Source organism: Blennius ocellaris (assembly GCF_963422515.1).
Source record: "Blennius ocellaris genome assembly, chromosome: 16".
NCBI lineage: Eukaryota > Metazoa > Chordata > Actinopteri > Blenniiformes > Blenniidae > Blennius > Blennius ocellaris.
The window spans coordinates 10,382,255-10,454,343 of NC_137665.1; the positions used below are offsets into that span (position 1 = coordinate 10,382,255).

The 72,089-nt window shown below is 42.1% G+C and overlaps 3 protein-coding genes across 4 annotated transcripts in view; all 3 read left to right on the plus strand.

The window, feature by feature from the left end:
* The window catches only part of usp36 (ubiquitin specific peptidase 36), a 13,608-nt gene extending 11,025 nt beyond the window's left edge, over positions 1-2,583 (plus strand). The window contains exons 16-20 of the mRNA XM_080511018.1: positions 1-203; positions 969-1,147; positions 1,297-1,485; positions 1,569-1,684; positions 1,776-2,583. The exon at positions 1-203 is cut by the window's left edge and continues 451 nt beyond it. Of these exons, the coding sequence (XP_080367144.1) occupies positions 1-203; positions 969-1,147; positions 1,297-1,485; positions 1,569-1,684; positions 1,776-1,907 (819 nt within the window). The 3' untranslated portion in view covers positions 1,908-2,583. The remainder of the gene's footprint in view (positions 204-968; positions 1,148-1,296; positions 1,486-1,568; positions 1,685-1,775) is intronic.
* A 7,674-nt stretch (positions 2,584-10,257) lies between these two features.
* On the plus strand, positions 10,258-42,099 carry cyth1a (cytohesin 1a). Of its 2 annotated transcripts, none has more exons than XM_080511463.1 (13): positions 10,258-10,409; positions 29,271-29,353; positions 31,066-31,130; positions 32,352-32,418; positions 32,501-32,619; positions 33,809-33,889; positions 34,047-34,159; positions 34,871-35,019; positions 35,100-35,211; positions 38,539-38,615; positions 38,694-38,762; positions 38,892-39,046; positions 40,198-42,099. In XM_080511463.1, the coding sequence occupies exons 1-13, from the start codon at positions 10,328-10,330 to the stop codon at positions 40,274-40,276; spliced, it is 1,251 nt and encodes a 416-aa protein (XP_080367589.1). In that variant the 5' UTR covers positions 10,258-10,327; the 3' UTR covers positions 40,277-42,099. The 2 variants fall into 2 exon arrangements, with proteins under 2 accessions (XP_080367589.1, XP_080367590.1); XM_080511464.1 differs by lacking the exon at positions 10,258-10,409 and adding an exon at positions 18,151-18,356.
* Positions 42,100-55,343: 13,244 nt separating this feature from the next.
* LOC308140859 (suppressor of cytokine signaling 3-like) lies at positions 55,344-58,024 on the plus strand. The gene is made up of 2 exons (XM_080510810.1): positions 55,344-55,537; positions 56,050-58,024. The coding sequence occupies exon 2, from the start codon at positions 56,189-56,191 to the stop codon at positions 56,804-56,806; it is 618 nt and encodes a 205-aa protein (XP_080366936.1). The 5' UTR covers positions 55,344-55,537; positions 56,050-56,188; the 3' UTR covers positions 56,807-58,024.
* The last annotated feature ends 14,065 nt before the right edge of the window (positions 58,025-72,089 follow it).

Consider the following 72,089-nt stretch of genomic DNA (forward strand, 5'->3'; position numbering starts at 1 on the left):
TGTCAGGGCGGCGTGTGGAGTCTGACGTCTCATTCGGACGCAGGGCGGGCGTCTGCCTCGACTCCAACACGGCGTGAGGCACATGAGAAAGAACACGAAAGGGACTCTTTGTTGACGAAGAAGAAGAAGAAGAAAAAGAAGAAGGTGATTCATCTTAGTGAGGCTCTGCTTGACACGAGTTCTGCATGCTCTGCATCAGAAAGGTGGGCTGTAGTTCATCATTTACTTTTTGGCATGAATGTTTTTTTAATGATTCACCAAATTAAAAATTTTAAATTTTTGAACGATGGCTAAACTTTGTGTTTCAAACAGATCAAAGTTGACAAATAAGTGCCAACATGTGAAGACTGAATTAATCCGAACAATATATTGAAAATGTATAAAAGTTTCAAATATTTTTGACATGCTTGTTCAAGCAAGGTTTTCCATGTTTCCTTTTCATCTGGGGGGGAAAAAAAATCTATGACTTGTGATTTATCAGCTCCTAATGTGACTGAATGTCATCACTTCTGTAGTTGCTTCTCAAACGGCTGTTGTGCAAATGGCAAAATCTTCCTCTTGAAGTTTAAAAACTTCCCAAAAAAAAAAAGTTCTACAAGCTGAGTAATTGTGAAGCTCCTCTGGAATGAGAAGCTCCGTTGCAGATTCTAATAGTTTCATGGCAGCTCCATTAAGGCCAGAAGTGAATTGCGTCTTGCCTCTGTCATATTCTGCATCCTTTGCATTTCTTCTGATCTGTTCCTTTTCAGATCGTGCACTCGTCTTTGTTTTGTTCAACACCAGCTTATCTGAATCTGCACACAAACCAACTTTCAATAATAATTTTAAAAAAAACTGGACGTAGCCATCGTTCTGCAGACTGATAAGGCCTTTGTTTTTATTAGTCAGCGCTTCATAAATAATGTATTATCAGATGCTCGATCCATATTTACAATCTGAGGCCTCTGCTGTTTTCTCTCTACCGACAGCACTTCTACGGTGAAGGCCGCGGAGATTCAGAGTGATGCAGGAGATTTGACCGTGCTGAAAAAGAAGCTGAAGAAGAAGAGGCTAAAAGAGGAGCGCAAGCACTGTGTGGACTCTGAGCCTGAAGCAGCAGAGCCTCCTCCCGGAAAGATCCCAGCAGAGAGCCACAAACTGAGCACAGGTATGAGTGAGGGCTCGTTATCAAGCTTGTCCGGGAACGTTCAATGTTCAGTTTTCCATCTCGGTGTGTAGTTATGTGACCGTTTCACCAATTTGTGTTTGTTAGTGACTATTTCCGGGTTGTTTTTTTTTTTCGCCTCCCAACCTCAGCCCCAGTGGTCGTGTGGGACAGCCAAGTGAAGGACGGCTACAAGCGCAGCCAGGCGCCGGCGGCTGATGGAGGTGCGTCCGGAGACGCTCCGGCCCGCACTGCTCCCGCGTCGTGGGATGGTAAAAAGACGAGCAGTGTGGTGGAAGAGCTGCTCAAGAACTCCACTGATAAAGCTTATGGAGCCAAAGGTGAGTGTGCTGAGTGACGCTCCCCTCGCTGTGCTTTGATTCGAGAGCGCGGAACTTTAAATGTCTGTCGTTTCTCCACTCAGTCCTCAGTTGGGATGGTGAGATCTCTGCTATCAGCAAAGACGCCATCGAACACGTCCGCGTTGCCCAGAGAGACACTGTGATCGACGAGTGGGATGAAGAATTTGACATGGGAAAGGTGAGGGAAAAACTCGACGTGAATGCCGTAATACAGCAAGCACGTAATCCAAAGACCTAATTATAACGGGCCACATTTCGATACTGTCCAGGTGAAGAAAATAAAGAACTATAAGCGAGAGAAGTGGAGAAGTGGCAGCAGCATCTTCCAGAAGATCCAGGACAGGCGGAACAAGTGGTCTGTGACTCCCGGAGGCAAGAGAGTTTTTGGAGGCCGCCGCTGAAATGAGGACAACAATACTTGTATACCAAACTGCTCCATTTACCCCCACCCCCCACCCCCCACCCCCCTTTAGTATGTGCTTCAATTCAGGAAGAATATTAATGAGGAAAATCAGCACAGCAAAATGCACCTTTTAAATTTAATGTAATGGGTGTGAAATTTCTTACTAATTGGCCAACAGCATTCAACCTTTCAAAATAAACCTCATTTAACTCCAAATGCCATTTTAAGTGCATGAAATGTCTGGGCTTTTTTTTTTTTTTTTTTTTTTTTTAATGGAAGACCTTGAAATGCTCGCTTAGTAAAGTTGCTTAATGTGTTCACATCCTCTCCAAGCTTCTCTAATTGCCCTGACAATTTGCTACTCCGTGAAATGAATTATACCATATCTGTACGCTGCTCTCGCAGCCATAAGGGCTCTGTGTGTCAAGATATTTTAAAACAAATCGAACCTCTTTCTTTTAACCCTTATTTTTAAAAATATAAACTGATTCAATACCAAAATATAAAACTCCAAAACATATATTTTCCTTAAAGATTGTATTATTTTAGATTTCTTTTTTTAGCTTTTTTTTTTTTTTTTTTTTTTTGCTGTGCCACATGTTTGTAAGGACCAAATTTTACCTGCGTAACGTCGGTGAAATTGTGGTTTAATTTGCATGTTCCTATCGGCTCGAATAATCATCGCTTATCCTTTTTTTTTTTTTTTGTTATTTTGTGTTTGTTACTTAAAAGTTCAGTGATCGCAGATTCACTGTTTTTTACATGTGAGACCACGAAAGGCTTTAGTGTTCTGTAACAAAAACAACAGTTGTTAATGAAGATTACACCAGATGCTTTTTGGTTTCTTTGTGTTCCTGTGTTTACACTCTTATTGCTGTGTTTGCGGACTACATGGGGATTTCATTTCTTTTCTTTTTTTTTTTTTTTCCCCCCTTAAAGGGACTGGGGCGGGAACAGTTATTTTTCTACCGTGCAGCTCTTGGATGATGTAACTTATCTCGTTCTCATTGTTCAGTCAGAAATGCTCGTTCTGCAGCTCGGACCCACCGTAAACTGTTGTTTTGAACTAAGAGTTACATTCTCTACTTCAGGCAGTGTGTTAGAATGGGACTGCCACATGTTCGAGAACGCCCCCCCCCCCTGCATCTTATAACTCTATGCAATTATCTGACGCTCACTCTGGTCACCAAGAAACTGGGCTGAGACTCAGGAACCCAGACGTCCTGTATCCCATCTCCCATTTCTTCATCAAACCTCGTCTCATATCGGAGTGGTACCTCCCTCTGGACCACCATGTTGCATCGTGTACATCTTGTAGAAACTGTTTTATACAAAGTATTTCAGGTGTGGAAACTATGGGATCACCTTGCACCAACAGATGCGTAGAGCAACTTGACATTGTAACAAAACGCTTCGCCGGCGTAGAAGACTGTACAGTCCATCTTGTGCTACCCCGTGTTTCCCTCTTGACGCTGTAAAGATTTGCCCATGCATTTCTTTTCATTCTAGAGATGTTGCCTTGAATTGGCTATTTAAAAAAAAAAAAAAAAAAAAGTATAGGATTTAATGTTAAATATATAATTTAAAAGAAGAAAAGAGGTCTTTATTGTGCTACTAATACTCGGATTAGTCGGTGGCTGTTAACTTGAGAATTTATCTGCAAATGTGTGTGTTCATATGTGCATAAGAGAGTTGTCTGTTTCCCCGCGGGAACTTTCCTACGTCACTAGTGTGTACAGTGCAAGAGAGGCTTCGGCAGGCTAATTTCCATTAAGACACGTTCATCTGCTGTGAAATCGAGGTCGGGTGCGACTCTGACTGACACAAAGGAGCATTTTCCAGAGTGAATGGACTTTCCACATGTTTGCATTGATGGTTCTATATTTTGCACCACCTTTTCTGACCGGGCTGGAGTGCTTTCATAATGAAAGTAGCTCCTACCACATAATAGTTAACTGAAAAGGTGCAATAAAGTTGTGACTTTTGTGAACTGATTGTGTCGGTTGCGTTTTCTCCTGCTTCCTCGCCCTCCTGAGATACATTATGGTATACACTGCTTTATTTTTATTTATTTTTTTAACCACAATAGATTTTAAAAGTATTAGGTATTTATTGTTGGGAAGCTTGGATAAGAAGTCTTCAATGAGGCAATAGATAGGTGTTGAGTTAAAAACTAGAATGTCATGGATAAACTTAAGATTAAGGCCTTGTTTGACAAAATGTGAAACAAAGTAGAAAAGGAGGTTTGACATTCAGTCGATCTCCAGCTGGAACTAACAATGTTTTGATTTAATTCAATTACTTTAAAACTGAGGGATTTTTTTTTTCTCTCTTGCGGTTTCATGTCATTACCTGACTGGTGAAAAGCACTAAAATAGCTACAGCGCCAGCCTTTCATTACATGACAGGTAGACATGTCGCAAACATGGTGGGGTTCTTGCTTTTGCATTTACTGAATTTGCTCGCTTGATAAGTTTTTGTGTCGGTGATCCAAATCAGATCTATTTATTGTACTGACTGGGCACTGAATATATCTTCACAGTTTGAATCACATTTCACTGAGGAAACACACTGCAGAACGTAAGAACTTGACTGATGAACAGTAAAGCTTTCCTCACAAACAAATACATTTGTCATCACTTAAGCATCTTTGCACAGTAAATTACATATATTTGCATATATTTTTAAAGTAGGAGTATTGAGTCTCAGGTTGCACATCCAGTCTCACTCCAAGTTGTAGTTTCTGATTAAATATTGTATTTTCTGAAATTTTTACAATTAATATAACTTGTTGGGATGCATAAGCTATAAAAAGCAGAAAACGACTTTAAATTTGAAAACCTTGTCAGTCTTTACATATAGTCTTCACCTCATAGTTCTTCACCAAAGCTTTTTTTTTTTAATAATTCAAATTTATGTTGATTAACAAATTTGGTATTTGAGACCCCTTTTTTTTTTCTTTACAACTAATCATTTCAACTTAAAATGCAATGTTTTTGCGTTATTGGTTCAGAAAAGTTTCAACTTTACACAACAGGAACTGATGTAAGTTTCCTGTAGTTCCAGTAATAGGTGCTGTTGTTATGTAATAAAAACAATAACAAATACGGAGTACGCTATAAACTTTGAAGCTTTAAACTGCCTTTCTTTGTTGTTTTGGTCCACCAGTATCAGCCAGATACTTAGATCCAGACGACCATGTCGTAAAAGTTTAATTTATTGGACAAAGGCTGTCCAATTCAAGAGTGAACAGCACACCTCGCATTCACCATTGAGTAGCTCCTTCTCATGCCTGCGCAGAACTATTTACTATGATCGTAACATGCATGTGTGGTGTTTTTCTTAAAGTTGCGATTTCCTCTATTTATACAGAGCTGGGGTGATTTCAAAAAGTTGCATTCTCCCTTGTTTTGATGGAGACGGAGTGAGAGTGTTTTCAAAAAGTTGCATTTTGAGTGTGAATACACACCTAAAATGCAACGAAAGCTTTCCGATTTTACCCGAAAACGTTGTAATAACCTGGCACCTGTTTAATTTTTTTTTATCCTGATTAATACAAAATGAAAGAAGGGGAAAAAAACTCTGCTAAATAAAGAAACTGTCATCTGAAACTGTCTGGTGCCCTACTGGCCCCACACTTTGAGCGCCACTGAAGTATTATAAGTAGTATAAGTATTTATTTAAAGTTGCGTCGTGACGTCATCCGCACGGGTGGGCGGGGCCAGCATGTACACTTCACCGGATGCACAGCGGCGACCGGCCGACACCGACACCGACACCGACACCGACACCGACACACGCTCACACGCCGGGGACTGAAATCAAGACGGCAACAAGCGGAGGAGAAGCGCGTTTCGAGGAGAACCTTCGAGAGGCGTGAAGTGGCAAGTGGGAGGAGAACCGAGGAGAGCAGGAGAGGAGCGGACAGGCTATCCGGACCGCTGCGGGCGCTCGGTGAGAGACATCCCCCGGACGGTGACGCCTGCAGCAGCATCAGGACCGCCGGGATGGAAGGGGAGCATCATCACGGCTCGTCCCCAAAACACGGTTTGACTTTTTTTTTTTTAAGCTCCGCTGTGACCTGAGCACAAGCTGCTGCTGTTATTCTGTCACAATGACAGCACAACTTCACCAACTTCAGCATCATGAATTATTAAGCATCATCTGCAGCTGTGACAGTAATGTGGGAAAAGAAATCCAACCGGAAAAGACGTCCCCCCCCCAAAAAAAAAAGAAAAGAAAGAAAGTTCAATCTCTCAAGGGAATTCGCATAATGTGATTTATTTTGACATACATCGGCTGACTCACTTTTACTTCCTAATAAAACTGACCTCGTCTTATTCGGGAAACTCTTTGGTGACTTCATGTATAGGGTGAACTGATGATGTCAGGCCACAATGAGCAAGCCGATGGCTTAGCTCAGGCTATGATGGAGGCTTGATTTCAATTATTTAGCAGTTTAGATTTTTTTTTTTCTGGGAGCTTAATGCATCTCAAAATAGATCCTCCAGCAATGGCCTCATTGCCAGAAATCAAGTGATGCACTGTTGAGTAGAGGCAGGCGCGGTCCTCCACTTCTGTTTCCCACAATATTCTAAACAGTTTCATGTTTGAAAAGTGTTTGATTCATACTTCCGTACAATTGATTGAACTCCTGGCAAATAAGCATTCTGCACACGGTGGTGAATTGGAGCCATGCAGCCTGTTTTCCCTCAGTGCCAAAACAGGATAATCATATTTATCTGCGGGCGTCTCGCCCTGTCAATGCTTTCCTGTTTGCAGTGTGGCTGATAATTATGTAATTATCTGCTAATGTGTGAGGCACAGGAGAGGAGACATTCTCAAGCTTCCAGAGCATTCAGAGAGCGCTCTCCCTGTCCCTGACACCCCCTCAGTCAAACGTGGAGCTGAATGAGTAAGTGCAAGTCATATCATCTCTTCTCTGCCTGAGCAGAAGACTGTTGAGAATAATTGAAGTCTGAGGAGGAGAGAGGGATCGAGGTAATCCATCGGCTGTCAGGACTCTTTGCACTTTAGTTTATTATTAATGCAGACTTATGCAACCCAAGTGTTACATTTGAGTGGAGGGCTTGGAATTCCTCTGAGGATAATCTGTGAGTTTTATAACCTCGTAGCAATATAGATGGTTGCAGTCATTCTCCAAAATTTTTGACAGGATTATCACACTGTGCTTTTCGCTCTGTTTCAGTGATGCTGCTCTAACCTTTCTATCTCGGGATTTGACTGGGTGTGGTTCTGTTTCAAGACTCACTTCAAAGGCCTTCAGATGCAGGGTGTCAGGAAGGCTCTGTTTTATCTTTTTTTGCTTCATGTTTTTTTTTTTTTTTTTTTGGGAGGGGGGGACTTTGCCATCTCCCTGCACTTGTCAGTGCAGCTAAGTTTTGCTTTGCATGAAGACATGTGCACACACACACACACACAAAGGAAACAGAGCCAGTGTTCATAGGCGTGGTGCCATACAGTGACAGGTACGTGTGGTTGCTGTGGTTATATTTGCCGTCTCTTTCCCTCCACCTCTCGCTTTGAACCCTCCTCTTTGCATAACTGATCGACTTGCGAGAAATACGACACTTCTACTGGCCTTAATATGATGTTTTCCGGCTGTCACTCTCCATTCATGTGAGGATGACAGAAGGTTTACTCCAGCTCTGAGCTCCTCTCATGTTCAAAGCACACTCAGACTGTCACAGCAGCAGCAGCGACTAAATCTCAGCGGACCTATTCAACATATCACATTCCAAAGACAAAATAGTGACATGAAAATAGAAAAGAAATGCTGAGAAAATGTTAATTTTCTATTTTTGCTGCTGCTCTTCTTCATTACCTAAGCTCCCACTGCATGTGTAAACCTGATTATTTAGCTTCCATGTTTTAGACTAATTGATGATAAGCACCTTCTCATGTATCAGTCTGGGGTCACACAAAGCAGGCAAACGCAGGTCATTAATGGTTTGAGGCACTATGCAATTAGTGGCACAGTCTGAAAACAGTGCTGTCAACTGCATTCGGTCTATAGAAGTGGTTGGTGTTTTCAGGCGAGTTGCAGCGGCTGCCCCCACCCAACCAGTTGTTAGTCAGCAGGGGTGCTGCTAACATTAGTCTGCTATGTAGGAGTTCCACCAACACAGAGCCCTGACAAAGCTGTTGATTCATATCCAGTCTTGTTTCCTCTCAGCCAACAGACAACTCCTCAACTTGCCTGACTGGCCACATGATTATGATTGATCTACAGTCAGCAAATGCTCACTTTTATTTGAACTTTTTCTTTTTTTTTTGGACAATTCGTCTGTGAGCCCTCTTGTTGTTGTTGTTGTTGTTGCAAGCTTTGTCCACCTGGTGGCGTGTACTGCTCAAGGAAGAATGTGGACGCAGTCTCGTTCAAGGCCAGATCTTCTGCAGTATACATCAAACATCACTGCACATTATGCATCAGGAACCAGAACCAGAGCTCGGCCACTCGTCTTTGATAATATTTGACTTTTCATACTGATTGGGATGACTATTAATTACACAATTTTACCAGTTTATTATATACATTACAAATATATTAGCACCCAAAGCCCCAAACGTTGAACATCTGCACCCAATATTGCACCAGGGTCAGGGTTATCTCTATGAGCTGATTTACACGATGCGATCAAGTGAAATTAATAGGGAGCACTAGTTTCTTTAAAGTTTGGAAAATGTCTTGCACAAGAACTCTTGCAAAACACTGCAAAAAAATGTGAATGGAGAAACAAAAAGATGTTTGCAAGGCAATGGTGTTTAATTTATTCCAGATTTCAGTTCAGGGCCCAATTTGGATCTCAAAGGGTTCAGACAAACACAAACGTGACACAAAAGCCTTTGTTCAAATATCTTCAGAAATCATTTGCATATTGTCAAACATTTTCAAACAAACTATCTGTCTGTCTATCTTACCGATACTGCCCTACCTCTCGTTGCCCCTCCCTCCCTATGCTCCCTTATTGCTCAGTGGCTTGCTGATGTTGTCATTCACACAGGTAATGTGGAGTGAAGCAGAGTTGCAGGGAGAAACATTTTTGCTGACTTCACTGTGTGCTCTGCTGCTGTTCCTCTGGTGACAGGGTGGTTCCTCGGGGTGATGTGCAGTTGCAGCATTTAAAGAAGCCATGACTGACTTTGCAGTTCATGCAGGGGTCATCCTGAAGCAAACGGAGGGCTGGGTGGGCCTCTGGCAGTGTGCCGGCCAATGCTGCTTGCTCCAGAGTAATGTCATCGCCACTCGAACTCTGCAAATGCAGCAGTTTTGGGGATTCGGTGACTTACCATCCAGTCTGAGCTGCTGACGCGGAGGCCTGCGATGGCAACTTGTTTGACAGACCGGGCAGTTATGGAGAGTGAATTCATGACTGAGCTCATGATGAAGCTGCTGATAAACAGTAACAACGACTGTGTCACTGACATGCAACATAATTCAAATGGCCAGGTGGAGCTACACCAGTGTAAGATGAGGTGAAAATCCCAGATTGGAATCAACCATTTCTAAGTTTGTTCCTTGGCTTCAAGACCCCAAAAGTGGGCCTGTGTCATGGAGAACAACCCTGGGTAAGTGTGAAAATGATCTAATCAAAACAAATGGATCGCGGCATTTTTTGCCCAGGAGCAAATCATTTCTTCTACCCTGTTGCTAAGCAACAATGAAATCTTGATTTTTTTATGTACAAGGCTTTTGCGCCCCCCCAAAAAAAGATGAGTGGTTAAAAGCAACAGAGGATGGAGACGGGTTCGGCTCAACATCTGCACTCGACAAAACGAAAATGCAAAGCATGTCATCGTTTTCATTGACACTAATGGAATCCCTATTAATAAGGCCACGTAGTTGTGGTTTTCAGGACGCAGTTCTGCTTTCAAGTTTGACAAGGTCATCTGGCTGCAGAAAAAAGTTGTAAATGAATTTGTATCATTTACCCTGCTTTTCCACTAGTGTGTGCAATCTGCTAGGCCAAGTAACACCGGCTGGAATTAGCATGTAAAGCAGCAACAGAGTGCAAGTGAGAGAGCGAGAGAGAAGTGGAAATGGAAAGAGAGAGAGAGCAGAGGAGGATGGAGGGAGGTTGAGGCACCGGCACAAAAGGGGAAGAGAGAGAGAAAGCAGAAGTGATTTCATAGTCCGACCAAGTTGCACATTCACATTGAAAGGGAAGAGAAAGTGGGTGAGTGGGAGAGCGGAGCCGCCATTAGCCTGGTGGATTAGGTGGAGCGGCTGGAGTTTCTCTGTGGACCCGGAGCTCAGAGTGATTGTCAGCAGCAGCCGTGGGAAGCCCCGGGACTCACTCCACAACTTCCCTCTCCCTCCATCGGAATCGTGACGAGTTCGAGCAGTCGCACCGACGGACGCTTCCTACACCGATACACAAGATAGTCACTGGATCTATGGGGACAGTGAGTGAGCTATGCATGTCCAGCCTTCAGACGTTCCTGTCACCGGCTGTGAAGCCACATCCGGACGCTCCAGGTAAAGCAAAGGCAGATCTGTGCGAGACCTTCGATTGCATGCTGTTGACCAACAACATATTGTTTCTATTGGATGACGGTTGACATGTCTTTCTTCCTCTCATATTGGGACACATTGCTTTTAAAATAAAAAAACTGTCATCAGTGTCAGCTTGAAAGGACTTCACCAGCAGAACCTGTTGATTGACAGTGTGAGAGTGCTCCTCCGTGCTGGTGGGATCAGTGGGGTGAACACATGGCTCCACCACACATGAAAACAAACAGGTGGACGGGAATAGATGGAGCGGTTTGAAGAGGCACTTATTTGCCACTCTCTGAAACTCTGCCCCGTGGGTTCACACACCGGGAGTGTGTGAGCTAATGTTATTAGTTGCGGAGCAAATCTAATCTCCGGAAGCAGCTCTGACTCAGGGTTCACCATGACTTTGCATTGGTATTCACACACAGAGCCTCATCTCTCCTCGCCTCTTGTGTGACAACACCGCAGCCTCAGGTGAAAACACAGCTCGGCAGATTTACCACGGCTCAGTCAGAGGATCGTGCTTTCCTTCCCGAAAAAAGGGGGACGGCGGTGTTGCGTTCACTTGAAGTAACCTTCTAAACCTTGGATAAGCAACTCTTCTGCGCTTCCCAGTTTCACTACAGATGGAGGAGCAGGATGGACTGTGTTTATTCTCACCATCTGCACAAATATTTACAGATCTGCTCTGAATAATAACGGCTTTAACAAGGTTGTGTTGCTTGGGATTGGTTGTCAAGTGCTTTGCGTGCCACAGCAGGGTGGGGTGCAGGTTTCCATTGAGAGTGTGTTGATATGACTGGAGCAGCGTTGTCTTGGTGAATCAGCTGACCGCGGGCGCAGCAAAGGGGGAAGCAGTGCTGTCTCAGTTATTACAAAACACCCGCATCAGCACCAGCGTCACGCATTAGCAGAGGTGATTTGTTGTTGCTTTATTTTTTTTTTGGGGGGGGGGAGGTATTAAAAGAAGGAAGTAAGCTGGTTTGTTCGGGCGGTGAATGTGATGACTGTAAAGTTTCACCATTTGTTTCATTTCGTGTTTGTCCAGCCGACAAAACAGGATGGCACAGTCGCTTAGATACAACACCAGGTAGTTGATTTAGACATTTCACTCCAGTTTGTGAACTGAAAGCGCCTCTATGGCCAAACACTTCACCGTGTCAAGTTTAAGCTCAGACTGTAACAACAACTATGTGCATGTTTAGACAGCAGCCATTCAGGTTGGATACTTGTGGCATGATGAAAATGGATAATGAGATCTCTGTGTCTTTCTGGCTTTAATCATGAATCACACAAATGATTCATTTGTGATTCATCTGATGTTTGTCCAGCAAGTTCAAAATGTACTCGATCAACAACATTATCAGATAACCTCCTTAAATACATCAGATGATATTTGATATAAGACTAAAAAAGTTCTTTCAATCAATCAGTGACCAGAAATAACATAATAATTTCAATTCACATCCAGGTTTTAATTATCTGTTTTTACTTATAAAACATTGGCTCCCTCTACGCAATATTCCACATTTGAAATGTTTTTCTGCTGAAAACACAACGTTTTTTTTTTGTCATAATGAAAAATCTCTTAGGCAGTGCATGGTCGACCATGATTTGCCAAAGCAACATCAAACAGCAACATCAGACAGAAGCATCCAAATAAAACCAATGAGCAGATTCCTGCATCTCCATTTTTCGTGAACTTTCTCCATTACTTTCTTTCACATGTGAAAGTCGAGTTTTTTCAAACCTCAAAACCTTTGAGGAGGTTCAAGGAACTACGACTCTAATAAAGTATTTTTATTAGAACAAGCCCTTTAATTTACGCTATGTTCTGGCAGGTTGTTGTGGCTACTCGTCTCATCTGAAAAGCACTGTTAGTGTTTAACTAATATTCACAATTATCCTGAATGTTATTAAATATTCCCAGTTATTGGCATAGTGTTCAGGAAGAGACTGGTACTTGGTGCCGCGTTTTTGTTTATGCAGACATTATATAAATGAAGTTATTATCAGAAATGTATTATCATAGCAATTTATCTAAGTCACTCTCTGTGCTCTGGTACAAATGTCCCCATGATTGTTTTGGACTCAATGACACTGAAATGTTTGGCATGTATGAACAGGAACACAAACAAAGGCGGTGAGTTTAGAAACAGGCAAAGCAACTTGTTAGTAATAGTGACATTTTGTCTGTGATCGTTTTAAGATAATGTTCTTCATTATGTCCTGGAGTCCGTCAGCTATTTTAAAAGGAATACATTCCTAAATTAAAAAATAATATAATTAAAAAGTTACTTGTTTTGTCAGTTATTTTTACTGTTTTTTGCATGTAGCTCAAAAAGTTATTTTTCACTGTAGTTGTGGTTGAAAAAGGGGAACACTTTCTATATTTTTATATAGTCTGATATTATCAGATACTATATTTTTATTTCTCCTGATTCATGGAAAATGGAATAAATAGAAATGATTTCTGTTCTTAAAGAAAAACAGAAACAGAAAAAGGTTTGCAATAATTATAGTTATATGCAGTATTACAGTTTGGGTATCTGCACTTTGAAGTCACCGTTTGCTATGACGATAACACTAAAAACACTTTTTACAACTTATTTAGTGTGGTCTGGAAGATTGCAAATAAAACAAAATAAAGCAAACTTTATCATAAAACTGGGCAAAAATAAATCCCCAGATCCACATGATGGAATCAGAGAAGCATGAAAAAAGACAGGGAACATTTCGCACATTCTTAAATGTGGAAGAAAAATTGCTTTATGAGCAACATTTCTGACTTCTTGCTGTATGATGTCTTCTTTTCTCTGCTCCAAAACATCAAATCCTGTGATGCAAATGTCAAACCTCTTAATGCACAGCATCTTGCACACACTATTTGTCACGTCGAGTTTATCTCCAAACCTACATGACAACATTCCTCACAAGATGTAGGTGTGGCCGAGCTCCATTCCTCTGGAAAGACATAGTTTGATGTGATGCGGATTGATGAGAGTCTGCCAGTGAGCTCTGGAAATCAGGCACATGAAATTCACTCTGCTCCCTGAGATAGGTCAGCTTCTTCCTTCTAATCGGGGACAGCTCGAAAATACTGATTGAAACTGGTATGTTATTGTCTCATGTACATACTGATCCTGATTATGTCAAACTATTGTGAAAGCAAATATAATATATTGTATCTTGTGATTCCTTATTATTCTATCCCTGAATTTTTCCCTAAAGATGAGCAGTTGGACTCTCGCTCGTGCTTGTTGGGAGACCCATGTGACAGTGTGTCAGAACAGTATGCATTGAGGAAAGACTGCTCAACTAGCCTCAGGAAGTCGAACTCATATCCAGAACCGTCCCGCTTCATCAAGTGCTCTCTGTATTTCACATGCTCTTCCTAGAACTGACTCGCCCAGCTTTTGGCAGCAATATTTCCTGTATATTTGAGCAAGTGTCGGTGAGTCCGGCTGTAAGCCGTAGCGAGCTTCACGTTCGGGCGTGCGAAGTGGGAGGCCTCCCACAGATCACTTTCTCACTCGCGCCAACATCAGAGGGGCAACGTGATATTTTCTTTGATTTGACTCATGTCCGCAATTAATCACTCACATCCACACCCCCTCTCACCGAGAAAATTATAGGGTGCGATGATCCGAAGGTCCAATTACCTCTGAATTCACCTGTAGAAGAAATGTAGGAGTTTCGAGATCAGCTCATGCGGTGACTCATGATGCCTGTCGTGACTTCACCAACAGCTAATACCAGAGAATGTCAGCCATGCATCAATGTGGCAGACTGATGTTTATTTGTTTCAAGCGTTCATGCGCCACATATTTCCCAACATCATGTTGCACGTGAATCAATGCTGTTTGTAAGATTCCTCTTCTATCTGCAGGTCTGTTATAGTGTGAAGTGGTTCAACATATATGTATATTTATAAAATGTTCCATCAATCATAAATGTCTCAATAACATATTTATTTAGAGTACAAATTTCCTCACTTGCATTTTAGATTTTTGTGGGTAAAACTGTAATGAACACAAATGACCAGCAGGGGTCACTCATGGCATCTCCCCTCAATGGATAAGTTCTGTCCATTTAAACCAAACTGGAAACATAGATTAGACATTGTGACTTTGGAATCTGCAGCTCTGTTGTTTTGACAGTATCGAAAATACCTAGCTCCAGTGAATGCCTCATGGTGCTGTTGTGATTACAGTCATGATTGAAGGGTCATTACATTGATTTCACGCAACAGGCATGTGTTTACCTACCTCAAAAAAAAAAAAAAAACTTTCCTCTGGAAACTTTTGAAGAAGTTGAAGTAAACAAACCCCACGTGCTGCAGGCTTCAGTGAATATAACATTAGAAACTTTGACCGTGAAGACTGGAAGGTGTCAGAGGATGGAGCAGCAGCTGCTTGCATAACTTCTGGAAGACAAAATATTCCCGTCCGGAACTTTTTATTAAATCCACATGCCAAACTTAATAATGAGCACACATCAGCCATCTCACAGGAGTGGAGGACTGTTGCTCATGTGCAGCTCAATGCACCTTTACAGCCACGATCTCTTTGGAGGATTGGCTCTGGTGCTTGCAAACACAGTGTAATCCAAAGGCTTAAGATAGGACACTAAGACCAAACACCAGCCATTTCGTAATATGAGGCCGAGATCCGGCGTGCTCATGAGCTGCTTTGGGCTTATGCAGACTGAGCAGCTTAAGGAGGGTTCCCATGCAACCGTGGAGTCGTTAAAAGAAATTCTGTCGTGAGTTTCCAGCCATAGAGGCGAAATATTGGCGATACCTTGCCACACTGCGAAATACAGTTGATAATAAACCACGTCACATGAGAGGGAGTACTGTTGTACTGCAGATTTATAAACACATAATAATTATTTGTTTAGGGTCTTCTGAACACAAATTGTGGCAAAACAAATAACAATGTGGTTGTTGCTAAGCAGCATAATTACCATATTTGTGGATTATAGCAGGGGTCTCAAGTGGAGACTCAGCTGCTGACACTGTCATGTCATTGAGTAGTACAAAAAACATCACATGGATTCATTTTGTTTTCATATTCGACAAAATGTAAAGTATACGCATTTCTGACCGCTTGTGCAAGTACTCTCTTTTTATCACCTTCTCCTCATTCTTCTCCTTTTTATTCTTTTGCTTTTTCCTGCACATTGTTTTTTTCAAATCACTTAAATTCCAACATAAATAGTTATTTTAATTGTGGAAGGACCAAGTGCTTTGTACTTTTGACATCAAGTTGGCACACCCATAATAAAGTTACCAGGAGTTTGACACCCTTGCACCACTGTGATGTTTGCAGATTTAAGTATGTATATATGTGAATTTTCTTATCATGTGCAGCAAAAAAAATAAAAAAACAATATCATTAATGTCATTTGAAACAGCTGTGTTATGACCCAGTTCTGCTGGACCAAACAAAAGAAGTGGGCAAACACAGTTCTTTTGTCCCTCTAAGGAATTTTCCCAAGCCATTTAAACTAATAATCAGCTGCATCTTTTAACATGTACGAACAAAACCCTCTTTACATTCTGTGATGCTGTGTGACGTGAATCCAGCATTTTGATAAACACTAAATTACACCACGTTTGTCTGAGAATCAGCTCAACTGTTGCGTGTGCTCAGGAAGTCTCAGACAACTAAACTCGTCATGTGAAGATATCAACTGTGGGATCTTTTCATCTGAAGGTCAAACCACTCTCCGGCTTCACTTGTTCCAGGTTCCGAGGCACAGATTTACAGCGGGGCTCCGGGGGGGAAGCGGATGAACGTGCAACAATGAATTGAAACTCTGTTTGAACACGGTTCGCTTCATACAGGCCACATTGTCAGAGGTTGAGTTCAGGGAGCACAATTGACGTATTCATGGGTCACAGCTTGAAGACGAAACCCCCCTATGTGGGCATTGAAGGGGCGAATCTTTGTGGCTGGTCTTGATTTCCCAGCTTTATAGCGCCACGCCATTTTTTTTTCTCTCCTGTTCAACAGATAGTGGAAGAGAGAGAAAGACAGAGGGGGGGGGGGGGGGGGGGGGGGAGAGGAGCTTCTCTCTCTGCATGTATTTGGCCTCTCTCATTGGCTGAAGGCAACATTCCTCACAGTGTTCATCTACAGGCAGGGGCAGCCGAAGTTGTCACCTATTTCACAGCAGCAAAGACAAACAGGTGTTATACAAACAGATTCGAAATAAAGTTGTGGTAGTCCTCTTCAGATGTGCTTCTGTTTTAATCGGCTGCTGAATATGATATATATTGATAAACCTCAACGAATCATTGAAGTCACAACTCCAACACGGACAAAACTTTTCTTCCTGATTGTAAGTTGCATGAGCCATGAAGCAAGCAGTTCAGTTTCAACAGGTCTCAGCAGAACTAGTTTCACCACCGCCGCTGTACCACGTGGCGATAGTGTTGTAGGAGCTGGTTTCGTGGTGAGGACAGTGTACCAGTCAAAGGAAACACCGCACGCAGACCCATTTGCACGGAAAGGAATCGGGGTTGAGCAACTCAACAGGTGTTTGAAAGTGTGGCGTGTGTTTCTGAAACAGGTGTTGTTGCTTCTCTCTCTCTCTCTCTCTCTCGTTTTAAAAGGTCTGCATCTGTTTCTGAGGTGAAAATGTGAGAGCAGACACGTCTGCTCTTGGCGGATGTGGTGAATCAGATACATCAACAACGGCAAGATCAGCAGCGGCTCACAGCTTCTGTGTCAATTGCAGGCACACACGCATGCACACACACACACGCACACAACACACTCCCTGCCCCCACATGCCTCCACATAACCCCATCTCAGTGTGTGTGTGTGTGTGTGCGTGTGTGTAAGAGGGAGGGAGGGAAAGATAAAGAGAGAAAAAGAGAGTGAGAGGAGGGAGACAGGGTGGGAACTCAGACACATCATCTGGCTCATTTGTTGCACCTTCAGCTTAGTCAAGTTCAGTCTGGCTTAATTTTAATGAAGGTCTGTCTCATATATACAATTACGTATTAAAACTAGATCAAGTGATGCCACTATACTTAACCATCTATCGACCCATCCGTGCGTCCATTCGTGATAACTTCACTCCGTTGTCAGACATGGTATCATCACGAAAAAGAAGAAACATTCCTTGATCACCGTGTGGTCCTTTGAGCTCACACAGTTCCTGAAGTTCATTTTGCAATTCGGCAGGACTATCTGTCATTAATACATAACTCAACAACACTAACAACAACATTTAGAAAGTTGATAAAATTCACTTGTCCTTATATTTTAGCACTTGGATGATGTGCTCTAAATTAATTATAGTCATATTGGGTACAGTGGTGGCTTTGAGCAGTGATCCAAACCAGGGCCACCTGACCTCCTCAGGGGGGCGCCATCGATAAATGAAGCCCTCTTGATTTGATTAGGTACATTTTTTTTATGGCTGCAAAAACCAAGAGAGTTACATCGACTATGGCTTTATTAATACATCTTCTGCTATGAAAAACCGACAAAGGAAATTTTGAAACTGTGCACCAGCCAAACACCCAGAGGAGGTGTGGAGGAAGAGTTTCCTGAGAGAAAACAAAATCCAACAGTGATAAAAACCGTTCCCATGGCTCTCTTATTGTGACAGTCCGTAGCGGAAGTGCGTCATCCCCATTAGTATTGACGGAGTCTCGCTGGTTGGTTAAAGTCTCTTCTCTCACCACTCCCTGCCTGGAGCTGTCGACACAAACTGTCCTCATTTACCGAGGATACTCCGCTGGGGATTTCTTACCTCGTACTGGGGGCTAAAACAAAACAAAAAAAGTTTCCCAGAGTCGATACATTTCGTATTTGTTTTTGTTCTTGTTTTGTTCCGAGTTTCAAACTCTTGAAAGTTTTAGTAGTCGAGGAGCAGACACCATGGTGCTCAAGTCGGAAGACGGAGTCGGTGAGTAAAACAGTAAAAAAAAAAAAAAAAATTGCTAATTCGAGTTGTTCTGAATTGATTACTTACTTTTTCAAAGTTAGCTTGGTTGTTTAAACATCCCGTGTGTCTTTAAAAGTCGGGCAAACCTCGAGAGTCTGACGTGAGGATCGACTCGTCTCGTCTTTCTCTTCCTGGCCTTGTTTAGTGTTTACACTGATCCATTATGCTGTTATAACAACACCCTTGTTCTCCAAACAAAACAAACCTTCTCCGATTGCACTAAAAACATACCCCCAAAAAAATTCGCGGTTTTTGTTTTTTTTAATATATATATATTGACCTAATTCTCGCCCCGATACTCGGGATTAATTGTTTGTAACACATGTACACATTCAGTATTTGTGAACTATGCTGTGTTTTCACACTGAGTGATTTTTCTTGACACATTACAAAGTGTGTTGCTCAAAGTGTAACACACTCTGTAACTCTGTCCCCCCTGGTGCATTGGCTGTTTAACAGTTTTCCCTCACAGTGCACATCCTGGGTGTCATTTTTCACTGAGTCCTGAGCAACAGGTGTGATAGTACACACACACACACACACACACACACACACACACACACACACACACACACACACACACACACACACACACACACACACACACACACACACACACACACAGTGTCCTGTGATATTGGCACCGTGTTGCTTGCAGGCAGTAGTTCCTTTAAAGAAGTTGCTTGTTGTTGTTGCATCTGATGTGTGTGTTCAGTCTGTAGTGTGAAACAGAAAGCCCTTTGTTTCTGAGCATTTGATCACTTTGACTTTGTCAACCTGGCAGCATTGATGAACACTGTTGACTTGCGTCACCATTAATCGTGTTGGAGAACAGCGAGCGTCTGACCGACTGATCCTGTTATATGCTGCTGCTCCTTTTGTCCAGGCGGGCTGCGTGGCCCCCTTTTCCCCGTGAGTCTGGCTGACTGGCATGCAGCTGCCTTGGCTTCCCAGACTGAGGGATGAGCTCCAGAAGAGCAGTGGATCCTTTTTTTTTTTTTTTTAAATCCATTTGTCTCTGCCACTTAGATGTGGGTGGTCTGGGAAGTTAAAGTAGTTGTCACTAATGGTTCCCTAATGATCAGTGCTGAGAGCTCTAATGGGCCCTCTGGTACAGCGTACCCCGCCTGGCACTAATGCCCCGGTGGTTTGATAATCGTCATCATCTCCCCATAATCATATTTTAGCCCTCTTTCTGCATCAGTCGCAGCCCCCCTTCCCACTCAGGCCATTGTTCACTCTGTGTGTTTACTCTTCTAATGGGAAATGTATTTACTGCACACAGTAGCGGGGTATTGTTATAGACCTGTTATTTTGGAGTTGGGAAGCACTTCAAGCAGCATGATCCATAACTCCTAAATATCTGAGGTGTTTTGTCTGCTCCAGCGCACCTGACTAAGACAAATGGGTCATTATCAGGCTTTTGTGTAGCCTGAAAAATAGGCAATTGATGTGAGTCCGTTGTGCTGAAGTGGGGGCATTTCTTGAACAATGACACGGTTGTGAATCTCCAGGTATTAAACTGCAAGAAATTTGTTATGTCACCACTGTGGCCTGATGCAGGAGTTTTGAAATGATGGCTGGATGCCAGGCAGTAATTATTTAGGATTGTATGTGTTGTTGGAGTGAACAGTGGTCAGTAAGCTTTCCTCACAGTGAGGATTTCCACCTGTTTAGGCTTTTCTTCTAACCATACCTGCATGCACTAAAGCTGAAATTGGTGACTCTGACATTACATAATGTGAAAGTGTGTGTGTGGTGGTTTAATATAATGTGTTTGCTCTAATGATTTTCTACTTCCTTCCTCGCCCATTGTTTACTGGGATCGGCTCCAGCATCCTGCAATTATGAGTTGGACAAAGCAATACTGAAGATGGATGTATGTGTTGCTTTTTTGTTTAGTTTTTTTTAACTAATCGTGCATATTGGCGTGGTGGTGGTCTAAAAGTTGGAGAAGCAAGCTGGTCAAGGGGCTCATGCTTATTTGGGGGAAGTTAAAAGCTGCTGCTGGTCCCCAGTCTCTCCTCCATCACGGTGTGCCCTTGAGCAAGGCCTGCAGCAACCCTCAATTGCTCAGATTCTGCACTGCAACAACTCATTGCTCCTCGTCGGTGTATCTGCAGTTAACTATGAATAAGATGCAACAAACTCCAGGATGTCAATAAAGTAACTGACCTGAATGATCTGCAACATATAAAAACATTCAAACATAATTTAATAACTCTGGTAGCTGAAGCAAATGACATAATTTTTATCCAGAATATAATCCCCTAAAAAAATTTGAGGCTTGAATATTTGATTGTTGATGCAAGTAAATGTACATCTCTTTGAAAGATGGGCATTTTAAAGTGATTTGTTTCCCCTTGCTGCTCGTGATTTGTATGTCAGCCATCTTTGCTCCCATGAGTTTGTCGTCAAGCAGGCCGACAGGAATCGCATAATATCACGTCCATCGCGAGTTTAGCTGCTGTTAAGTGCTAAAAGGCATTGAACTGAGTGGCACTGCAGACAAGAGGCAGTGGAGCCTGCCATTCTTGTTTTTTTACTTGTATGTTATGAGGAATTCATAAAAACAGCCAAGGATTACTTTCTCCTGAAGAGGACATGCGAGAATAACTCGACCTGCAACAGGTAGAAACACGCACCAGAAGTTGTTTAAAAGTCAAATCGCTTCCAATCAACTGAAGAAGGGTGGCAGGAATTCAAAATGGCATCTGGCAGGAAATCCACAGTGCAGGCACGTAAAAGGAGCTTATTGATTTGCCTATCAGACAGCTGTGGAGCAGAGTTCATGGAGTAGTTGAACTCAAGTGGGGCTTTATTTAATTTTTTAAGCATACAGGATATGTGGGAGCTGAAGGGGAGTCAAGGTTTTGGCACATTAGTTCGCACATACATCTTTAGATTGTGTTTAGAGAGAAGGGGACGGTTGCTGGTTACAGAATGAGAGGGTTGCCGTGTTGACTCGTCCACTGATCCTTGCGAAAGGGTCACAAACAGGAAGCCAAGAGTTGGAGACTTGACAGGAAGTGACATCCCACAGTTTGCGTGTGGGCTGAAATTCAAATTATTATTATTTTTTTTTTTTAAATGAAGCGCTGATAAAAATAAACATACTGAAAGAGGCGTCGCTTCAGTGGAAACCAAAAAAAAAAAAAACTACGTGACTCCTCCAGCTTGTCATCATGTGCTTTTCTTGACGTGTGTGTTTTACTGGCAGGAGAGGATGTTGATAGTGGGACAAGCTTGATAAGAATCAAGGCTCACGGCATCACAGGACAAAGCCTTGCATTGTGAGAAGAAATAGCTCTTCCGCTTTTCAGGGAAAACACAGGGCAGCCTCCACAGTGGCCTAAGCAAACGGTTAATGGCAATAAAACATTCGGGGGATTATTAAAGAAAGCTGATCTTGGAGCAACGACGGGGTGTGTGTGTGTGTGTGTGTGTGTGTGTGTGTGTGTGTGTGTGTGTGTGTGTGTGTGTGTGTGTGTGTGTGTGTGTGTGTGTGTGTGTGTGTGTGTGTGTGTGTGTGTGTGTGTGTGTGTGTGTGTGTGTGTGTGTGTGTGTGTGTGTGTGTGTGTGTGTGTGTGTGTGTGTGTGTGTGTGTGTGTGTGTGTGTGTGCGTGCATGCAAGCAACCGCCGTGTGTTTATGCTGTCCGGCCATCGGTATGTTGGCTTTACGTTGAAGCTCTCCGTGTGTATGTACGTGCAGGGTGGCGGAGGCGGCTTTGCATTCTCCAGCCTGAGTTCCCACCCACTCACATCCTCTGGTCCCTACATTCCTGCACAGCGGTCTCAAAACAGACCCAACTGTGCCACCGCTGGGAGTGAAAGGCTAATTTCCAAGAGCAGCCTTCCTTTGTGACATCTCTCACTCTGCACTGAGCTTTATAACTAGAAAACAAGATCTTACAGCGCGTTGTTTAATCAAACGCATAAAAAAAACAAAACAAACAAACAAAAAAGAAAACAACCTCTTGAAATGTCTCAAAGTGAACAACCCGAAAAGGGACAATATCCCTTGTGTTTCTCAAAAGTAGTGTAAAAAAAAAGGGCTAAAAGAGCCCTGTGGTAAATCAGCATCCCACTGTGCCAACAGACCGGCTTCTTTCAGAGGACAAAGAGGATTGCGTTTTTGTACGCAGAGCAACTGTGGGCTTGAATGTGTTCTTCAGTCCATAGGTGAGGGGTCACGACCGGCCATTTATTCTTTTTTAAAGAGGTCACAAGCCACAGAGGTTGGGGAGCTGTGTTGTAATGAATTGGAGCTTTTTAGGCATTTCATCACCTTTTCTTTCAGATTTTTAAACTCTTACTTTGTGATGTAATTTCTGAGCGTTTTCCCAGAGGGGAACAATACAACAACACAAACCTGTCCAATCTTGACTCATTGAAAGATCGTGTTTTTTTGTCATTTCTATTGCACTTTTCTTTTCTTAAAGGATGTAAACGGTTGGTAGCGTCACGTAACAAAAGGGAGATACCCGCTCTAACGCGTGAATGCCACACTGCCAAGGGAAGCTCCGTCACAGTCGGACTGCAGAGAGCTCCAGGTTGAGTCATTCATCACTTACAGACATGAGACAAGCGCTCCTGTCTGCACAGGGAAGGACACAAACACTCATGCTGTGAAAAACCGACACACTGAGAAGTTTTTTTTTTTTTTATGAGGTCTTTAAAAGCACCGTTAACATCAGGATGATCCTCATGCATTCAGCGAGAAATACAGTTCAACTTGACTTTATGTTGGTGTGAATTTTCATGAGCGCAACGACCTGGCTTAAATTGCTGAGTCATAACAACGACTCACATAAAACACTTCACTACCTCAGTGTCTCAAAGGGAGATGACTGGATTTATCCAAACATGAGCAATGAAACCTTTTGTCATTGTTGTTTCTTAGCCACTTGGACATAAGATGTTCAGACTTGTGATTCTGGTGTCTAGCGTCAGTCTTTGGCATTGTTTTCAGATTTGGACAGAATTTGAAAGGATCTCACAGAGTGAGTGGCGTTTAATACTTTCAAGTCTACTGTATAACTCCAAGGTTCTACAGTAGCTGAGAATGGACAAACCAAACTGTTGCTTCACTTATTGTATTATTGTGTTTATAAAACTCTGAAATAATCCACATTGATTCCGTCACTTTAATTCCATTTAAAGTGACGGAATCAATGTGTCATATTTTTCTCCCATGATACTCGTTAGCTTGGCTCAAAAGGTGATGCGGGTTCTCTGAAATCTGACTGTGCGGGCTTTCTGGGGATTTCTATCCCTGATGCACGCGTGGGAGTCGAGGAGGCAGCGAGAGGAGTGACCACTGGGTGGAGCCTCCACATTGATGGTAGTGACAGCAAAGAGCATGAAGAGGGAAGGGAGGGAGAGGAGGCAGAGTGGAAGTGACTAAGGCTCCTTCCCAAATGGACTGTGTCAGTGTCAGTGCGCTGTGAGCAGGCTGGGAGCTGATAGCTGCGCCGTGCAGCTGAGAAAACTGGTCACTATCTCTTCCGGCCCGCCCGGAGGAGCCGGCTCCGTCCCCCCCCCCCCCCCCCCGCCTCCTGACATGTGGATGTTCGACTGGCTGACATTAAGTGATTGGATCTAAAAGGCGAAGAAGAAGCAGCTGCTGGATTCTGGTTTCTTCGTAGATCGAGGTGAAGGGATATGAAGAGGAGCTCTTTGGAAACGCTGTGAAAGTTGATATGTTTGTGAGTTTCTCATTTCGGTTAGCGCTAAAGTTTGCCCATGGCTCGGTGTTAATTGTTGATGGATAATTGATCCAAAGTAACTCTGCTGTTTGTGTACGTAGTCTTTGGAACTGGCTGCTGTGAGACATTGGTCACATTGTTTTGACTCTGTAACAAATTAAATCAGAAGCTGGAGACTCTATATGATTTGCATACAGTGGGCGGATGCTGTATTATTAGTTTGTCTCTGGGAGTGCATCTCCTGCGCCTCTCCTTCTTTCCCCTGTGCTTGTGTTGTTGTCGGCACCGGTGAGAGGCGATTCAGCGACTGACATGTGAGACGGTAGCGTACATGTGTGGCAGGTTAATAACTGAGCAACCGGTGCTGTTGAAGGAAATAAGACTTGTCTGCATAAGTTAAGGTGCATGCCGAAGACATCCATCATCTTGTAAGTAACTCATACCAGTCAAAGAAGATCGGTTCTTCCAGTTGCTATAGACTCACGACCATTCAAATAAGATTATCTTTCGGGCGTATGGAAATTGCCGACAAGTAAATGTCAGGCCCAGAAAAGTAAAACCGAGGGTGCCCAAGTCATCAGTGTGAATGTTTGGGCCTTCTCGAAGAATGAGGCTGCTTGTAGACACAAAGGAAGAGCTGTGATCGTCCCACCAGTCGTCCCACTGTTCCAGCTGAAACACAGGGCTCCTTCTGCCATTACCTCCCCTGTCTCAGTCTCCACTCACCTCCTCCTACCCACAGGCCAGGTCAGGTTGGACGCTTCATCCTCCACAACTGATGCTCCTTTTTAATCTTGTGTGTTTTGCAGCAGATCAGGAGGTCAAAGATCTTCTGGGTGACCACATTAAAGTACTGACATTCCTTCGCTCCGCTTTGTTACATTATGCCTGGCTTAAGAGCTGAAGATTTCTGTGTGGAGGAGTGGAAGGAGGTGGGGGGGGGGGCTTAAGGGGTTCAAATATGTGTGTGTGTGTGTGTGTGTGTGTATATGTGTATATGAATGGTAGTACCTGTGGGATTTGCTGTAATGAGATTCAGCCTCAGATGGGAGATCAGTGGATGAGATGGTCACATTTCAAATCACTTTTTTGTGTTGCTGAAGCAGCCCCACAGCAGGAAAGCTTAGAAGCACCTAATAGGTCTGTTTGTGGTTTTTTTGTTGTTGTTTTTTTTTGTTGTGTGCGTGTACGCCCAACCCCTCAAACGTAATCGACTGTGTTTGTGTGTGTGTGTGTGTGTGTGTGTGTGTGTGTGTGTTGAATACATTAAACCTCATCATGAAGTAGATTGCTTCTTGTTACTGTTAGGCCTTTTATTGGTCCAGGCCAAAAGGTTGATTGATTGAAGCCTGTCGGGACCTGGGGGTGGGGGTGGAAGGTGGGATGGAGCATGTTCAAAGGGGAATATCTACATGTAAAAGGGCCAAGGCTTATGCAGGATTGCCGGTCTAATTCACCTGGTGAACGAGGGTTTTAGAAATCCGGTTTGTGTTTTGGAACAATGGTCATGGACCTTGTATAGTGACGTCATTACCAGTCACAATGTAGACTTCTTGAAAATCAAATTGTATACACGTGCCTGTCTTTACACATCTCTAAAGTCAGCAGGCTGTTGGTGCTGCTATCTACTCACCGATGTCCCCCTCTGCTGCTCTGAAGACACACATTTTAGTGTAAAATGTCCATTGATCATAAAATCCTTCAGGATGTAAATCAAAACACGGGACTTTTTACATGGACATGTATAAAAGACGGCCAAGATAAGGATAATTATTTAGTGAATATGTCATCTTTTTTTTTTTCCTGGTCCTTGTGTGCTGAGGTGACTCCCTAAATTGGGTCACATCTGCAGGGAGGAGGAGGGGGGCTTAGAGATCCTGAGAGCACTTAAATTTCTAATTTCCTTATTTTCCAAGGAGAGTTCTTCAGTGATCTGGGTGGAAATGAGACGTCTGCCTCTTCTGCCAGGACGGCAGTCAGGACGTGTATTAGTTGGTTCTGCCGCTGTGGGAGAGGGAGATATAATTGGTATCTCCCTTGATGTCACTTCCCCAGCGTGCTCTGCTGACCCAGCCCTCACTAAAAACTGCTTCGCCCATCTAGGAATACTGCCGTCACTTTCGAATGCAAAGGACACAGGCATTGCTGATTTAGGACCCAGTGCATTGGAGCTTTACAGATATAAGCAAGTCTGGAGAATACTGAATGTAGTAGATTGCACCGGGACAGGATTGGATAGCAGCATCATCCTGAAATGGAAATTTCTGAAGGTTTCAAGTCATAACCTCAAATCGATCTGCAGTCGGCAGTAATGAGGGCTTGGATATCACAGGACTCTGATTATATAATCACGGATTTGGCAAAAGGCACTTCTGTCACTCTGTTACTATATTTTCATATCACTTTGCTCTATTTTAGTCTCAGGAAACTCTTTTTTAAAGACTTGTTGGACTGAATTTGGATCGTAAAAAGGGTTATCTTTAAAATGTAATGTTTGTTGTATATTAAGTGTTCTGAATAGTGGAAATGGTGATTTGAGTGACAGTTTTACAGCTCCTGTAATTGTTTGAATACAGAAGCCTGGACAGTTTCAGTCAGATGGCACTCGCGTTGAAAGGCAGAATGAAAAAGCAAGTTGTTGAGTAATGGCACCGTGCCAGGCACATTGGAGGGATGCAGTGGGCCTGTCCGCCCTCGGCAGGGTGCATGTAGGTATTATGCATGCAAATGCATGTGACTGAAACCTGTTTGCACAAATGCACTCCTTGCATGCACGCCTCCACGCGCGCATGGGCATAATTCCCGCGAATGACACTTTTTACAGGCGGTGTCAGTGGGCGGACTGCGTTTCTTTTTCAGTCTGCTGATGGCACTTCAGTCACATTACTGTAAGGACCTTAGACGAGATGGACAAGGAGTGATTCACCTATGCAGAAAAGGAAAATACCATATTTCTTAAGTTAACTTAATCAAAGTTTGTCATTCATGTTCCTACAAAAACAGCATTATCCTTTTAGTATGTGTGTTTTCTGTATTTCTGAAACGTATTATTGGTGATGTATGCAGAGGTTTGCCAAATGAAAGCTGGGCAGATGAAGGATAAATGGGAAACTCTCACCCACTCATTGCCCACCTTTGGCACCTGCATCGTTTGGGGGTTTCCCTGGTCTTATTGTGTGGTCTTATTTATTGTGGGCTCAGAAAGGCAGTAAAGGGTGTAGCCTGTTAGGTCTTTGAATAACTGCTCAGTCTGGGTGACATCAGTTGATCTATATAGGGAGTGGTAGAACGGCTCTTTGAGTGGAAAAGGCTACCCTTTAATTGCATGACCTGGATGCCATCACGAATCTGTCGCACTAATTTTATTCAAGCTTCTTGTTTCCATCCTCAAACGATCACTTTGCTCAGTTTTTCTTCTGTCTTCTCTTTGGAGTCAAATTATAGTCCTCTCTTGTCAGTCCCGCTCTTTTTAGTTGCCGTCTAAACCTGGAACGCTGTGGTTGTTTGCTGTTGGGACCATCCCTTGCTGTGTGCGTGACCCGGCCTGACATCATGTCTCCAGAAGGAGGGATGAACTTCCTGCTTCCAGCTCGTCCTCCCCTTTAGATCCCGTTTGTGTTGTTGAATACACGGTCCAGTTCTGGGTTCACTCAACATGACATTAACTCACCGGGTCGATGCAGGGTCAATTAAAAGCAAAAGGTCCATTCATTCAAAGACGTGTCGGCGCCTATTGTACTTCGTACATCTGGATTGTAAGACGCCCACATGATGCTGTTGTGGGAAGATATTGAGGTGTCTGTCTCTGCTCAGCTCTGTCCTGTTGGCTCCCCTACAGAAATGAGACTGATTGTGCAGGTTGTCGTTTCCATGGACACTTTCGCTGCTTGGTATAGATGCTGCTGGTTTGCAGGGGACACTGTGGGTTGTAAGGTATGATGTGTTAAAGTTCAGCTCCGGCTGGATTGCCCCGCTCCCCCAGCTGTCTGAAAACAACAATGGAAGACAACGTGGCTTTGTTTTGGTGCTGTTAGGCTTCTGTTTTTTTTTCTTTACTGTCATTGTCTATTATCATTTTGATGTATGTTGGCACATACTATCTGGATGGTTGATTGTTTTGTATGCTAGGTTTGGCTTATAGCTACTATGACTGTTGTTTGACTGACCCTTCAGTACAGATTGATTTAAGTGAGGATTTTACCTCTATACTTTAACGAAATGTTGTAGTCGCTATGAAAATGTTCATTTACATGAATGAATAAACTCACTTTAGATATCTGAAGTCTCTAAAGTGCCTCAGTTCATATCATAAACGCTTGTCTTTACCTTGTCACCTTCTATTACTTTAAAGCAATCATCCTCAAATTTGGAGGGATCGGGCAAGTCAACCTTAACATTGACCCACTGTGCTTCTGTGAAGGTTTATGGAAGTTATGAGACAAATGTTGTTTTTGGCCACTGGTAGAATAAAAGCTTGCATTCTAAATACTGTGTTGGTGCATAAATATTTCCGTGCAGGTATTTAACAAGGCTCATTTTGCAGTCTTCCACTTCAGATGGCAGAGTGTGCAAGGAGTCCAGCTATTCATCTCAACATTGAAGTGATGAAATTAGTTGGTTCATGACCCAAGAGTCACCTGGTTTTCAACTTTCAACAAGAGAATAGCGAAAACACAAAAAGTGCAAATGTTTCCAGTGCCTTCATTAAGGAAATGAAACCGAGACTGTGCTTCGCCTGCTGTTATGACTAGAGTGCTGATCCTGCTGGCTCGACTTTGTGCTTTCAGTGCAGGTTGGGTCTGCACACGTAGACACATGAGCACGCTGTCCATCATCCAGGACAAATCGCTCACTCCTCAGTTCTTGCCAAAGACAAAGCTAATTATAACTACCTTTTGTGTGAGTGATGGAGGACTGGCAGCTCTGTGAGTCCTGTCACGTTTGCACTGCTCAGGCACAAATATTCAGGCCTTTTTGAGCTTTTTTCATTTTAGTCCCACAAGTAAAGTCTGTGGCCATCCAGTCACCTCTTGAGTTGAGGGAATATTAGACATTATAGGGCTATTTTGGTGCACTAGGATTGCCTGTGGGATATGCTTCACATATAAGTATGCAGAAAGGGTAAAGGTGTCTTAACCCTTCATCTCCTCTTTCATGTGTCCCCAGTGCCGGACGACCTCACCCCAGAGGAGCAGCAGGAGCTGGAGAATATCCGCCGGCGCAAACAAGAGCTGCTGGAGGACATTCAGGTAATGTTGGAAGGTGATATGTAGCCTGTTAGGAATTTTTTCAAATAAACACAAAGCAGAGGAGATCAAAAATCCCTGGTATATTAGTATTTTATATCAAATGTCTGCCCTTGCTGGTTCAACAGCTGCAAGCTCCTCTGCTTTCTGATTAAACATTTACCTCCAGTCCAGTACAAATTCCAAGGAGTCCTTTGAACATTTCACCCCAAGTGGAATTTTAGGTATTTCCTGTCAAGCCACTTCCTGACTGAACCATTTCTATTTATTGTTTAGGACTCCATATTTTGCAGGTTTTCTGTCAACAGAGAGCTTTACTTATACATCCATGTTTTCATCTGTCTAGATCAATTATTAAAATTAACATCGGATGGAAAAGTAAGAGCACCATGTATATAAAGCTAAAAATCTGATTATGCTTTTAGAATTGCGTGCGTGTAAGCAGCCAGTAGACTATCCCTCCTGATTTCCAAACGTAGCCAGGATTCAAATCGGCACTGCTAGATTTCCCCTAAAGTGGTTTATTTGATTCCAGCCATGATGATTTTTTTTTTCTTTTTCTTTGTGCTGTTGGCTCCGGGTCCCTGCTCGGCTCAGCCCTGTCACTCAATAACCAGCAATGATAAGCAAATGGCTCACAGGGGTGACGGGCAGAAGTAAACTCCGCATTTCCCAGTGGATGATTTAACTCCCCGAGTCTGAGGGCCGCGATCTGTCACGCTCTTTATGAGCCAGGGCCACCATTGCAACCCCCCCCCCCGCCCCCCCCCCCCTCCTCCCTTCACCTTTCCATGGCCACTGCTGGCGCTGCCCCTGTCTTCTCTTCTTCAGACCTCCCCTGCTGGCCTGCACACTGACCCCTCTCACCCTCCAGACTCCCACCCCCTCCACCACCGCCACCCTCTTCTATATGAACAGTTATATGAACAGTCTTTGTTTGCGGATGCAAGCATCTGAGGAATGTGCTGTGGCTGTGCAGGCCTTGAAAACACAGATGTTCCCTTTGTGATTTGGTTTTTAGTGACTCGGTGTTGCGCTTGTGAGACGATACACTGAAGCTGAATAAAGGGGCTTGACAATCATACACTTTTCTTCAAGCCTCTCATGAGAAGCCCTGCTCAAACTGTGCGTGTATACAACGGACTCTTTTCTTTAAAAAAAAAAAAAAAAATGCCTCCGTCTATTATTCCACACTTTCATCACGCTGATGTCACCCCGTTCATCCTCTTCCATCTGCAATGCTCTTACGGCGCCAATCTGGCACCAGCGGGCTTGGTTTGATCGACTAAATCTGCCTCTTAGGCCATTAATCACTAAAATGCCACACAAAATATAATCCACTTCTTTTTACTCCATTTGCATTGAGGTCCTGAATGGATTCCATTTATATTTAGATTGCTTCTGCCTGTGTACTTTCCTCCCAAAAAATTCCCACATCACACAGTCTCTGTCAACAGAGTTATTGAGTGATACCTGTTTTCACTTCCAGTCTTGACTCGTGTATTGAAATAGTAAACTCTGCCTTGCTTTCACACAAAGGTAAGTCACTCTCTATTAACATTGCTGAAACAAATTTCTCTGTATTTTTGTTAATACTAACACTTTGCATGTAATTTGTGTCGGTTACACCTTTACTCCTCTGTGGCGTCGGGAAGATTGGTGCGTGAAGTCGTTGTCATGTTGATATTTAAAAGTGCCATTTGTTCTCCCCGCAGCGGCTGAAGGATGAGATAGCAGAAGTGACTACTGAGATCGAGAACCTGGGTTCCACGGAGGAGAGGTAAAGAACCAGGACCAGACTCTCCCACCCCCGGCCACACATTTCCCCTCGCTGTTTTGCCTAAGTTGCCTTGTTGCTTTCCTTCTATTAACTTAGCAAATGAAGCTGTCAATTATTCATGCTTGATGGCCAAGTTGGGCCTCGCATCATACCAAATCCCCTCCCCAAATTGGCTATGCTTTTAAGGTGGCTTAAATGTTTCATTAGGCACACCCCCATGATGGGAGGCCTCATTGAATAATGCAGTGGGTGTACGGGCAGAAGCAGACAATGGAAGGTCTCTGGAGAGGCGCTGCTCGGGTTTAGTCTACTCAAGTGGATAGGGATCCCATCAGCTCCCGAAAATTTCTGCAGCACACTTTTCATGCCTGTAAAACCCATTAAGATTTATAGCACCTTGTTGTGATCAGATTTTCCCGCCGTACATAATTGTGTAAGATAGTCCCTCTGTATTGTCGTGTCAAACAAATGTTGCGAGTGCAGCAGCGGGAACAAGGAATCACATTAACTGAGGATAAAGATGTAACCATGGCGATGCGGAGTACACTCTGACCTCTGAATTACTCGAGGCCTGAGAAATGAGACATTCCCATATGCAGCCTAACCTTTTAAACATCCTTTAGCCTGATCAATGCGTTGTCATCTCCACTGAGGAAGAAGGCTGGCCGCCCCCTCTAAATGAAAAGGCACTGCATACATTTGCCGTAGTGATTTGATCCCCACTGAAAAAGTTCGACGGTGGAAATTCAATTTGTGATGACACCATGTGCTTTGTATGAATAATGGGAAGTCAGAAATTCACAGATCAAATAATACCTTTTCTTTGCACGTCTGATCGAGCCTCTGTTGTTTGTCTTTCAACCACTTTTTTTTTTTTCTTATTGAATGAGAGGCTAACTGCTGAGCTCAGTATCCATACCTCTTGACCTACGATACACCACATAGACCCCAGTGGACTGACATCATGGCTGTAGTTTTCTTTTGTTAAATTAATTTTGAGAAGTTTATACAAAACACTGACTTCACAAGTTTTATCTGCGTTAACATACTGCAGATAGATCTTTTTCTGTCATAAACTAACAATAAATATTTGTCTGTTTTCCTATTTTAATCAACATAACCTTGTAATTTAGTCATGCTATCACACCAAGACTATATTCTATTTTTACAACATTTCATTAACGAGAATAAATAATAAAAGTGTGCCTTTTGACTTCTCAGGAAAAATATGCAGAGGAATAAACAGGTGGCGATGGGCCGTAAGAAGTTCAACATGGATCCCAAAAAGGTAGTACTAAGGAGCTGCTGTGGCTCTAAACATGCTGTACAGTGCTCTGTACATGTGATCTGTAACCTGCCGTGTTCCTCAGGGCATCGGCTTCCTGATTGAGAATGACTTGCTGAAGAACACCAGCGACGACATTGCTCAGTTCCTCTACAAAGGCGAGGGGCTCAACAAGACGGCCATCGGCGATTACCTCGGAGAGAGGTTGGAATAGACATTCTGGTTCTTCGTCTCACCCTCTCCCTCATATTCTGTAACCCTGATTACCAGCACCCAGCCATGTGGTTGATAAGTGCATCAAATGGAGAGTGCATATTTTCCTGCTTGCTCCGTTTCCTCTCGGTCAGGCCCACACCCATCCTTTCCCAAACACACTTTTATTGGTTCCACATTTAGGTTCCACTCGAGACAATGTCCGCTACTCGATCGCGTCCATCTGTCTTGCATTATCTCACTCGCTCATGAGTAACGTGATCGAGATCCTCACAATGCAGGAATGCGTGCCCTTAAGAGCAATTGAAGATTAAGCTGGAGAGCTGGGATGGCCCCGTGTGAGCGTGAACACATGATACAGGAAATAGTGATGCGACGAGTCGTGTGCACAGCTCGGGGACTGTCGTGCAGACGCTGTTGCTGTCGGGGTGTGGTCTGATGGTCTGGTCGGGGGAATGGAGTGCTCCGATGGATGCTTTCTGTTTGAGTGCGACGCTCCGCCGCGAAGTCCAGCGATGAGGAGCGATTGTTGTATAGGAGCTGTGAGATATGATTGGTCATTTGTCCGCTTGAAATGATGGTGACTAATCTCCAAAGAGGCTCCCTATAGTCCCACAGGACGGATCGGTTACCCCGAAGGGCAGAAAGGTTGAAGATGATGTCATGATATAGATGATAAATAGGAGGTGGGGGGGGGGGGGGGGGGGTTCGGTTCTCCTCTCGTGGGTTTGATGGGCGTATTTGATTTATCTCTGTCCACACTGGCCCACGTCAGCCACATCATGAATCTTCCCGGTCCTAGGTAGCGAGAAGCTTTGATAAGAAAACATCACAACTTAAAAACATGGAATAACTTCTCATACAAAACCATGTGAGTGAAGGGTCCAGTGGTTTTTTTATCCTCTAAATAAGATTTAGCATGTAGTCTCTTCAATTTTAGAGGACTTAAATTAGTATTTTGTCCGATGTGCTGGTGGACCCTCTTCGAGCACAATGACGGGGAAACACATTAGGAAATCTAGTAGAATAACAGTTGAGAAGAGGAAATGGGTAAACCAGAGGGTGAATATCTCCCACCACTCCCAGCTAATTGCACTCTGATTGTATCTGATTTATTTTCCTGATCCAGAATATCTCATTTCACATTCTTACTGATGAGGGACCTTTTCTTTTTTTTCAGAGACGATTTCAATATCCAAGTCCTCCATGCTTTCGTGGAGCTTCATGAGTTTACGGACCTCAACTTGGTTCAGGCCCTCAGGTAAGACCATCTTCAACATCTTTTGTTTTTCAAATCAACTGTGATTTGACCGTTTTTCAAGTGTTGCTGTTGACACGGTAGCCGGTTTCAGTTATCAGCAGATAGTTCACTGTGCAAGTGAATATGTTGCCAAATACAGAGGTGTTTCCCTTCACAGACAGTTCCTGTGGAGTTTTCGGCTGCCGGGAGAAGCCCAGAAGATCGACCGCATGATGGAGGCCTTCGCTCAGCGCTACTGCCAATGCAACCCTGGCGTTTTCCAGTCCACAGGTATCACAATTGCCACACAGGGCACTTTATGTGTCGTCAATTGGCAGTAAATATACTTTGTCATATCAGAATTTGATTAAATTAACTTAGTTCAGGTTTTTTTTTTTTTTTTCCTCCAAATCCTAGATAATACTTTAACTGTTGTGTTGATTGATACTATTACTATTCAGGAGTGCATTCAGATTGAAAACGGCTAACTCTGGAGGCTATATTGGATGTACAGGCAAATAATTTTCCACAGTGCTCTCGGATCTAATGGGCTGTTGATGGCTCTCTTATCTAAACGGCTTTATTGAGCAGACACAAAGTCTGCAGAGGTGAACCATGTCATGGAAAAGTGTCTGCTCGGAGCATTATTTCCCAAACATCAGACAGACGACGGCCTCTAACATGGATGCAGATGGATGAATAATGCATGTAACTCCTCAACAGCCTAACAGGGTTTATAAAGTGCTGCAGCATCAGCCCGGTGCAGGCCGTGTGATCTTTTTTAGCTCTTCAACACACATTAGGGAGCACATTGAGAAACTCGCATGGACATTTACCGGCTCAGACACGCACATAAGTTCACTCCTGCCCTCTCACTTTGCTCAGGACGCTTCCTCTTATGTGTTGCTGTCTGAGCAGTCCTCACAGTGCAGTGACTCCGTTTTCATTTCCAAATGACAACCTTTTCTCTAAATCTCATTCCTTTCTCTGCGTGTGTGACAGACACCTGTTACATCCTATCGTTTGCCATCATCATGCTCAACACCAGCCTCCACAATCCAAATGTGAAGGACAAGCCTTCGGTGGAGCGATTCATCTCCATGAACAGAGGCATAAATGATGGAGGAGACTTACCTGAAGACCTGCTCAGGGTGAGCCCTTTGTTCCCCACTGTTCATCCCCTGCAGCCTCGTGGCTTATATATATTCACCGCGAACTGTCATTACTGTAGAATCTGTACGACAGCATCAAGAACGAGCCCTTTAAAATACCCGAGGACGACGGCAACGACCTCACGCACACCTTCTTCAACCCGGACAGAGAGGGCTGGCTGCTAAAACTGGGTGAGTGACCATGTGAGCAGTCAATCAGCCACTCTCATCATTAAGACTGCTCTGCCAGCCTAGTCTATGTCGGTGTAAAGCTGATAGCTAGTGTCTGACACAGAATCGATAATCCGTATGTGCCTGTGAGCATGTGTGAATAAGTCCACACACACTCAAGCCCAGGACATGTGAAGACATCCCGGCCTCTTTAATGTATTATAAATGTGGCCTTGAGATCAGACCACCACATGTGAAAGCCTATGCATTATTGAGTTTAATTAATTAATTATTTATAAGTAAGCAATACCATAAAGGGGAAAAAAAGCTTCTTCTTTTTTTTTTTTTCAAAATGTTGATTTTAGCCACACATATTGTCAAATTGTGGAAACTCCCAGAAGGAAACGGACACATACTTTTTCTTATTGCTTATTTCTAAAAACAAACAAATACTTGTATTTTTTTTTGTTTTGTTTTGTTTTTTTAGAAATGTCTTTTTAGTAGGAAAAATAAATAAAAACAGCCCTGAATGCACTGAACCTTCAACTTCTTTTTCCTCTGAGGTCTCTCTGTGTTGTACAGATTCACAATGAGTACAAACTACTAACGCCTGAATGTAAAAAGGAAAAAAATAAAATCCTCCAGTCTCTGTGAATCTTTACAACTGACTTTACCAGGGAAGTGAAGATTTTTGCCTTTTCTCCCATGACTCCTAACCAGCAAATTTTTGAAAGAAAAAAAAAAAACAATCGGGGTGGAAGGTTAACAACTTTTCTAAAACAGAAATTGATGGTGGCTTTTCATGTAGTGCTCTGCAGCGGCCGTCATGGTTCCACGCCAGCTGCGACTCCCTCTTGTGGAGCGAATAGATAATGAAAACGTGTCGATCCATGAAAGCTGTGAAGCAGTACATCAAAGTCTCACTGGAACCAAATTAAAAGGACTGTGGTGCTATAAATCCTTATCATTTAATTTGATTTTTATTTTTGTTTTCTTTTCCTCCTTGTTTGTTTGTTTGTACCCATGATTTTGGCTGTTGTCTTTCCTCAGGAGGTATGTACACCTGTTCTTCCCCAATGCTAGTCCATCTCTCAGCTCTCAGGTGCTTTCGGTGGTCTGCCATGCTTTCGTTCTCTCTCTCATTTTTTTTTTCCTACGTCCATACAGGGTGTTTACTTTTGTCTGTAGATTTTTTTTTTTTTTTTTTTTTTTTATCTTTTTTGTTTGTGTCTCTCCATTGACTCATTTGAACCTCAGATGTTTGTTCGTTCTCTCTCATTGAGTTGGTGGTTTGTCCACTCTTTTATCTTCATTTTGCGGCCGCTGGGTGCGTTTGCCACCCCCGGTGAGCTCGACTCGGGGCGCCGACGCTTTGTGACCAGTCTACCGAGCAATTTGACCCTTTATCCTCTGTATGCTGTGGCGGTCGCTCTCTTTGATCTCCTGCCATTTTGGAAGCTGCATTATCCTTTGTTTCCATACAGCGAGCACTACAAAGGGCCGCCGCTTTGACTTTTAAAATTGATGATGAACTAAATCCACCCATTGGCTGGTTGTCGTTTGCTCTCTGGTTGCATGGAAAGAGAATACTGCACCTTTTCATCAGTGGAGCTCTGCTCTCTTGACTCCATGCAGCGAGTGAAACTTCAGGGTGTCTGTTGTGGTGCTGCAGTGCCGGACCGGACTGGATCCAGCTGTGAGAGATGCATGGGCAAGCAGAGTCTTTTGGAAGGGATTCAAGCTCATTTCAGTGTCTATTAGGAGTGTGTGTTCGGCTTGTTTCAGGCAAAAATGCCTAATTGGATTTAAGTAACAGTAACATTTACGTTTGTTACCCAAAGAATTCTAAAAGTACAGACTATATTTAGCATCAAGGTAAGCTGAATCCTGAGCTCTACATGCCCAGCCTCCCACAGTCCCATCTTGCATGAGTGACTCCCTCCACTCAGCTCCACTCCGGTCTCGCACCGTCCACACAACCCTGCAACAGTCTGCTGGGACGGACGTCCTGCCTCCTCCCAGACATTCTTGCAGGGGAAGAGGTCATTCCTCTTCTTTTTTTTTTTCCCCTCCCCCTCTCTCTCTCTCTCTGAGTGACAGGAACTGAACTGGCAATCTAAAGCAATCGCAACCCAATCAACTCTCAGGCCTCCAGCTGTGTGATTCTGCCATCGCGTCTGTGTTATATCTGTTGGTCTGCTTTTTCTTTTGTTTTCTGTTGCAACATGCCGATGAGTGAAGATGTGGCGAGGAGCCCTGTCTATCAGTTGGAGCGCGTCTGTGGCGTCTGTAGATACTAAAATCATAGACCGAAGTGTTTGACCCATCTGTGATAAGATGGGGTATCATATACAGCACTGCTGCTGTCATATGATAACGCCAGTGTGCTCTTCGTGTCTGTAGAAACAACCTCAAAGCCTCGCCTGTTGGGAAATGGGTTTCACAATGCAGTTTGTTACTAACATTGGTGGTGGGATTGCCGAGTCTAGACGAGGTTTTAGTCCCGTATGTCATGTTTAGAAAGACCCCCTCCGCCTCATGCCTCTATAGATTAAAGACATGACTTAACCTGAGTGCAAACAGGAAATTCAAGCCCGAGATGCCTGTAGAGAAGCGCAGCATTGCTCCGGGCCTTGGGGTTCCTGTCCCCCTCACTTTGTTGGCATTGAATCCTCCCAGAGTGAGACTGCCATCTGCTCCTGTGATCAGGTTTCTCCTCTCAGGAAGTATGGGTGACGGGAGGGCCAAGAGGTCAGCCGCAGATCAGTAAGCACACAGTTAACCAACAGAGAAGAAGAAACCACACTCGTATACTAATTTGAGTGCTTTCCACAGATAGAGGCGTCTCCTGGCCTCGTGATTTAGTTGGCTCATTAGGTTCAGCTCATAAATGTGAATACTCTGTATTGATTCTGGATTTATCCTGATGAGTCAGCAAGGATAGCAGGAGAGCACAAGGAGTAAGTTGGAGCCGTTTCATTGTACAATACCTTCCTGACATCAACCCTATGTGGCGTCAGGATGTAACAAAGCCACTCCAAATGAGATAGAATTTAATTAAAATGATATATGAAAGCACCTTTATTTCTTAAAGTGGTGCATTTAAGGAAAATGAAAGTGGAAAAACAAAGTAAATTAATGTTGTGATGAAGCGTAACACATGGTGTGCGGGGGGGGCTTCAGGGCAAATGGCAGGAAGCCGTGGGTAAAAGTGGAGCCGTCATCTGTCTGTCTGCCCATACATCCGTCTGCCTGTCTGCTGCTCGATTTGGTGCTTTGGTGCTCGTTTCTCTCCCCTCGTCTCCGCCTCGCGTTGAGCCGCTCTGATTCTGGCCGCTTGCTCCACAGGGGGAAGAGTTAAGACCTGGAAGAGGAGGTGGTTCATCCTCACCGATAACTGCCTGTACTACTTCGAGTACACCACAGTGAGTACACATCAGCTCCACAGTCGCAGCTTTCCCCCGGTGGACTCCGTCACTCACACACACTTTGAATCCGCGCAGGACAAAGAGCCTCGAGGAATCATCCCACTGGAGAATCTCAGCATCAAGGAGGTGGAGGATAAGAAACCTGTAAGTACAGCTCCCTCTACTGGTGAACTGTCTGAACTGCAGACCTGTGAGAAATGGGTGCATAGAATTTCATTGGCACAACATTATTCCTTGTGTAACTTCTAACCTCTGCCTCTGTCACATCTGTAGAACTGCTTTGAGCTCTTCATCCCTGACAACAAAGACCAGGTGATCAAAGCCTGCAAGACTGAAGCTGATGGCCGAGTTGTGGAAGGGAACCACACCTTCTACCGTATCTCTGCCCCGACTGCCGAGGAAAAAGAGGAATGGATGAACAGCATCAAGTAAAGGATTTTTACCTTCATGCTATATATGCATATATATATATATTTATTTACAGCGAGTCTTGACTCACTGCAATCATTGATCCTGTACCCTACAGGCCACAGAGAAAAACTACTGCAGTAGTTTGGAGCTGTTGATGTTGTGCAACCTGAAAACCTGATGAGTTTATTGACGAATAGACAGCAACGCAATCCGATAATGAACATCGGCCCCTTTATGTAAAGTTTTTGTGTTTGCTTGTTGATTGATTGATTATTTATTTGGAATGTACTGTAACATTTCAATACGACTGGAGACGAGGCACTATTGAGATGTATAACTCGACAACAGTTGGCAGAAATGACCAGAATAATGCAGATTTAATGTTTTGACCTTTTTGGTAATAGAATGTTGGATCCAAACAGGCTGATCTCTGCAGAAATATCGCCGTTTGAGAAACCACAGGCTTTTTAAACTGAAGGCCGAAGAGAAACTGTGTACCTAGAAGAGCAGTCGTAAATCTTCTTTATTTTATGCTCTTCCTATCACTGTATCGTGAATATTTTCCGCATGGCACTACTGCGTGCCGAAAGTAATGTAAATGGAGGTTATTAAGGTTTTTTTTTTTTTTTTTACCCAATTTTCCACGAAACTAGGCCGCGTGAGGCCCCTGAGCTATTTCCAATTTGACACCCCTGAACCACATGTTGATGATGTAGATGTGGAAATATCAACATACACATAAAGGACAGGATTCAATATAGACAGTAGGTTTCATATTAACTGTTTTATCAAATGAGTTTCTTATTGACATGAAGATATTTATTAATCAAAAATAAACATGACCATTTGGGGGGGAAATATATATATATATGTTTGAGATTATATCTGCACAGTGCTTCAGCTACATTTCAGAAATATAAATTGTGTTGTTGCTGGTTTTTGATCTCTGGGGGAGGACTGCAACATTGTAGCAAATTTGCACCATGCATAAAGTTATCAGATGACCTGGATATTTCAGGATCATCTATCCCGTTGATTGTTTGATTTGTTTTCACAATACAAACTGGATTATAAGTTTCAGCTGCAGTGAGTCGTACGCTACAGCGCTCATCAGTCCAGTTTGTACTCGTGAAGCTTTTACTGACATTTCCTGTGTGTCTTCCCGTAGGGCCGCCATCAGCAGAGACCCCTTCTACGAGATGCTGGCAGCCCGGAAGAAGAAGGTGTCGTCCATGAAGAGACACTAGAGCTGCTCAGCTGCGCTCACATTGCACTTGACAGAGCCGGGGGTGGGGGTGGGGGGGGGTCCTGGGGGTTCGCTCACACTTTCCAGGTCGGCGCAGAGGTCTCGGGAGCCCCTCCGACGGGATTTCTCCAGGATACATGCCCGGGTCTGACTTTGGATCCCCACTAGCCGGAAACACAGGAAGCATGCTGGGATTTTTAGATAAGAGAGGAGGCCGAAGCCTCCTGCTGAACCATCCGTCTGAATGTCTCTTCTTTCTCTCTCAGCTTTGTATGTTCGCTCAGACCGAGGCCAGAAGGGCGTCTCTCTCTGTGTGGCTCCGAAAAATCCCACACACACACTCCACATACAACATGCATACACTCATGCAGCCCCCCCCCCCCCACACACACACACATCGTTTTAACTCAGCAGGTCTGACCACGTGTGGCACCCCAACCAAAAATATTCCTCAGTCTGAACGAAACGTAGAGACGGACTTTTCAGACGGGCTTTAAAATGTTTTGCTAATTTGTGTCTATTTTTACAGCTTTTGTCAATTCCAGTTTTCTCTGTTTGTTTGCTCTTTAAAAACAACAACAAAAGTCTCACCGCAGAAACTGCAGTACGTTCTGCCACCTGTTAGCCATTTTATAGAAAAAAAATATGAAATACAACAAAAAAAAAAAGGTGTTTTTAAAAAAGAAGTTGCCACTCAGGAGATTGTTGTATCGACGTGAAATCAATGACTTGGAATCTCGTTCACAAGGAATGAAAGTACCAGACTGAACTGTTTTTGTAAATGTGAAGCTGCAGGTCTGGACAGGGTCTCGGACCCTCCGCGGCCCGAGGGATGCATTCTGGATATTGGGTGTTTTTAAAGGTTCTTGGCGTCTGTCACTGCAGGCTTCTCGGCTCGTACACCGTTTGCAATTTTCCCATAATTCTCTCGCCTTGTCTCGGAACACAAGACCACTCCTCCTCTCTGTATCACACGTATGTAATGGAAATGTTACGAGAGTTTCTTTCCTGCTGCACAGTGCCTGGCGCCGCTCTAGATCGAATTTGATGAGAAATGCTGCTGGTTAGCGACAATAATATAGTTTTTTTTTTCTTCTTTTTTTCCTAACGAAAGCATAGATTTTTTTTTTCTCATTTCTTATCTTTCATGCACTTGTTCTTTGTAGAGAGTTTACCTATTTAAGCAGAAATCATTTTAGCCTTCGACCCAACCTCACTGATCACTGTACAATACTGCATGTGTCATACCGTTTATGTATAGGACATAATTTATGACAAATTGTTGTAAAGGCTTTAAAGGAGCACAATTAAAATGTGGATGGTTGTTCTAATGCCCGGAGAGGAAATGTCTCGTCTCTGTCTCAGGATCCCTTGTGATACAGTACAGAACTACTTTATTTGTGCCAGGAATGTAACGCAGTGAACCAAAAGACCTCGGCCCGGGGAGGCGGATCGGTGCAGCCGTGACGCATCACAAGGCAAAAATCTGCGCTTGAGGTACATTTTTAGCCAACGCGGACTGAGCTGCACGCCGATGAGTTTCTTTTCATGTGTCGTCGTCGTCTCCTCCTGCTATCCTTGACCTCTACTCTGTTTCCCTTCCTCTCTCCTCCCAGCACAGCTCTCTTAAGAGGACTCTGCAAAATGCAAAACAATCATGAATCTTGACAGTATTGGTTTATTTATCAGAGTTGTACATATATAAATGTATAGTGGGAATTTTGTCCTCAGTTTCTCATTAGTTTCTTTTTTGTATGCTGTTAATGTTTGATTTTTGGGTTTTTATCAATGCCATTTAATCAAGCTGAAATAAAGATAAGTTTGTCACATCGTTCTGTTTTGTTACGTTTTTTCTTTAAATCAATGAATTGTATAGCGGTTAGCACATGCAAAAAGAAAACCGATGCATTTGAAGGTAATTTGTGACTTAAGTGGAAGATTCGTTGTTTCCTGCGTCACCCAGCCGCGACTGGTTGCAGTTTTAAATTGACTCCAGCAGATGGCAGTATTTGTTCGTGTTAGTACTGCAGCATGCAATAAGTTTGACCTAAATGTTCACTACCGTACTATCGTTGTGCTTTCTCCAAATCAATCATGAATTTAATCAGCGGTTGAAACTGGCCAACTCGCCGCATGTTAATGAATACTAAATGTTGCTTCAGCTTGAGCGCAGCCATGGAATTAAATTATGCATTTGGTGTGTTCGTATCAAACTCCCTTAATTCTGGCAACTTCATCTTAACGCATTTTGGTTTGTATTTTATTAAATATTTAAGGATATCAGAAAATGTTGTGCTGTCATGGATATTTCTATTAAAGTACCAATTTCTTGATAGAAAGGCTTCAAAACAATAATTAAAAATGAAGGGAAAGCACTATCAGATCTGTAGACAAGCTTGTGTTATTAAATGGTATTCGCATTTGAGATAAAATGACATTTTAAGAAATGAAATATTTTTTAAACTACCCTCAAAGAGTATTGCCTCCCTAATTGGAAGTTTGAATTAGACACCCCTACTTCCAAAGCGTGCATTTCTACAGCTTCCATTGCCCTCGGTGACAAAAACAACAAACCTCTCCAAGTTATGGTTTGAATGAAGCTTTTATTTACAGCTTCACAGGATTTCACATCTTTTCACGAGCCCGTTTTCAAAGTATTTATGGCACAGATGTCGAGGCCGCAGGGAAAGGTCAATATTTACAAGTGAATATGTATCATATTAAATGATGCCTGGAAGAAGGATCAATAGCAATGACTTTCTCAATGTAACGGGCACACGGGAAACGGCAAGGCATCATTGTGTGTGTGTGTGTGTGTGTGTGTGTGTGTGTGTGTGTGTGTGTGTGTGTGTGTGTGTGTGTGTGTGTGTGTGTGTGTGTGAGAGAGACCGACAGAGAGGAAGCATGAAGTCATACAACATCATGGGCCCTTTGATTTCTGTTAATGTATACTACTAACCATTCCTCAGATGTTACGAGTGATTTCATTGATTATGAACAAAACCGACGGTCGTACCCGCTGACGAAACCGACATTTACAAAGCAGAGACACAATAATTGCAGCTGCAAAGACAGTGAAGCAGATCATTCACAGAAAATCCATGCTTGTAGTCAGTGCAAATCATTGTAGAGCAGGTTTTTGGTTCATGTCAAGCAGGTGATAGAAAGAAAGTGATGTCAAATATGAGATTAATCAGTGTTTTATTGTTCAAGAATACTTTGTTTTATTCCAATTAAAACAGAGCACCAAGCAGTTAAAATCACCAAGGAGAATTGCTCTCAAAAGCTCTTTACATATGTGAAACATTCTTTTTGTGTGTGTTAGCACTATTCTGAAAAGCAAGAATATATAAGCAATGCTTATTCGACTGGTATTTCCTTTGGCCATGGCCTGGAGTGTTTTATGAAAACATGAATACACATTATGAACCAATTTGTTCCAGATGTGTGCTAAAAGCTCATGATAGCGAAGCATTTTGAAAAACAAGATTCCCAATTTGCATCTGTGTATAAGCTGAGAAAATCAATGAAGTGTTTATTGCACACACACACAAAAAAAGGATGGATGGATGGGAAATTGCCTGTAATCATGTTCTCATCACTGCATTCAAATGAGGATATTTGCATTTCTGCTGTAAAACAGGGCGATGGTGTCGTTTTTTTTTTGGTTTTTTTTGAGAATTACAGAGCGAGGGCCAAGGTTGTGAACGTGACTGATGGGAAATGAGAGGCAAGTTTCCACAGTCAGAAGAAGAAGAAGAAGAAGAAGAAAAAGAAGAAGATGAAAAAAAGCTAAGGTGTGGTGGTTGAGAAGTGGTAGCAGAGTCTTTGTTTTTGATCCTCTGCTGTTTCACTTTGCACTGCTGCAGCTCAAGTGAGCAGAACCATGAAAAAAAAAAAAAAACAACTACAAAAAAAAAACTTTTCTTTTTTTCAATTTAGGTTTGTGTGTGTGAGAAAGAGGATATGACATCCTGCGCAGGAGGAATAGATGTTTCACCAGTCCTGAAAGCCAGAATGAGTGCAGAGCTGAACAATTGGAGGAGGGATCACATCACACACACACACACACACACACACACACACACACACACACACACACACACACACACACACACACACACACACACACACACACACACACACACACACACACACACACACACACACACACACACACACACACACACTGAAAGGAGATCTTGGAACAAACTGTTCTTTGGTGGATTAGCATTTTCTTATTAAAAAAAAAAAAAAAAAAACGCTGGAAGTAAGAGTGCAGCTAAACCTGTCTGCACTCAGTTCTGCTGTCATGTCAGTCAGTTGATTCACTCTGTGGTGAACACTGATGGAGGGGGGGAGGTGGTGGTGTGTGTGTGTGTGTGTGTGTGTGTGTGTGGGGGGGGGGGGGTTGTACAAGCTCTCTTCGGCTTGTGCAGCGGGATCCTCCGTCTCCTCCAGTAAGTGGAGACATGTGAGACCAGTCAGGCTCCAATTAGGCCCAGACTGTTTCCCAGAAGCACCGCAGCCCCCCCCCCCCCCCCCCCCCCCCTTCCCCCCCCCTCCCCTCTTGCCTGTAGCCTCTCGCCCCACCGCGACGGGGAGAAGGGTGCACCCCACGGTGCCCGGGCCTGACCTCAGCAGGCATGAGGATGGCCTTTTCTTGTATGTACTCATGCAGGCGAAGAATGTTACACATGCAAAAACACGGTCACGCAATGAAAAATACAACACAGTCTTTTTTCAAAGGTTTTCAAACAAAGCAGCTGCTTTTATTTTTATTTTTTTTCACAGTTTTCATCAGTTCAGTGCACTTGAAGGACAGTATTTTAGGACTAAAAGCTGTCAATCATGTTAAGCGTTGCTCTCAAACACAAAGCTGTCAAGGCTACCTCACTCTTCGCTTTATTATTACTATTTTTTACATTTCTTGTGGTTCTTTCAAATGAAAAACTTTAACGTCAATCATTTATAATTGTATTATTTAGCGAAAGAGTGAGATGTCTGCTCTTGATGGCTTGCCTCTTGCTTTTGTAAAGTACGACTTAATTTCACCTGGTTGATGCATTCATCTTAAAGATTTACATGAGCAAGTGTCCATTTATTTCAAGACAATGCTCCTTAGAAGTATTACTCCTGCTAATTATTTCAAAGTCAGTAGCATTTTGTTGATGTTTTACACAAATCCAGTAGAAATCATTCAATTCAATCAATTCTTAATGCGATTATGGGTTCAGTGTGTGTGATTTTAGGAGGTTTCACATTTCTTTAAGCAACACATCTTCTATATAATTCTATTTAAAGGTGTTCATTCGTGAAATATTATTTAATCTCACTCTAAGATTGAATAATCCAATTTCATGTATTTTGCTAAGTTTCCTCTCAAGGGTGAAAAAACAAACGTTTTCTATCAGAGGTGGAACAGGACAACCGTGCATACAGAAAGCACATCTTGTTCGGACACATCGGAGCTCATAACCAAACCCCAAAAAACAAAACAAAACAAGGTTCTCACTTTTTGCATCTTGAAGCATTTTAGGTGAACATGCAACTCATGTGCTGACAGATGCACCAGCGTGTTCCTGGAAGAAGAAATCCTGCTTGGATCACTTCAGGAATCTCGTGTTTTCTAAGGGACATAAAACTTATCCTCGGGGCAGGATTTCAGAGAAAGGGAGTTAAAAGGCTGCCACAACAAAGCTTGGCCCTACCCTCCCTTCCACATTCTACTATCTCAGTGCTCATATCTCACTCCCTGTCTGACTTTTACACACCAAAGCATACAAGCACTATCTTTGCAGTAGTGCCAGCTGTGCACCAGCCAGTTATAGATAATCATTTTTATGGCCGTGGTCGTGAAGAATAATAAGATTTGGCTTGATATTATTGGAGGGAGTTTATCTGGAGTGATGACTTTGTGATTCATTTATTTCGCTAAACTGCAAAATGGCCATTTAGGTATCACATGTTGATTGAAAAAAAATGTTTTGTTACAAATTTCAGTTCAGGGCTCAATGTGCTCAGATAGGTACAAACAAGTGCAGATATCTTCTGAAAAGAGTTGCATTTTGTCTAATAGTATCTATCTATCTATCTATCTATCTATCTATCTATCTATCTATCTATCTATCTATCTATCTATCTATCTATCTATCTATCTATCTACAGTCTACACTTTCCTGAAAGTAGGCCAGTGTTTCCGTGTAAAATGAGACTTTTGTGACGAGTGACACAGTGACCCAATTGAAGCGAGTCAAGGAAATAAATGCGAACAAGCAGCAATCCGCGCGCCAATCATTTCTTACTGTCACTCCTGCTGAAACAGCTGCACTATGTGGATTTATGAGTCTGATCCAAACAAGTGTGAGCACTCAACTAGAATAAAAGAGGCTGCGTGTAGTTCAGCCGCCAGTATCAGGTTTACCGGCACTGCCAGATTCAAACTGGAAAAAAAGGATGCGGCCACCATCAAAACAAAGTCTAAGTATTTGTTCCTGAATGCTATCAGTTGAAGGAATTGAATCTTAACTGAGTAGAATTGAGTTCAGACCGAGACACTGTCTGGGTGCCACATTGATTTGATTTACAGGAAATAAGACTTTCTTTCTTCTATGCAATTTCTTCTTTTTTTTTTTAGTTCTGAACCTGCTGACAAGGGTTTCGGAGTGACTGTGTGAACAGCACACTGGGTTGTTTGTTCCAGTGGGAAAATGGGAATGTGGGATTTTTCTGTGCATTCGTGTAACTGTGGGTGGTTCACATTCTGGGAAATCTTTTTTTTCTTTTTTCTTTTTCTAATGTGGTGTGAAAAGAAGTACATTTTTCTTGTGGGATTTCTGCAATTTCAAAAAAAAAAATGGTAACGTCTTAATAAAGCAAGTTGTTTCATGTCTCGTGGCGACTGCGGCTCTCTTGACAGGCTTAATGATTACAAGTGAATAGCTTCGCTGAAATCTCCGTGGAGATCTCCTAGATAAACCGGAGCGATTTCTGGAACAGGCTGGCTGTTTGTTTATGTGCATGATGAGGGTTGGGACACACTGTACCGATCCTTCCAAGATTTTCAGTCAAGAACAGGAAAAAGAGGGAAAAGGAGGCCTTGGTTTGGCACAAGTCCAGAAGAATTTCCTGTCTACAGGGAGTGCCCAGTGAGAAGTGGACAAAAGGATATAGCTTGCGAGATGGGGAAATTCAGTGTGGAGCTTTTTGCTGATCCAGGATGAGCTTACTCTTATTCTCTTATTACTCTGATAAACAATAAAAACCCTGCTCCATTTAAGAGTAAGAACCAATCAAAGTACAAAAACAACAACAAAAAAACTCTCATTCAGCCCTTCTGTAACATCTGATCTGGAAAACGTAGAGAGGACAAACCCTCCCTCTGTTCTGCCTCTATTAGCTGTTGTATTTTTTTTTTTTTTAAAGGCCACAAACCTCGAAGCCTTGAAGTGTAGGAGTTGCATTTCTGTGATGCGGGGCGGGCTGAGAGGATCACTGCTATGAAACAAAGAGCGAGTAGCAGAGGAAACACAAGAAAAGCATTGATACTGGTTGATTATGCAGCTGCAATTTCTATTCTCAACGATAAAAACTCACAGCCGATGATCGAGAAGATAAAAGAGTGACTTCACTATAATAACAGGAAGGCACCTGCACTGGGAAACAACAGGCTATATTCGATGTAACCAGGAGCTTGTATGACCTATTGTGTCACTTCATTGTTTCTGACATGAACACTTTTCATGCAAGGTCACTGAAGGCCTCGTCACACACTCATATGGATGCACTTACTGTCCAGGGGAATAGAGAGGATCAAAGCTTTTTTTTTCCTTTTTTTCTTTTTTTTACCCTTATGGGCGACTGATGCATCCTGGGTAGAATCCCCATCCGTGTAAGTGAGTCAGAGCCTTTCAGCACCATCAGAGATGAAGGAAACGAGGCGTTTTTATCAGTGAGTGGAAAGTGGTGGTGTGATGGATGTGGGGACTCTCGAGGTTACCTGTTTTCTCTCTCAGGTGAACCTCCTCGATGTCCCTGCCGTGTGCCGGACTCGTATCAAAGGCGACTATCAGCAATCTCATCCGAACAGCACGCGCAAAACCCGCGTGCAAAAACGTTCTACGCACACGCGAATGTACCCGGAAATGTCTGGCTTACCAGCATAGCTCGGGGTCGGATTACTATTGTGTTGCAGAGGAAGCGTGAGAGTTTGTTTTTCGGACGTGTTGATGCACCAAGGGGCCAAACTATTCATGTGTTGGACGCACAAATTTTGCCAGCGCGACCCCCTGATTTGAGCACACGTGCTGCAAAGAAAGAGTGTTCTCACTTCGCGTTTTATCGACGCTAGCCTGCTTTTAGAGCGCAGACAGATTTATTACCATGCGCCAAAAGTGACATCAGCCGGCTATTTCAGGGATTTGTGGGAATCAAGCTCCATTTTGAGGATCCCGATTATGTCACTGGCTCCCTTTGTCTCCCAGCATATGATACTGATAAACGGACGGCGGCGGCCAAACCGAGATAGGCGGGAAGCGTCAGATCAATCGTATTATCTGCCTTGATGTAATCTGGATGTTGGAGGCGGCTCATCATGATCTGGCCGCTGGCCCGCGCACTCTGCAGCCTCCGCTCACACACTCATGGTGGCATGACCTCATGTGCAGCGATCAAACAGTTGCAGAGTGCAGGCGCCTCCCGCGGTTTATTCGGGGTGTTTGCAGTTATACCTTCACTTGTGTAAAGTGTAAAAACAGAAGCTTTCAAAGTGTGTGGCGGCGGCTTTATAGGACGCAGCAGCAGATGCAATAGTCACACACTAAATGTAAAACCTCGCACAAGAAGCACAAGATGGATTCTTAGAATTGAAAAGAGGAAGTCCAGAATTCAACTTAAAAGCAGTAGTTGGTATGTGCAGCTGGAGCACAATTATTTTTTTTTCTTTTTAAAGAAAAGTAATGAATGTTTTCTCTGTGCTTTTGCTTCCATAAAAGCAGGAAGGTGAAGAATAAGTCCACGTCCCTCCTGTGGATGATCTGAGAGAGGCGCTTTAATCGTTTCAAATTTAGGTTTCCAGTAAATGTGGAGGTGCCATGTGCTTCACGGCCACATCTAGAGCACTGTGACGTACGGTGGAAAATAATGACACGCTGGATGACTGGCCTGATGCCATTTGTCACATTTGCATTTCTTTTTAAACCGCTGCCTTGTCGGTGGGCCTGTGTGCGGTCACACTGGCTCAATCACACGTTCCCAGACCGGATCCATTTCTACGGGCGTTTAATGAGGAGAAGAGAACTCAGGTCACTTGGGGGCATTTAGAACTATTTTTCTAGATGTGGGGGTGCAATGAGTAAAACCTGTGAGGCCACCCGGCAGAGATGAAATGAAGGTTGGTGAGGACGATGAAGTGGAAATGTGCTTGTTTCTCTTCTTGTGGGCTGGGTTCAATATTTTTTTCTTTTTGAGATGATCTGTATATGAAGTTGTTATTTTCCATTTTTATCATTCGTATTAGGTAGGACATGTCCCTTCTGCGACATTGTTTTCATTGCAGCTGTCACACTTCGTGCAAAACAAGAACGAGACTATTTTTAACAGTCAATCGTCACATTTTCTAACGTTTTTAATGTATAAAAAGAACATAGTGTATGTGTTCATATTGTGTGGATATTTATTAGAAGTTTTATTAATATTTTTTACGATGCAATGGCGAGTGAGAGCTTCGCACAATGCTTGACAGCATTTAGAACTGACATCAGTAATACGTCAGCCTGGAACAAAACAAAACAAGAAAAGGACCCACCTGAAGCTCCCAGCTCACTGTCACATGGCTCCAGTGTTGGTAACTGACTTGACCTAAGTAGTCAATTCAAGTAAAACTTGTCACAACAGTCAGGACATTCCTCTCGTGGTCTCATGCCAGGAAAATGAAGGCTGAGAAGAGAAAATAGTTTCTGGACACGTGCCAGCAGTGAATGAGCACAAATTCTGAGAAGAGCAGACAACCTGGCACTGGTCCCATTGAAAAGGACAACACTGTGGTGCTGTGTTTATACTTGGGCAGTGCCTGGAGTTAACAGCCTGCCCATCATTTGTTTGGCGGGATTGGTTTTTAACCATGTCAAGTGTGCCATTAAATAAATCAATATAATCATCGATTGACAAAAGCAGCCTTTGTGAATAAGTAAGCTGCTTGTTTCTTTTCTATTTGAAAGCTAATAATCAACCCATTATGTTACTGTTGAAGACAAGTCTGTGAAAATTAACTGAACAAGCCGCATGCACAGTGAAAATATCTGTGACTGTAAAGTGTCACAGTGAGTGGGGTTTTTTTTTTGTGGGCATGAAGAGTACAAGTTAATGGCTCTGTGTCCTGCTTTTAGCACTTCCCAGAAGATGCCTGACAGACATAAATAGTTCTCATGTGATAGGCAGGGAGCATGCAAACCGCTGCATGTTGCACTGGATGCAACATTCTTACTACGCTCACACTTAAAAAAAAAAAAATACAAAAAACTAATTTGACATTTGTAGGAACCAGCTGAACCAGGCTCTCTTTTGCCTTTTTTTAAGCTGAACTTTGACACAGTTCAACAGGCTGAAAACAAACAGTGCACTGTGCACATTTTGAAATAACACATGTACTTACTAATGCTATATACTATTTACAGAATAAGTGTATGACTTAAAACTTTTATACTTAAAACTTAAAACTACTACATAAAACTTGTATTGATTTATTATCTCTGCTTTATATTTGTTATGAAATACATTTGCTAAGTTTCCATAATATGCTATAGACACGAAGAGCAACATACCTGACATTCAACAACAAAATGTGCTGAAGTGAATTCCTGACATCTCCGTGGGATGAGACTTCTCCACATTGTTTGCCGCGAACACAAAGCACGTAAATGTATTTTCAGTGATGTCGTTCCGTGGAAAACTGTGCCGCCACTTAGATTTTTGGCATTCTCCACTGTGATGGTCACAAATGGCACTTTCCATGAGACTTGCACACAAAGGACGACATTGATTGGCAACAAACACACACACACACGCACACACACACACACACACACACACACACACACACACACACACACACACACACACACACACACACACACACACACACACACAGTTACCAGGAAATGACTACTGTACAATTGATAACCGGCCGACTCAACCAACAAGGAAGTATTACTGTAACGCACTGGTATAAAAAAATGGTTGGCCGAAAGCAAACACAGTGACATTAAATGAGGGAGGAGTGCAGGTAGGTCCGGGAAGTGTGACTGCACATGACAATGATCCTGATATGACAGGAATCAGGTTGACTAATGGTTTGGCATGAATTCATTTCCCTTCTATTTCCGAAAAATAAACTAATGATTTGAAGAAAAAAAAAAAAAAGAACAAAATGTAGCATGGACTTGTTCAACATCCTGTAATAAGCAGATGATTTTACTGCGTGAACAGATTACAGTAACAAAGTCATAAAATAAGTTTTAGTGCAAAATCATTGGTGTATCTGTTCTAACAGTTGCAGATTATATAGAAATACTTACAGTACAGTCTGTCCTTTCATCCATCTTCGAAGGAACTTAGAAGTTCCTTAGAAACAGACGGTTAGAAATGTTCACGCGCACAACTACGGGCAATTTATTATCATTAATTCCCAAACTGTCTGGACTGTGAGCTCAAACTGGGGAAAACCCACAGACGCATTGGAAAAACATGCAAACTGTGCAGAGAAGGGCCATCGAGTGCAACCTGGACTGAACCCTGCAACCTTTTCATAGCGAGGCAATAGAGGTAACCACTACAGTGATCCGCAGACAAAAATACAATTCTAAAATAAGCTTTTGTACAAAAACTTTGGGGTAAAAGTTATGACAGTTACAGTTCTCAATGTTTTTATTATATATAAACACTCATCAAATATTTAAAATCCTCCCATAGTTTAGGTCAGGCTTTTTGAAAACCTCATTTCTCAGATATTGCTCATTGATTTGTCTGCTATGTTTTTATGCCAACACATGTAAAGGTCTCTGTTATTTCAACTGAAGCTGACAAATAACAACAAGCGATGGCTGATTGGGGACAGAGGAGCTCGTGTTCAGCTGTGCAAATAGTCACGCTGACTTTGTCATTGCCACAAACGCCACAAAGGATTTTTGAAAATTGGCAGAGTAAGCAAAACCGTCTGAGGGATCTCCCTGTTCAGTGAAACTCTGCAAGACCCAGCAGCTCCAAAATATTTTCTCAAATAATATTTTTTCGCGTTCTTTTTTTTTTTTTTCAGTTCAGAGGCCGACTTTTTTTGAGGGCTTACGGGAACCGCGGGCTCGAGTAAATTTTCTGAGTCAGTGTGGGAAAACCTAAACAGCTGCCTTTTCCACTAAACAGTGGTTTACACCAAGGGGCTAACATGCAAGGCCTTGTCTCATCCACTCAATCCAAGCACCTACTCATCACTTTAGCATTCCAGCTTAGACACATTCATTTATTTTGTGTGTGTTTTTTTATGACAGCGTCGGGAGATGGAATGTTTTCAGTTACGCCTGAAAGAAGCACAAAATCATCAGTGAAACACGGGTGTTTTTTTAGTTCTGTCTCGAGATTCTGTAAACCTGTCACAAGTAAGACAACACAGGGAGGTACACACGCACGCACACACACACACACACACCACACACACACACACACACACACACACACACACACACACACACACACACACACACACACACACACACACACACACACACACACACACACACACACACACACGCTACACAAGTCACCTGGTTCAGCAGCCACCTCCATCTGTGGGTTGACTTCTGCTTAAGTTTGTACTGCCTTCTCTTTATTAGTCTTTTTTTCACATCATGTGAGCACACATTTTTTTTTCTCCACAACATCTTACTCTTTAATGCATTTAAATTGTGTTTGGCTTTTTCAAATGTGTAATTGACTTGGAAAATTGCACTTTAAAAAGCAAAGTCAGCGCGCAGTAATGATGTGCGTAGTAGTTTCTATAGCAACGTGGTGAACATAATCTCAGGGTTTCTCATTCCCCGCTGCAAGTCAACTTCTGCTTCTTCTTTTCCTTTCATTGACTCCTATTAGGAGCCCATGGGGAGACTTTGCATGCTACAAAGATGCCTCACTATGATGACACAACGGGTTTTCTGGAAACTAGCACACTGTTACAAAGCTATATTCGCAATTTCCCCTCCCCCTTTCCTGCTGGTGGTCTGTATTAGACAACACCTGACTCACCTCTGTGGACACAGCTGGCTTTTACCAAACCTCATCAGGCTCTGTGGCGTCAGTCTGTTGCCCGCAACCTCCTTCGATTGCCCAGCTCACAGCAAAGAAGAAGAAAAAGAAAAAAGAAAAAAAAAAAGTCCTGTCATTTCTCTAAGTTTGAGCCTTTTTGTGTCGAAAAGATTCTAATTGGATTTTCATTTGACTTACTGGATTTGATTTTTCTGTTTACCTGCCAGGCATCAGTGTTTGAATGAGCTGGCTGGAAGCGGGCAAACCTTGACATGTTGCCACAGCCTGGGGTTAATGGAGCGTACAATAATCATCGGAGGCCGATGGCAGTCATGGCTGAGTCAACAGGGAGGTGCTGTGGATCGCATGAGCTCTCTATCAGTCACATGCATGTTGTCACCTCCACTTCCTTTAGACACCAGACAAAGATGATGACTGAGATAAAGACTTACATTCCATGGTTGAGAGATCCTATAAACCCCGCCTCCCAAACAAATTCAGGACAGTCTCCTGGTGTAACAGTGTAAAAGTCCAATAGACAGATTATGATCTGTCATTGTGACTCGAGAAGAGAGACGCCACAAAGATAATAATGAGCATTACCATGAAACCGAATGTACAGTAATATAAAAACTAAATTAAATAAAATGAATTCATATGGATCTATATGGAACCCAAATTATTAACCATCATGAAAAATGAGGACTGGACAATTTAATGTGTGCCTGCAAGAAGAATAAACCTTTAAATCAGCTAATGCAAATATGCTTTTTAGAATGCTGTTTAGACAAAGTGTCATTAATTCAATAATTCAACATTATATTGACATTTCTTGAAAAGGATCCCTCTCTCTTTCTCTCTCTCATACACACACACACACACACACACACACACACACACACACACACACACACACACACACACACACACACACACACACACACATATATATATATATATATATATATATATATATATATATATATATATATATATATATGTGTGTGTGTGTGTGTGTGTGTGTGTGTGTGTGTGTGTGTGTGTGTGTGTGTGTGTGTGTGTGTGTGTCATTAGGACAATAAAATAATTGATACTAAATGTTTATAGACAGACCATCGTGAATTTTAAAAAGAAGTTGGTATAGATAATAGCGTGTGTTCACGTGGATACATGTATTACAGTTTTACATGTGACATCATTTCAGACGGAGAAAGCAAAACCTGAGAGCAGCACAGAAAACAGTGCGGGGAAAAGCAGATCTAAACCCTGACAAGAGGAATAAACAACAAGCCGCTGCCTTGGCGACCGGCTGTTGATGGTGGGAAACAGACAAGCAAAAGCGCCCCCTGTGGAGGGACTGGAAAACTGCACGTGAGCCACACTTCACTGCAAATTTCTCCGAAACCAATGACACCTCAGACTGAGTCATTATACCAGACACAAGAAAGCACGAGTTTTATCAAAACCTTTCAAACAATATAAAATAAGTTGAAGTTATGTACTTTGTTTATGTTTTACTGTTTAATGTTATGTTTTTTTATTTTTATTTTAAACAGACTCTAGGTTACCAAAAGGTAAATAGCCGCTGCTTGGAACTCCTCCTTAACTTCATTTTGGGTGAGGGAGGGAGGGAGTAGGGGGGGGGGGGACTTCTCATGGCAGGAACCCTTTAAAAAAATAATAGCGAGGATTCCAGTAAGTGGAAAGTGGAAGAGGCGGAGTCTCGTCACACATATGAGGAGTCTCTCTCTCTCACACCGCTGAGCTTCACTCACTCAGACTCAGCTCAGCGCGCGCCGCTGCGCACATCACTCTGCACGCTCACAAAGTTTGTTGCCAAAAAACTTCTAAGGATTAAAACAGAGGGGGAAAACAACCCTAACCCAGCTGAAGACAACATTTTTGCTTCCAAACCAGCTGTGAACCAAATCTGACCAAGTGTTTGGATTTATACTTTGCAGAAACATTAGAGGTGAGGATCTTTATTTGTTTCTTTATTTTATTTTATTTTTACTTTTTGGTTTCTCTGTCTGAAGTGTGACTTTAATGCACAGCACTGGAATTAAAAAGAGTGCACGAGTCAGATTGAGTTTGAGTCACTGAGGTAAACTGTTTAGAGAAGCCGGTGTTGTGCGTGTAACTTGCGCAATGAGGATTACGTTGTCTTTACTGGAACTGACCGTGGTGCCTCATTCCCGAGGGTTGATTACTCAAAAAAGTTTCCCCGAAATGGCTGGAACTTAGATGGAGGTATTCTAGACAAATAAGTCTCTTCTTTACATTGTGTTTTGGGAGGTTGATTACTTTAATATTTTTGTTGTTTCCAGTTTTCCAGATGTTTCTTTGACGTCAGCATATATGTTGTAGAGATGATACACACATCTGGAAAAGTAGATTCAGCACAACTATGGCAGTCAGATATTTTAGCGTATATTTAGTGATGTTACTGTCACCTCCAGTCTGACCTCGTTCTTGTCTCTTCAGGTGCTTCGTTTCCAGACAAGCCGGGCTCTTCTCATCCACCTCAGACGAGCTGGACTAGTGTGACACCCTCTGCCTCTTCTCGTACTGTCTGTGCAGCACCCGGTGCTCCCCAGGCTGCCTATAGATCTGGCACAGCGCCATGGTAACTCACAGCAAGTTTGACTCCGCCATGAGCAGCAGCCCCTTGGACTCCAGCATGCGGCTGCCCTACCGTTACAAAACGTTCACCTCCAAGGTGCAGTACCAGATGGTCATCGCCACTCTGCACAAGCTCCAGGAGAGCGGCTTCTACTGGAGCGCCATCACGGGGAAGGAGGCCAACGTCATGCTGGCGACAGAGACGACGGGCACCTTCCTGATCCGGGACAGCTCTGACAACCGACATCTCTTCACCCTCAGTGTCAAGACGGCGTCGGGCACCAAGAACCTGCGCGTCCAGTGCGACGCGTCGTCTTTTTACCTACAAACAGACCCCAAGAATATTCACTCTGCACCACGATTCGACTGCGTCCTCAAGTTGGTTCATTACTACATGCCTCAGAGCAGAGGGAACTCTCGCAGTGGGAATATCTACTACATCTACTCCGGTGGGGAAAAGATCCCCCTGGAGCTCATCAAACCTCTGTCCTGTAGCTTGTCCACTCTGCAGCACCTGTGCAGGAAAACTGTAAACGGACACCTGGACATTTCCTCGAAAAGAGACCAACTTCCACATCCTCTGAAGGAGTTCCTCCAGAAGTATGATGCTCCCATCTAAAGACATGTGACTGATGGTTCTGAAGGGTCAAAGACGTGAATGCGACATGGAAATTGGAAGCATTCGGTGCAGCTATGTGAAGTCAAGCGCTGTATCTGAGGGGTAATGATGCAGCAGGAGGGTACAATCGAGTTGATGTGGTACTGAGCTTGTGGCGAGAGAATGTACCGACACGATGCTTGCAGTTGTCAAAAGTTTACATCAGTCTCGACATTTTAAGAAGAGACACTGGATTAAGTACTCGTCCACAAAGAGAGGGCCAAGAAAACTACTGCTGAGATCTGGTTGTGTGACACAGAAACCACCCCACCTTCTTCCTCGGCCTCAGAAGTGACGTAAAGCTCACTCAGAACTAAAGTGAGGCTTAAACACAGTCAGCTGTCGACAGTGTGATGACACACAAGTTCCCTCTGCTGCTCCTGCTGCTGCTGCTAACCAGTGTGTATGTGACGCCTTCAAGCTCACACACACCAGCCTTAGAAAACCATCCAGTACTTTGAGCTGGACTGGCCTTAACAATTAGAAAGGCTCCTTTTATTTTTAATTTTTTGCAAGTTAAGACACATCCTTGCAGAGTCCTGAGATCTCTTGCCAAGTGTTCACTGGAAATTCACAAGCAGTGAACCATCTGGCTCCATCACTGGAGCAGCCAGGCTGCAAAAAAACTTCACATAACAATTTTTTATAATCAGAATCTCACGAGACCAGAACAACCTGGAAAGATGTGTTTGTGATATCTTTGTTTAAGAAGAAGGGTTCATGCCAAATTTGTCAGAAGTAGACTAAAGCTTCTTTTGAAGACCAACATGACTGAATCCAACGGGATTTTACTTGAGGATGGAGTACCACTGCTGAGTTTAGATTATAAAAGACAAACAAACACTTTGTACAGCTTCAGTGGTGGGGATGCTAAGTTTGTGTGGCACAGACAGGATCGTCACTGCTTGTGAATGAATATGTTACATTCGGGATCAATCTTTTGTTCGTTATTTTCCTTAAAAAAAAAAAACATGTTTACAAGAGCTCGGATGAAATGTTGAATCTGTTTTTCATGCTGTCTTTTATAAAGATGTATTTTTGATGGTCAGACTACTGGCTCTGAATGCTTGAGGATGTTTGAAGACGCAAGCAGACTGATCACAACTTTGCACTTATTTATATTCGTATGACCATTTTAGTAATTTATAATAAAGAGTGCTATTTTTCTATGAAATTACATTTTGTTGTTTGGTTTGCTTTCTTAACTTCTTGAGTTGTTTTTTTTCTACTATTCCTGAAACGTGTCCATACTATATGTACATTTTAAGTCACAATCACATCAGTTTGATGTTTGATATATTCCTTTCAAGGTCAGGCCACAATTTAACATTTTTCTCTTTCGTATTTCTCATGAAAAGAACATATATCCCACATGCACTTTCAAAAGTGTATAATATACCAACTCACTAGTGCCACCTCATGCACAGAAGAGACATAACTTAAAATTCACAAACTGCAGCTTTAAACAAAAATCACAAGTCAGTCTTTTCTACATGCTTTATTTAAGTAAGGATTAAACTAGCATATGCACATACAAGAAGAACATGCAAACTCCACACAGAAAAGCCCAGTGTGAATACAAACATATTTTTGCTAATCATGTATATATTATACATTATAAACTTTCCCGACCTAAGATTAGCTTTCCTAGAAGTCATTACAAGACAAAACTAATCTACTGTGTGATAATACGGAGCCACTTCAGATAACCTGCAGGTTGACTGGAGGTTTGTTGAGTGTGTATCCAGCCCTTTGCCCAATATTTAATGGGTTTGGCTTCAGCCCCCACAACCCTCACTTGGATAAAGCACATGTGGCTGATTGGGAAGCACACGTTGCTGCATGACTCACTGAAATCTACGTTATTGTGATCTAACATGCTCACACATGCATAAACATAATGATGTAGACATTTGCGTGGCAACAAACATCCAGATTCTCAGAAATGCTCTTAAGTTTGAACATAAACACACTGTACATGAGTTGTCATAAACAAATAGTTCTTAAGAGTGTGTCAGCTGCTGTGCACACCGGACTCTAACAGCCATTTAACATTTACAAACTACACGCAAAGAACGCTGAAATCTGCCATTGAGAGCACAACATAAGCAGACTCGGCCTGTAAGCTGAATGAATCGTCCTCCAATTCTCTGAACAATAAGTCACATCAGGTTTCATCTGGAGTGAGAGCTGCTGCTCAGGTTATTTTTGGAACAAAACATCCGGTGCCCTGGCATTTCTTTGGAATAGCTTCTTTGTTTCCATTTGATTGTGAGCAGCAGTACTTACATATGTATCCTACATCCATTATTCTATTTTTTTTGCTTTAGTTTTACATTTAGTTTTTTTTTAGGGTAAATTTGCTTCACGGAATTGCTCATATAGGTCATAATTGTTATATAATAAAATATTCCAGCTCATTTATCTCAGGTTTGTAGGCCACAAAAATATTGAACTTCTTCGGCAATCTGTAAAAAGCTAAAGCAATATGTAGTCCAGGGCAAAAGGAAATAAGGCAAAGTTAAACAATTGATCTCCTGATTATGAAAGCATTGGATCTTTATTCTGACGAAAGTGGCTCTGCAGTGCACAGGTGTAATAACAATGATAGAATATCCAGCCAAGAACATAAAACATTAACGACAGATCACTAAAATGATGAATTAGTGGAAATTTGCAACAACAATCATACCCAAGATAATTACTGTGACGCCCTATCTTCTTAATTTATATTTTACTGAGTTGCAAATCTCTGGTGTAAAGCAAAAAAAAACAACCCAAAAAACATCCAAACAAGATTTAAAGTTATTTATTTATTCAACTGTGTTATGTCGGATGAGTTGAAGCAGTTCTGGAGAAGTTCAGACTGAGTCTTTTATTTTTATTCAAGACAAATTGTAGAAAAGCACATAGGCCTAAAACAAATTCCCACAAATATGTTAATTGCTGAACCTGATTGTTCATTCTGTGGCAAACTAATAAAAGCACGCCTCAGGAGAAATTCGAGGGTACTGCCTGGTCATGTGATTCCAGCGAACAGATTCACACTTTTGACATTTATCATGAAGCCACACCTCCAAACCTGTCTTTGTATCTGTGATCTGAAACCAACACGGCTACCACAGAAAGTTATTTTTTTCTTTTCTGCAGCAGACGTTTCAAACACACTTCAAAGAAACAAAAGCAAGGGCAGGTGGAGGTTAGGCACACACCACACAAAACTTAAAAGCAAGAGCAACTTGTGATTTTCTCTTCTTCAAAATTCCATTGAGATTCATCATGCTTAAAATAAGGAAATATTATGTCACCCAAGTAACATCTGTTCGGAGTTCCTGTAATTTCTTGTTTCAAGTACCGTAACCACAAAGGAGTGTAAGAAATACCCTTTAATACTGTCTATGCTTTCTACTTCATTCGGTGAAATTAGAAATAAAAGTCTTCTTTATTCTCCCTCACTTGAGTACAACCTGATTATTTTACTAGCACTCAATGTCAGGATTAAAAAAAAGTAAAGTAAAATTGGGGTAAATGGGGTTTTCAGCCACAGGGACTTAAAGCACAATGATGTGTTTAATGTCAGGTTAGACTCATGATAAATATAACCCTTCATACTGGGAAAATCCATCCACATCATCCTTTAGGTTGTAATTACAAGATGGAAGTAGAACTTTGATGTAATAGTTGAAGTATGCACTTGATGGGATTGTAATCAGCTGGCCCAGAGATAAAAAAGAGAGATGTCACGCACAGTGTAATGAAGTTCTATCTGACTTTTGGCTTAAATCAAGTCTTAAACAAATCTCCTTACTGGGTAGATACTTTGTAATCTGCTGAAATCGACATATAGCTGCTGCACAAAAAGGCTTTTTGAACATCCAGGTAAAAACTTGTGGAGTTCTTTCGACAAAACTTCAAATAATGCTCATTGTGACTGCAGTATGGGTTTTATTCAGAAGCTGTATATATGTATGAAACAAACCCTCTAAGAAACAATGGAGCTGATATAATGCCTAAATTTGACTTTGGGGTATCTGTTCTGTGGAAGCCTGGTTAAATATAACCCAAATAATAACATTACTGTAAATGGTCAGATACGTTTTCATGCTCTAATATTCTATTTATAGTCAAACTATTTCCATCGACTCTCTTGTCCCCCCTACTCCCCCTAAAAATAAAATACAGTTAGAACTAAAAATTATATGAAAAGGATTCCAAATTACATAACCACATAAACCTTTATGAAACACACATTTCTGGTGGAGAAAGCCTGCACACAACTCCCAGCAGTTAAAACAGCCTCATTACAAATGTAATGTCACCAAACTTCTCAAAAACAAAAGGTTATTCTTTATCAACGGGTGCAATAGAGGAAGCAGCGATACGTTCGCAGACCGTCTGTCACGTCCAACCAAGAGCCAACACCTGCTGCTGACTCAAGTGTGCCGAGTCTTGAAACGTTTAGTGTTTCAGACAGTTACCAAGCTGTTTAACAAACAGGCCTTTGCACCTCAGACATGGCATGTGGAGAGATAGGGAGCTAGTGCAATAAAACTCAATTAACTAATGCATCAAACACGTTTGTGCACACACATGATCTCATATGTTAGACCACACACATAAAAACAATGAGGCATGTAATGATTAAAATACATGAATATTAATTTTTTTCCCACTGTGTTTGATGATGGTTGCATATCTAGAAAACCCTATTTATGTTTGAAACCATTTTTGCTGGCAAATTTGTATGTGTTCGTAGAGATTTCATACTTCATAAGGATCACGAGGTACTATTTATGTTGTGCGGTCCATCCACGGGGTACCAGTTATGTTGTGTTTAGCTATCGATAATGATTAATAATTATCAAAGATAGTTATTAATCATATTATTGACATTTTTATCTCATCTGGAGCACCACCTGTTTAACAGGAAATGATAGCCAATTCAGTTATATCAGTGTCACAAGATATACTAAACAGTTAATTATGAATTTGAATTAATAGTTAAATTAATTACAATTACCAGAATTAACAGTAAAGCTTGAAGGATTTTGGAGTTCTTGACACAGAAGAGGCCGACATTTCATTCACCTTTGTGCTCATTAATGAAACAGCAGGTATGATTCCAAAAAAATATATTTATTCACAATGAAAACAAATAAAACACAGATTCTAACTACCTATATACAGGTTGGTGTGTGTAGGTGTGTGCATGTGCGTGGAGAAAGAGAAAGAGAGAGAAAGTGTACGTGTACAATGGAACTACAAAACAAGATGGCGTATCACAAGAAACTACATTACAAATGGTGGTTATCAGGGAGCAGGAAGTCTGTTCTGGGTCTTGACAATGGGGTGGGAGAACAATGGAGAATGGAAGCTTGTCTTTAGCATCTGCTTCTTGTGTGTCTCTGTTAGAGGACCATTTGTAGAATGAGTTTATGTAAATGTAACTTTCTTTGTGAAATGTCTGGAGTCGTCACATGGTGTTCAGTTACTGTGTGATGTTGTCTTTGATGTGATATGTGTAGGATTGCAAGTTAACAAGTTAGTAAAGCAAAGATCAACACACAGACTCTGTGTCTGTGGCAGAGCTAATGCTGGTTTACAGGTTAATAACTGCTCCTAATATCATCATCAATAGAACTCAATCACTGTGATAGAATCAACACATCTTCATAAAAGTTAAACAGTTCTATGCATAGCATCAGGTTGAACTGATCTCAGGTATTTAAGAAATATTCTTGAAAAAACTTGCATAAAATGATGAAGGTGAGGCATTTAGGAAACATCCCCTAGTTATAGTGAACAGCAAACACGATCATTTAGTTTCTTGCTTTGTTATAAACTATTCAAGACATTAAAACCAAAAGGATATAGTTTGTTTTGATACATATGAGGCATTTAGGTCCCAACTGTAATGTGTATCAATTGCAAAATGGTTGATTCTACCAATGCAGAAAACAAAAAATTAAGGTCAAAATTGGCAGGTCTGGAACATCACTGAACTTCACAGTAGGGATTCTCAACCTGGGAAGAAGAGTGTCTGTTTTAGAAAACTGTACCAAGACTGGATTTTCCTGCTGAGACCTGGAAAACCGCCTGTTGTTTTTATGTGCAGCTTCCTCCTCTTGTTCCTCAGAAAAGGCCCCACCTAGTTCTATCTAATTTTATATGATACACATAATAAAACATTATTAAGCACTTATAAAGTTGACGGACTCATTTCAGTATCCGGCTGTGTCTCACGCAACATAATCCATCTCCATATCTGGAGTTTTATTCATTTATTCACTGGTCGCGTGCTGTTTTTGAAATGATGCTAATGTCTGGCTGAAATAAACTGAGGTGGATCATTGTGATTCCACAAGTCAACCTTCCAATCAGTCTGACCTGAAAAACAGCAGACGTCTTTTGTGGGGACGAGTAACAGGGAAGAGATGAGATCTGACGTTAGCGAGTGAGTCAGTCATTTGAATGGCTCCTTTAAGTGAACAATGAGATCCTTCGTATGTGCCAATTGCCCTCGCTGTCTTCACGTGTCACCTGTGTGCTCAATGAGTCTGAGTTGTCCACGCTCCATTCATGTGAACGCAGCCATATAATGTGCAGGTTGAGCCAGATTTACCTCTTTCATCAGGGAGGAGGACATATTAGCGACGGAAAAACAAATGAGGCGGCGTCAAAGGGAACTTAGCTGCATTCGGATGCACTTTTCTGAGGACGACATGCAAAGTAGGGCACAGTGCAATGTGTGTCAGAAAAAAACATGTCTTCCAAGTTTGGGTCAACAAACAACACACGACGCCATATGAAAACTCAACACCTGACAGTAATAGATAGTTGACTTCTTAACAAATAAATGAACATAACAATGATCCAGTCTTTTGAATGCTTCTTTTTAAAAAAGATCTCCTCAAGATCTGACTCCCTTCATAGAACTAAATAAACAAATCCCATCTCTTCTGACCCCAGTAATAATATATATATTTTTAAATTATTTATTACTGATCAACCTCTAGGACACTGGCCCACTGCTTTGTTTTGGTGTATTTTTTACAGAGATCAGATCAAAAGTAAGCTGAACTTAGGTTTCCTTGATTCTCTCTCTGCTCTGACCGGTCCTGGTTGCATGGCTGCTGCACCCTGCGTCAGCGCGTGTGGTCATTTCACCTCAGTTGCTCTCTTTGACTTCGGCACGTGTGTTTGCAGTAAGCTGACGGCCCTGCTGGCGCGACTGAGCACATTGTGGAGAAACGGAGAACGTCGCTTCCCGCTCCTCTTTCCAGTCCCTCAGTCTGTTTACAATTCCGTAACTGCTGGTTGCCATGGAGCCGCTGTCTGTCAATGAGCTCCAGATGCCAGACACCGGAGCCAACCAGGGAGCAGTTATGACTCATCTCGGCCCGCAAGTCCCTCCCTCTGCTCCAGGCACACTGGTCCTGCTCCTCCTCCTCTTCCAGCCCTCCAGATTTACTGTTAGCACTCCACTCCCTTCTGCGCCGCTTCACCACTCCGCTTTAATCCTGTAAATGTCAATCTTGTGTCTTCAGGTGGTTCTTTGATACTGAGTTTCCTGCCACTTCCGAGGCTCAGAAATGCTTTTTGGGAAGGAGGTTTCCAAGTAGGGGGGGGGGGGGGGGCACAAACTGCTACAACATTAGACTGTTGTCTCTAATAAGATGCATGAGCTCTTTGGGAGTTCTCAGAATTGCAGGGATAATTCACAGGATTTACAAACAGCTGTAATGTCACAGTTGTAAAACTGAACGGTACACTGTGTTTGAATAATGATGTCTTACTGGAACTGTGCTTGCAATGTGGCTCTTCTAACTCCCTGTAATTTCATCTATACATCGAGATGGAACAAACAATAAACATCTTTTTGGAGGACACCCACTCAGAACGTGCAAACTTCAGGTCCCCAACTGAACTCAAAGTGGGCACAGTCTCCCTGCAAGGGAGGAACACTAACCACTCCACCACTATACACCATCACACCAACGGGCAATTTAAAGTCATGTTGTTCACCAGGTGGTCGCATTCTACGTTATGAATTTTGAGGGAGGAACACTGATAAAGACCTGTGAGGGTCAGAAAACCTCAAACTTCATTGAAACAAAAGTACAATCTATGGCTGAGCGTCCAAATATTCTGAACAAACATTGTGATTTCACTTAATCTGTCAGTCGAGGGTGGAAATGTGTCAAGAAGTTCCTGTGAAAGCTTGCAGACAGTTTCACTGGAAAACAGCTGCGTTCGTGTGCAAACCACTCTGACATCATCTGTTTGGTGTATCTGATCTACATAACACAACCTGTGACATTTTTCGAGCAGTAAATGTCAGCTTGACTCACGCATGAGCCAAAGCTAGATCAATGTCACTCTGCTCCTCCTCACACCGCCCCAATGGCCTACCAATACTCTATTGGTGAATTAGTGATACAAGACATCATTTACGTGAAATGGGCTTGAGAACCTGTAATTTGTATCAGGATCCTTTTTGCATAAATCATTTGGGTCTGGTAGCTTTGCTTTTCTTTTCATGAAAGGCACCAGGAGTCCCTACTACTTCAGGTGAACCACTTCATGACATGGCAGTGATTTAAAATTGTCACTCAGGTGCTCAATGTAAACAATAGCAACTAGAGAAATCCCTGACAGTCCTGCAGCTCTGCTGGGAAACACCCTCTGAGTCACTGCTACAGCACCGAGCAGGCTGGCTGAAAGGGAAATGACATGCTTCTGGTGGACGGGGACTGCACCAGATTATGCTTTAATACAGTGTGCAAACACAGCCTTCATTAATTATTTAATGCGATTCACAGGACATCTACACACATCAGGGCCTCACGAGCTGCATGGGAAATCAGCAATCAAAATGATGTGAGATGTCTCTGATAAGCTTGTGTATTGAATTGTTGACAGTCCGGCTCCCTTCCTGGTTATCTTATCTTAAAAAGGGAACCTTCGTCATTTCTCAACCGCTTTTTTAAGAATCAAGAAAAACAAAAGTAAGTCAAGCAGTGCCTAAGTAAGTCATGCTGTGGAGATTGTCTATGTTGTTGCCACGCATCAGCATGAAAACAATGGGGAGAAAATTACACCATGTGCTCGTGACAAGAGTACTTGTTGATGATGGTCTTTTCTATTTACTATGACGGGTTTGGTCTGGAATGGAACGATTGTGTAAGGCCGGTGTGTGCGTTTGTGTGCATGTGTGCGAGTCTTTTATTGGAACAGGGTGTGTCTTTGTCACGTCAGACAGCCCGATCGAGGTTGTACTGTGACGTAACTGCTAAATGCTGTATGTTGACACAAATACTCTCCTCATTCATAATATGACACAAGTGTTCGTCACCATGGAAACCAAATATTTCAGTATTGGTACACCTAAAGTGTTTGTAGGTGTTCGTGCAACGGAGGTTTTGGTGCACTGGAGACTCACCACAAACAGTAATATTTCTGCAATGTTTTTAAAAAGACAAGTTCTAGTTTGGTTTAGTTCTCAATAATAAGTGAGTAAAAACAGTGTTTTGTTGTGGCCTGAAAATAGCACGCTGGCAAAAAGCTGTGCCGGAAAACTTTGCAGTGTGTCACATTGAATAGAGAACAACATGCAGGAACTTCCTTTTTCTTGTGAAGCTGTGAAGTTTTGCAAGAGTTTTTTTTTTTTTCCTTTGAACACCTCAAATAGTTCCATTAATATTCAAAACATTTGGTCTGACTGAAAGAAAATCTGACCAACAACACACCAACTCAAACAGCAGATCTCCAGCTTTATGAAGATAACAGCTCTTAAATCCCCCAAAACTCCGAAGCAGAATCAAACATACCTATGTTCAGCTGTCTGCTTGTGGTGTACCATATCAAGTATAGAGCAGCAGCTGGCAGACGCACAGCTGTCAAACTGGGTGTTGTTTCTTTTTCCTCAGAAATTTCCCTCAAGCTCGACTTTGTATGAATCTATCCATTCCATCTTTTCTGCTGTTATCAGATTTCAAATGCTAATCTGTCTGTTGAAATATGGTGCGCTTGAAAGGCATCCTATACATCATTTTCAATAAAACACTTCAATTACACAGTAGAAGGCCACACTGTTGAACCATATGGCTTATTTTTTTATGATGAACAGCATGACCACTGTACATTATAATGAAATCCATGAAAACTGTGAATTGTCAGAGTGGTATCAAATCAACAGCTGACACCATGTGACAGATGGCTGCAGGCTTTCAAACTGATCAAAATCGCCAAATTTCCCCATGTCATATATAATAATATAATAAAGCCGGCAACACAGGTTTGTGTGACAGGCCATTCACAATAAAATAGTTAATGTTTGATATGTCTTTTATAATTAGGCTCTTATCAAGTATATGACACTACATTTCCACAAAAGTGCCATTTAAGTTGGTGCATATGTCAATATGTGAGTGTATTATATAATATCTGAATCTGATGGAATAAAGTGATAGCTCATCTTACGTAAAACATTTGTCTTTATTTTACTCATTATTACATAAAGCATTAAAAAAATTATCCATCAAAGGTTTTAGAGGAATGTGTGGGTGTGTGTGTGCATGCGTGCGTGTGTGTGTGTGTGTGTGTGTGTGTGTGTGTGTGTGTGTGTGTGTGTGTGTGTGTGTGTGTGTGTGTGTGTGTGTGTGTGTGTGTGTGTGACTGAATTCTCTGTAACACTTACACAGCATGTCTATACATGTGGCCATTAAGCAAGAATTTCAGAATAAGAGAACAACACAGCAGCAAGCAGAGCTCAGTGAGGTGAAGTCAACAGGTCTTTCCTGTAACAGGGGTTATCATGTAACACTGGCGTGACCCCGTATGACCCCGTGGAGCGCCGGAATGGTCTGTCAGCAAAGAATGCAGTCATTTACCAAAACACACAAAGCACACAAGCACACACAAGAGCTGTGAACACATCATTGTCTCACCAAGGTTTTGTGAAGGTTTGGTGAATTTGCATATTCAACTTGTGGGTTTTCAATCAGTATTTAGACTTTAATTTTGCTTTCCAAAGACATTGTCAAACTCAGCTCCTCCGTGGTGTACGTTGCCCGACATCCAATGTTAGCTTGGAGAAGCTCCAGCTTTCTGTGGCCCTTACTCAGACAAATAGTGAACTAATTTACAAAATGATTGTTATGCAGTATGTTCACCATGAACCACATATTTAATTAGAGTAAAACAGGAGTTTACAAGCCGTATACTGATGTAATGCTACTGCTCTGTTGACATATTACTCACTGTGACAGAAAATGCAGAGGATGCCGTTGTCTTTTAAAGACAACAATCAAAGCTCTGTGCCATGGATGACACTCATTCCAAATGAATGGACTAAATTCCACACTTTTATGTGCTTGACCGTAAAATAGCAACCCGGAACTCACTGAGAAACAATATGGGTAAAGACAAGTTGTCTACATCTGTCAGTTTACTGTATTTTATGCAACTCTGCACCAATGACCGCGGCCATATGTGTGTATGCGTCTGACTGAAACTCTTGAGGTATCACGTGTGATCTCTTGATTCTGGCAAGCACAAAAAGTCCCAACAAAGATGTTTGCAGATAAGTCATCTGGTTCCATAAGAGAAGACAGACAAAAATGCAGCAGTGTTGTATTTCTAATCTCTCTCAGAACTCCCAACATTGGACTGAAAGAGGGGTAAAAAAAAAAGAAAAAAGAAAAGTGCAGATAGACCCCTTGTCTCTATTTGTGTTAAAAGAACATTAAAGGTCCACCAGCATAAATAGGGGGCTGCCATGGAGATGCAGGCAGAGGACTCAGATCGCTCACGTCAAAGAAAACCGCACAGAACGGATCTCCAGGAGCCGCTCCTGCCACTTCCATGGAAATTCAGCGGCAGAGAGCGAGGAACAATCAAATACTGTGCTGGGCCGCGGCGGCTCAGCAGGCCCCCACACGGCCCACACACACGGACTTGAAAGCGTGTGTGTGCCATTCTGGTGTGCACAACTCAAATGTCAGGAGATTAAAGGTCACTATTATTAGAAAACAGAACACTTGTGTGCTTTTTTTTGTTTGTTGTTGTTGAAATTTTTGCTTTTCATAAAACCCAACTGCAAAAGAAGGTTTAGAGCTTGGCGATTTCCACAAACTTAAAAAAAAAAAAAGTTTAACAAGAGAATAAGAGGAAATAAATATAATACGACTCGTGTGTTTATTCACTTGCTGAGAGGGCAAAATGGTTTAGATTGCAATTAACTGCCATCCGACTGGAACCCACTTTACTTTGAACAATCAAGTGTGACGTGCTCAGACAAATAATTGGCCTTTCTTGCACTCGACTGTGGCAAGGGTTAATTAGATTTTGTGTTAGATCAACTGCTGATGCAAAATCTGTGATTTCTTTTATTTGTTGAACCTGTGTTACAATGACTTTTTGTGACCCTTTGGGTGTGGCTTCTTCGCAAACAATCAAGAAGATGGATCCAGATTGTCTTGTCAGTAATAAGACATTTCGGTAGAGCTACCTGCACTTCGAGTGATATAGCCCAAGCCATTAAATTATTGACAGAAAATTCCAATTCTTTGAACTCTTTGGTCCCTCTGAACAAACAAACAAAAAGATTTTCAAATATAATTTTCCATATATGAGTTTCAATTTGTATCATATTTGATACATCGGGTCACAATGCTCAAAAATTCTTTTTTCCAGAACATACAAAAACAGAATAAAACACAAACAAAAACAGAATATAACACAAACAAATCCAACAAATGTGTAATTCCAAACACAAAAAGTGCTACCATAATGCAATAATGAGAAATTCACCAATGGAACTGCCATTCGTAATCATTTTCAGAGCGTCTTCAATACTGTATTTATTTGCCATCTAAAGACACACATGCACAAAAAAACAGATTCTGTTTTATTTGAAATGGTCAGTTATTCGTGAAAAGCAGTAAGCAAAAGGAAGTTACAAGCAATAGTCATCAATCATCACGATACAGCAAGTTACATAGTTTTTTACTCTAAATGCACCAAACTATGTAATTTAAAAATAAAAAGACTGTATGTTGCTTGTTGTTATGTATAATGCATGAAATACAATAAAATGACAATTGACTGATTTTAAGTTACATGACCTTATATACCTGCTGTATCAAACCTAGATTATGAAATTGTAAGTATTTTCACATTGCATCAACCCAATAACTGTTCCTATTGATGTTTCAGTAAAATATTTTATGTTTATCATACCTTAACCTTTTCAAAATTGGCAAAGTTCTTCTTCAAAAACCACGTGTCCAACTCCTTTTAGTGTCACTGGAAGGCCCTCTAACGAATGAATTACTACCCCTTGTTGGATTATATGTGCACTGCATGTATCTGATTACATCAGGTTTTTTAAGGGAAAAAAATATCACACTGCTCATGTGGAGGGCTGAAAAATTAATGTATCAAATATGATACGTTTGGCCAGACCTCTTACTGGAAGTAAAAAACTAGGCTACCTCAAGAAAGTACATCATGTTTTACCTTTACTCTTTCTCATGTCTGGTCTAATGTGCATATTGTAGCACCAGTAGGGCCAGTCATTCATTAAGTTCTGTTGAAGTCACATTAGGTACGTAGAGGAAGATGTTTTGCAATCTGAATCTTATGAAATAAACACATATCAGCAGGGGTGAACTACAAACTGACTAGGTTCAGTTAATGCTTATGTTGTTTACAGCTTCAACCTGTTCAGGGTTGTTGGGTGGACAGGCAACCTGCACACACTCCCATTCACACGAGCAAATTTAGGGTGACCAATTAACTTCATACAGGGAGAACATGGAAACTCTATTAAACTACCAAACTATCAAACCCATGAAGCCATCATGAGTGTTGTAACAGCCCTGCACCAATGTTCATCAAATGATCCCTGCAGAATGCTTTTTACTTCTCTGATAACAGCCAAACACAAATATAATGGCTGAGACAGAATAAGAAATAACAAAATAAACTTAATAAAACGTCAGTAGGATTCACGATTTCTGTGAAGCATTTTCTGGGCCAAATTGACTCAGTTTGCATTTGAAGTGAAAAGTTGGCCTTTCAGGAAGAAAGCATTAAAAGCTTGTTCACACCAAATTGTGATATTAAATCTAGTGTTAAATAATAAAAGCTCAGATCAGAATGGCCCTCATGACCACAATAATAACCACAATCAAATCAAAATGAATCAGCACTGGAGGACTGTGCGCGAAGGAAGTGTCCGAATGATAGTTAGTTAACAAAACAAGAGTAAAGAAAATGTATTGAAGGAACTTCGGCAAAATGAGTTGAATATTTTCACTGCATTAAGTCGTCTTTCCACAGCTGAAATAGCAAGTGAACACTGAGTTTGGAGAAATGAGCTCACGGGTCAGAAGAGGACAGGAAACACCCAGGCAGATTCATCTTTTCTGAGCTGACTCATGTGTGTAATACGTGGAGATTTAATGGATAAAGAAATTCGGACAGAACAAATGGCCCTAGCCAATCCGACTCAGTTGGTTAAAACATTGTTTTCTTAAACATTAAGAGTCATAAATTCATCCAGTGATTTACACCTGTCTAAAGCAAGGTGGAGTCACCCAAACACCTGGTGTTGAATACCTCCTGCTGTGAGGTGACTGCCCCCTCTTTTATTCCAAGATTATTTTTTGCACAATATACTTTAAATAACCATAATAATTGAAAGTTATTTCATTTTCCATCCCGTTGCCAAATTATGTTTGTTTTCAGTTTATGGGTGTTTCAGCAGGTTTAGGAGAATATCAGAAAACTGAAGTGTACTGATCTTCTTTTTGCTACAGATTTACTTAAAAAACAAAGTTCCTTATGTATGACTTATCCACTTGGTTCTGAACACAGACGTGTGAGTAGTACATAATATGTGCCAAAGAATATGTCAGTTGGATTTTGATCACAGCCCTGAAGCTGACCACTGAGGCATGTGATGAGACCCTGGAATGAATGAATCAATGAGTGAGTGAGTGAATGAATGAAAATGGGTTGTTATCAGTTCCTGCAGGTTGACTCATAAAGTACACAGTGTGACTGTAAGCTGGGGATGGATGACTGTTCCCATCATTTACGCACTCACAAACAGACATCCTGCCTCGACACATTTTATTCATAAAAAGGGCTCCTCCTCAAAATCTTTGTTCGTCTCGATAAAGCTGATAAAAAAAAAAAAAAAAGATAATATCCTATATGCTCTTTCACATCATGT

Excerpts from the sequence above, each read along its gene's own strand:
- LOC308140859 (XM_080510810.1), top strand. The coding sequence starts at position 56,189 with ATGGTAACTCACAGCAAGTTTGACTCCGCCATGAGCAGCAGCCCCTTG.
- cyth1a (XM_080511463.1), top strand. The coding sequence starts at position 10,328 with ATGGGGACAGTGAGTGAGCTATGCATGTCCAGCCTTCAGACGTTCCTG. Across the intron at positions 33,890-34,046 it reads AACTTGGTTCAGGCCCTCAG|ACAGTTCCTGTGGAGTTTTC; the intron begins GTAAGACCATCT and ends TTCCCTTCACAG. Across the intron at positions 38,763-38,891 it reads AGGTGGAGGATAAGAAACCT|AACTGCTTTGAGCTCTTCAT; the intron begins GTAAGTACAGCT and ends TCACATCTGTAG.